The sequence below is a fragment of the Pipra filicauda genome, unplaced genomic scaffold (genome assembly GCF_003945595.2).
Source record: "Pipra filicauda isolate LSUMZ 115617 unplaced genomic scaffold, ASM394559v2 scaffold132_size2486313_pilon, whole genome shotgun sequence".
Classification (NCBI taxonomy): domain Eukaryota; kingdom Metazoa; phylum Chordata; class Aves; order Passeriformes; family Pipridae; genus Pipra; species Pipra filicauda.
The window spans coordinates 362,743-434,317 of NW_024103796.1; the positions used below are offsets into that span (position 1 = coordinate 362,743).

Below are 71,575 nucleotides of genomic sequence, written 5' to 3' on the forward strand. Positions count from 1 at the left end.
AGTGCTGCCCTTCCCCTGCCATTCCAGCCCTGGGGCTCTGCAAAGCCCCCCCTGCCTGTTGTCCTGTTGCTTTGAGTAATGAAACAACCAACTCACAGGCATGGACACCAAAATGAGAGAGAACTTGAGAGAAACTGTCACTGGGCTTCTTTTTGGTCAGGACCCTGACTGTCCTCACCTGTGAGGAACAAGACATGGACACAGCTTAACAGAGGAAATATCCATATGGTGAATCCCTGAATCACAGATGATTTGGGTTGGAAGGGACCTTAGAGATCATCCAGTTCCACCCCCTGCCAAGGGCAGGGACAGTTTCCATTAGACCAGGTTGCTCCAAGCCCTGTCCAATCTGACCTGGAATGTTTTCAGAGATGGAGCATTTACCCAGCCAGCCAGCCAGTAAATTCTCAACTGAATCCCAGAAGAGAAGGAAAAGAAATAAATGATCTTAGATGCAATTAATCCAAACCCTCCCAGAAAATGGTCAGTGAAAATCAAATAATCTGTAGATGTCATCAAATCCAGGAGACAGAGTGTCATGGTTTGAGATAGCCCCAACATCCAATTCCCTAGCTCCATTCCCCCTCCCACATCTCAACCTAATGTGAGAGAGGTTTTTCCAGACAAAACACACCAGACTCCAAAGTGGGGGAAAGGGAAATATATTACAATGACTGTACAAATAAATACCATATCACATTATACACATGATCACAAACTATCTCTACCATGACATATGTGATCAGGAGGGAAAGAAGGACAGATCCCTTCCAGTCTCTGAACAGCAGCATCTTCTAAGGCAGCAGGTTGCTTTGCATGCAGCATGCCTGCCAACCTCCAACAACAGGGGTCTTCCGTTTCCTACCTAGAGGTCTGTGATTGGTAAAAACAGATCCAAGCTCTCTAACAGTGCACCACTGGCTGAGGTCCAAAGGAGTACTGTGTCTTTAAGCTTGTCTCAGCTCAGTGGAACAATCATGGAATAAAAGGCACTAGTGTTGGCTTTTCCACAACATGGCCACCTCTCCTACAACCACAACCCAAACTACAACTCTTCTTTTCCGGTCTGGTTGTGGTATGTTTACATTTCTGCAGGAGCGCTCATTGGGCAGAACTTCAAAACTTCCAGGGGTTTCCACCCCTTGGGGTCTACCACTTCTCTTAGCCTCTGGGGAATACAAGGTTCAAACCACTACACAGAGGTTTGCATCTCCAGCCTGCCTTGTGATCCAGTGGTGAGGATCAAGGGATGTTTGCAATGCCTGCAACCTCCAACACACTGTTCCTACCTAGAGGTGATTTAAAAACAGATCCAACAAAGACCTGGCTGAGGAAAAGCACTGTGTTTTAAGCTTGTTCAGCCATGGAACAACATGGAATAAAAGGACAGTGTTGGCTTTTCCAAACAATGAAAAACTTGAAATCCATTTGATAATCCTTTTCCAGTAATTTTAAGTAACAAATAAATCGAGGAGAAAATATAAATTCTATCTGTTGGGGTCTTTTTCAGAGAATTTTTATATTTTCACAGGCAAATGGACAAGCTGCTTTCCTGTCTAATCCTTTTCTCCTTTTATGAATCAAATGTCTCAAATTGTCCAGGTTTCCATAAAATACTTCAGCTTGATGAGACCATAAATACTCCTTGTTAATTATGATTGCTTTGTTATTTAAAAACTATTTTTATTCACTGAAAACAACACAGAACAAATTAAAATGAGCTTTTTTAGAGAAACATGATTAGATCTTGCAAAATGATGATTCATCTTCCTTGCTAGAAACATTCACCTTTTCTGGGAAAAATTTCAAATGAGATAATTTTGTTTATGATTTCCCTGGAAGACACACCTGGATTTTTCAACCAGCTGCATTTCCAAATGTTGATGGTGATCTGTAAATTTTTCTTCTGTCTGGAAGTAATGACTTTGCAAAAATAGAAGCTACAACTACTTTTATGGGAAAAGAAGTTTCCAGTAAATATCTGCACACTGATTAATCAACAAAAGCCATACAAACATTGACACCAGGACTATTTAGGAGAGAGAAAAGGCAGAGATGTTTAGTACTGAGTGGGATTAATGAACTGCTGGGCAGGGTGGATTCTTGATAATTTAAAGTATTTAAGTCAAGTCTGGAAGCTTCTCATAAAGGCCTTCTCATCTCTCGAACAGTGGTTATGGACCTGGTGCTGAATTAATTGTCACATTCTCTGACAGATCTCCTGCCTTGGCTCAGGCACCTTCTACAGTGATGCCTGGATTCTTCTCATTCTTCTACATCCCCAACACAGAGAGGGCTGCAAAATAACCCTTCCAAGATAACCAGGCAAGTGTGAGGGACAGAAGGTGAAGGCTGATGTGAACAGATGTTAATGCTGCAGGTGAAGAGGACTCCAAGAGAGCTGGAGAGGGACTTTGGACAAGGGCAGGGAGTGATAGGACAAGGAGGAATGACTTCAAACTGACAGAGGGCAGGGTTAGATGGGACATTGGGAAGGAATTCTTAGCTGTGAGGGTGATGAGGCCCTGGCACAGGTTGCCCAGAGAAGCTGTGGCTGCTCCATCCCTGGAAGTGTCCAAGGCCAGGTTGAATGGGGCTTGAAGCAATGTGGTCTATGGAAGGTATCCCTGACAATGGCAGGGGGTAGAACAAGATGAGCTTTAAGGTCCCTTCCAACCCAAACAATTCTATGGGATTTTGGCTAAGTGTTCACACACAGGACCACAGAGCTGTGTAAATTCAAATAGCAGAGGTTTGACGGGGTTTAGAAGCCAGGACTTGCCTGCCTGCTCTAGCTTAGTCTTTTTGAGGTATGAATTTGAAATATAATGGAAGTTGAAAAGCCGGGGCCAGGCTCCCTGGCACAGCCCAGATGGAGTAGAATGACATCTGTGTGGGGTTCAGTCTTTCCCACAGATGGACTCCTGCAAATGTTCCTGTAGAGCTGCTGATCTCTTATACTAAATGCAAACCTACAGAGGGATGACCTTGCTCTTCCAGGTCAAGGATACCACAGGAACAGCCTCTGGACCTGAAAGATGTGATGTCCACAGGTGGAAAAGCAATGCTGTATGAAGAGGACTATAATGGCTCATACATTGACCTTACATTTAGAAGATTCATGTTAAAGACCTGAAATATGAAACTTGCTGAACACATTCTTACAGGATCCTCAAATCCCTTCCCTTCCAATTAAAGCCCTCTATGTCCCTGATCTCTCTGCAAGTAATTAGTTTCTAAAAAAGAAGATACTTAGTGCTGTGAGTGATACTGGTGCACAGGCAAAAGAGCTTTGTAAGTAGTAGAATCATGGAATCACAGAATCATCAGGGTTGGAAAAGACCTTCAGGATCATCAGGTCCAACCTTCAACAATTCCAGTCCATACAGAAATGAGATTTCCCTCTGATTTTGTACCTAAATCCAACTCATAGAATTTTTGTGTGTGTGTGTGTCTTTTCTTTGCAAAGAGGAAGTGTGAGAGAAAGCAGGAAGGCTCTCACAGGTGAATTATGAAAGAACAAGTCATTTCCCATTATTTATCATTCACTAGTTGCTTGTCTGTCCTTATTTCATGCCCAAATCTCTGTGATCCAGCTGTTGAGCATCCATCTGTGACTTTGACATCCGCCACGAGCTTGAAAATATTTGGGTTAGGACTCTCAGATTTTCCTTGGTTAAAATAATATTTCACTGAAAAAAAATTGATATGAATCTCAGTCATCAACGCCCTGAGTAAGGGACTATCAACCAGATACACAGAAATCCTTCAGAGCTACCAACATCTTTACTGTAGTTCCCTTGATTTCCCCGGAGTTACCTGAAAAATAAATATGATTCCAAAGTATTGATGAGTGGGTTGGATCAGGAAAGTTTTCCAGGTCTCTGTAGGCCTGGAAAATATTACCTCTCTGTTCTGGATTGCATTTCCACTTGTACAGGTATGATTTGAGAGGAGCAGCACCGAGTCAGATTTATACCTGAGTTACATGGGCACAAGCAAGGGAAGGATTGGACAAACTGTGCCTAAATCTCTGATGGATTTGAGAACCTCCTCCAGAAGCTTAGGTAGCTTTTCTTTCTATCCTTAGCAACACAGTCCTGATTAACCCTCCGAACCGTGGTCAGTCATTTTGAGGACAGTTTGATTGGCAGCAGGTAATTAATTAACCTGCTCATGCTTTTCCCTGCCTTGTACAGTGAATTTGATCCTGTAGGTGCCTGGTTGGAAGTGTCGCTTTTTTTTTTTTTTTTAATTAATATTATGTTGATTTGGTTTTAATCTCTTGGATATTCTGTAAGAAAAAGCCACCTTGAGCAAGAAGGATGAAGTGTTTCAATGTAAGTACAAAATTATGCATTGAGACTCCTCTTATTTGTCTATTAAAAGATGTATTTGGGCGAGATGGGCATTTTTGTTGCCTTGGCTGATTAACAGTAGAATCCTTTTTCAATTCTGACACTTCAGATACATTATACTAAACTTCTCTGTGTGGGAACTGTTTATATTTCCTGCAAGGTTTTTGTGGAAGGTTCTTTATTGACATGATAAATGCAGATCTGATAGACCATCTAGCCCTGAGTAGGTAACCAACTCTATCACCCAGAACATAAGTAATAATATTCCTTTACATTGCTGATCCCTTCCCAATCCTGTGAAATCATTATGAAAATTATTATTGGGAAAGTATGCTATGATTTGTCCTGTATTTATTTTTTTGGTACTTCTTACAATGTGATTTAACAGCTCGAAAAATGCAGAATAAATCCTTGGGAAGTAGATTTCTATCAACATATTGGGGATCAGTTTGTCCAGTGGCTACAATTTGGATTATGGGTTTGTTTGGAAATTATGCTGTTGGTGTCTGAAAGTTTTTTAATGTGGGACTTGTGCAGAAAAAGTTAACCCCACCTTTCTGAAAGCTGTTGAAAACTAGAGAAATGAGATAGTTTTTCCCTGGAAGTGATGAGTTTGAGTGATGGATTGACCTTTAACTGGGAAATAAATAAGCGAACAATTGCTTGGTGAAATATGTGCGTGGAAAAAATAAATCATGCTGAAATCTTTTTGGTGTCCATGGATATAAAAGAAAAAAAAAAAGCAGGGATCTGTCAAAATAATAGTATTCCAAATGCTGCCTAATGTATTTTCCCATCTAGCCAAGGTTTAACTTCCATTTATTACAGGAGGGAATTTGCTGTAGTACAACGTGCACCAATATTTCACTTCAAAGTTGCACAGTAAGAATATAAAGGTTTTGTTCTAAAATATAGAGAGAATCAACATTTACATTTTTTTGAATGCTGTACCTCTGGAATCAATGACAAAATTCCCATTAATGACAGTGGGCACCAAACTGATCCTCCAAAGAATAATTTGTGAGTAGAATGACTATTGAAACTAGAACTTTATTCAGCTGCTGCAAGATGGGTAACCAGGAGCAAACTGAAGGAAACCTGTCATTATAAATACATTTATTGTGTTCTAACCTGTCATTATAAATACATTTATTGTGTTCTAACTCATTTGCAAACATTAAAAAAATCTCCTTTCTTGTGAGGGGTTTTTTAAAAGTTACCATGAAAAACTGTTATCAGCTAAGAACATAATTTGGGAAGTAAGCTGAATATAGTTGTTTGTAGCCAGAACCATCTTCTGTCAGCTCCAATCCTACTGTATTCCTTACTCACAATTCCAATTGCTTACTGTCTATCTGTGAGCAGAGAGATGATCAGAATGTGACTCCTCTAAGTGTCACTTTTAGAGTCTCCATTTAAGTTTGAGTAATTAACTCAGAGTAAACTGTGGGATCAGCATCTGTTGGGCTCAATACAACCAATATTTTAGCAGTTGTAAATAATATTAATATTTTTTTCCATGTCAAAATCAAAGTGTCTTCTTTTTTTCGCATAGTAGCTCCATCTCATGTGAGACCTGAATTTTTTAGTGATTAACTTCCAGGACTGTGCATAAGAAAGAGTCCAGTCCCTTCTCCACTTGCCTCCATCATGGCAAAGACTTTAAAAACACTTGTGTTCAAAAGTTGGGGTTCAACCAAACAGAAACAGCAAAGGCAGTTTATCTTTAAAAGTGGAGGACACCAACTGTTCCAACACAAGTTGGGCAGAACCTTCTCCTCTCCTCTGTGCTTACCAATTGCAAATTTTCCCACTGTTTAGCAGAATAGAGTTTTTTATGCCTATTTGAGGTCTTGTGATATTTCTTACAGTTATTTTTCTGCGTAACTGCTGTAAATTTTTCATGCAGAACTCGTGGCATGTCCACGTGCAGCTGTTCTAAAACCAGACTAACTCTGCCCCTCAGGAAGCTCAGGACTGGTTTGTGCTGCAAAGTGTAATCACTACATGAACAAATTCAGTTTTGGTTTGTTTTTTGTTATGCTCCAGTTCACGGGGTTAAAGGGTTGCATGAGAATCTCAGCTCTCTGCTTGTAAAAATAAAGCTGAAATAATCACTGGCTCTGATAATTTCGGAGAAAACCTCAAAAGTATAAGCAAGGAAGACACAAAACTCCAAAGGACAACAATACACGTCTTGTGGGTTTCTCCTGGGGTCTGACTCATGCTTTTTGTGCCTCGGGGGTGACTAACACTGGCTGGATTCTCACTGGCATCTGCAGGACAGGGGTGATTTGACTGTGAGGAGCAGGGTTGTGGCCTTTTCCTGCTGTGCTTCCTCATATCTACCTGAGCCATGACCACCATGTTGGTACAATGTGCTCTTGACCAAGCACAGGTAGTAAAATTGTCGTGAGGAACACAAACCTTGCTCCTGTGTTGGTCAGGCACTGATTCTGGTGAAAGGCCTTGAGGGGAAGCCGTGTGAGGACACTGAGGGCACTTGGTGTGTTCAGCTGGAGGAGACTGGGGGGAGATCTCACTGCAGTTACAACTTCCTTGGGAGGGGAAGAGGAGGAGCAGGCACTGAGCTCTGCTCTGTGTGACCAGTGACAGAACCCAGGGAATGGACTGGAGTTGCGTCAGGCAAGGTTTAGGTTGGATATTAGGAAAAGGTTCTTCTCCCAGAGAGTGGTTGGGCACTGACCAGGCTCCCCAGGGCAGTGGTCACAGAACCAAGGCTGCCAGAGCTCAAGGAGTGTTTGGATGACACTTTCAGGCACATGGTGTGACTCTTGGGGGTGGTCCTGTGCAGAGCTAAGGGTTGGACTTGATGATCCTTGTGGGTCCCTTCCAACTCTGCATATTCTGTTATTTTCTGTCTCAAACAAACCCTACTCTGTTCTTTCTTCTCTTTGCAGTTACCTTTAAGCAAGAGGGATGTCTCAGGTGCCTGCTGACCTCCTGTCAACCACCAGCTCCTACAACTATGAGCCACCTCTTCCCTCCGTGGCTCGGGCGAGTGCTCTCACCCAGGTACCTCCAGCCAAAAAAATAACCTTCTTCAAGAGCGGAGACCCTCAGTTTGCAGGAGTCAAGATGGCCATCAACCAGCGGAGCTTCAAGAGCTTCAATGCTCTCATGGATGACCTCTCCCATCGGGTCCCTCTGCCGTTTGGGGTGCGGACCATCACCACCCCACGAGGAATACACTGCATCAGTGAGCTGGACCAGCTGGAGGATGGAGGGTGCTACCTGTGCTCCGACAAGAAATACGTGAAGCCCATTGGCATCACTCCCGGGGGACACAGGCCGGCCCCTCCACGACACGCTCGGCCCTCCAGTACCATGAGAAGAGCAGCTCAGGAGAGCAAGCTGGAAGATTATTCCACACCTTTCACTCACCATGGCCCCAGAATACCCAAGAAAATCACTCTAGTTAAAAACGGGGAAAGTGGGTTTCGGCGCTCGATTATCCTGAACCGCAGGAACGCCCGGAGTTTCAAAACCCTCCTGGATGAGATTACGGAGATCCTGCAGTTCCCAGTGAAGAAACTCTACACCGTTGATGGGAAGAAGGTAAGTGTCTCTGATTCCTGGCACTGGTCAGTCGTTCAAACAGGTGTTACCACATCAGCCTTCGCATTCCCTGGGATACAAATCCTTTAGCTCACGGGAGCAAAAGTTTATCCTTCGGGCTTTGTCTCATTAATTGCTTTCCCCTTAATTACACAGAAGTCTGATGTAGAAGAATCCTGTTCAGCCACTCAAGAATTTCATACAAAGTGTTGTTTTGGGTCAAAGGGTGGTTCAGATGCTCAATGTTTTGCAGTGCGTATAAAACTCAAAATAAACTTCTATTAGTGGAGTTTCCCATGCTTTCCTAGGAGGCACATCCCAAAAAAAAAGGCTTAACTTTTCCACACCTGACCACTGGGAATTCAGCAGAATAAGATGGCCCTTAGGTAGTGCCTTGTGGTTACAGTGTTCCTCACAGAACCCTCAGAGGGTCCTGCTCATGACGTGGGATCTTCAACATTATGATAAGATAACTAACAAATGAATACTTAATTAGGGTATGAGTGGGATCAGGAGACATATTTGTGATGATTTGGTGAATGTGCCAATTGGGGTGGACTCATAATAAAGTTAGGGCATGACAACTCCTTTGTTCTTCTGTTCCCAAAGGAATTTCCTAGCCAACCTGAGGTTCTCTTGACTTCTCCATCTCTTTGTAACATAGGTTAACCTTTACTTCCATATTTCTGAAGAGGTCTCACATGTTATCTGGACTTGTCCCTGGCAATGCAGCTGAGTGGAGCAGTTATCCTACTCCTTGCCACTTTTCCCATCCTTCTAGGGCCGTGTGCCATCTCCTCAGTGGGAACAATACAACCATTTGTGGTGTCACTTTCTGAGCCAGGTGACTGAAATGACTCGGGTTCAAATGCTCCACTATCCAGGAGAGGAAAAAAATGGAGGAATATTTTTAGCCCAAATCACTTTGACCTGGCACAGGGACAGGAATGTGCAGTAGGAAGGAGAGAGGGAGGGGATAATGAGGTTTAATCCATCCTTCCTGGTGGAGGCAACGTGCCACATCACTTCCCCACTCTGGAAAGAGCTTCCTATTGTCAGCTGGAGGACCCAAGGAAAATGTCCTTCCCAAATATCCTACTGCTATAGCTTTCCCAACTCTACTTGTCTAGAGGCTGAAAGAGTATCAGCCTGAGTTTGATGAGATGAAACCTGAAGGAAAGGATGGTGCTGCTCCACGTGTCAGACAAGTGAAGCTGAAATATTGCTGAGAATATGAGACTTATAGAATCATAAAATATGCTGAGCTGGAAGGGACCCATCAGGATCATTGAGTCCAACTCCCAGTCCTGCACAGGACACCCCAAGAATCCCACCACATGCCTGAAAGTGTTGTCCAAATGCTTCTTGAACTCAGACAGGCTTGGGGCGGTGACAACTGCCCTGGGGAGCCCGTTCCAGTGCTCAGGAATTATGAGGAGGGGCACAGGAGCAAAGGAAAAAACTCAGCTGTGGACAACCTAAGCATGACCTGGGATAAACAAAATAGATACTTAATCTTAAATTTTTTGTCTTGCTTATGGACTTGTCTAAGTGTAAGATGAATAAGCTGACCAACCTACTGTAGGATTCATCTTTCCAGAGTGTGTCCATAGCCTGTGTTTCTCCTAATGAGAAGAAAAAATGGTTTGATAATTGGATGGTAGACAAGATGAATCTTATGCCATAGACTCTTTCAGCAGAGTCTAGAGAGTAAGTCTTATAAGGAGTGGTTGAAGTAGTTGGAGTTGTTTAGTCTGGGGGAAAATAGAATCAGGGCAGACCTTCTCACTCCCTACAACTCCCTGACAGAGGGTGGAGCCAAGGGAGGGGTCAGGCTCTGCTCCCAGGGAACAAGGGACAGGACAAGAAGCCTCAAACTGCACCAGGGGAGGTTCAAGTTGGACATCAGGAAGAATTTCATCATGGAGAGGGTGGTCAGACATTGGAAGGGACTGCCCAGGGAGGTGATGGAATCCCTATCCCTGGAAGTGTCCAAGGAATGACTGGACATGGCACTCAGTGCTCTGGGCTGGGCGACAAAGTGGTGATGGGTCACAGGTTGGACTTGATGGGCTTGGAGGTCTTTTCCAACCTAAATTATTCTGTGACATGAAAAGAAAGAAACAGACACTTTAGACAGCAGCTTTCCAAGTAAGTGTCCAAATGATTGTGGGTATCTGGAGCTGGATTCATTTCAGGTTCAAGCACCTGAAACAACACATCAGTGCCTAAATGCTTCTATAAGTGAGGCTGAGCTCCCACAGAGCTGTTCAGACTAAGCTGACAGTCCATCAAGCTCAGAGCTGGCCAAAATAGATGTCTAAAGGCCTTCAGAATCACTGAGGTTCTTTTTTCCCAGCTTCTATCAAATTATTTGCAAGTTGAAGTTTGCTGTGTACCACAATTATACCACTAAATTAAAAGTGTTAGAGCAGGATTTCATTCTTGTCCCTCCATTCTGCTAAATTCTTCACATCTTCTCTGATTTGGTCCAGAGTAACAGTGTTTAAATATTTTAGAATTAGAGCCTGGGACCATTCACTGTAGGTGGTTTGGATGTGCCCAGCCCGTGTTTGAGCAGCCAAGCTCAAAAACCCAACCAAACCCAACCCTGCTACCAAGATGTCTTATAATCTATGGATGAGTATTTTAATTTGCCACTGATTTCTTCAAGACTTGGACTGTTCAGTCCACATAACCATGAATAATCTTGCGTACTGCTTGTAACTTTGCTTCCATTTCTACTATTTTTGAGAATTTTCACCTATTTCTCTAAAGAAAAGTTTTGCTTTCTACTTCTTAGCGCAGACAATGTTGTCTTTGTGATTCTTAAAATAATTCCCCACAATTTTCTTTCTAATCACTATAGACACTGATATTTTAAGTGGGATGTGTATTAAATACACACTCTATAAACAGAATATCTTCAATATTATTCAACCTTCATCTTTCTTTTCATCTAAAGACACTCAGATATCTTACATTTTCAGGGCGGCTGGTGGTCATCCCGTCTAAAGGTCTAATATTATGTTGTAATATATAATCCTGAGATTATATTGTATAATCTTGGGATTCTTTTTTCTAATATGAAAGGTTTCCTGACTGTCTTGTCAATAAGTGGTTAATAATTTTACTTTCACTCCTTTTATTCCTTTTATATCTCAGTGATAGACAACTATGGGTCCAATCTGAGCCATGTTATCCTCTTATATATGTAGCCAGGAAATATGTGATTATTTTTATATTTCCTGAAGAACCTTTCACAGTGATTTTTTTGGCCATTCTTAAATTTCAATGATTTACCTCCAGGTTTTTAATTCTTTATTTCTGTTCATTTAATGACCATTCTTATTAGGGCTTCCTGTTACTTTAGGCTTGGGTGCAAAGCATTTAAGGCACCAAAAAAATATCACTCTATCCTGATTTTCCAATCTTTACCTTTCATACAGATTCTCCAAACCATTTCTACTCTTTTTCCAAATTTTCCTGCCTTATCTCACCTTCGAGACTTCAATATCAAGCTCCTGACACACAGTTGGTTGTGCCTGAGTTTTCCCCAGATGTAACAGTTTCATTGAGGAGTGAAAACAGTGAATTTGATGCACAAATTTGTGACATTTTCTGAAATAACCTCCTTCAACTGGTGCTGAGGTTCAATTTTAACTGTAAATCTTGCCATTATACTTCTATTTGCATCTGTTAGAGACGACGGAAACAAGCCCCCCCCGTTCTTCCATGACTGTTGAAAGGTGTCCGAGCCCTTCATATTTTTGGGGTATTTCCCTGTTTCTCGTATTATTCTCTTTGAATAATAATCCAAATAATTTTGTAAACTTCTTTTAATGCACATCTATGTAATTAGGATTGAGGGGAACAATAACTTTTGACATTTATTCCCATGTTCTGACAGATTAGCAGAATAAGACTCATTCCTAAGCACCTGGACTACTGTTGATTGACTTTGTCTGGCCTAGAATAACACCATTCACAGCATTTAATAGCATTTTCACAGTGTCTCTTTTGCTGCCATTTTTTCCTTGATCTCTTGAAAACCAAACACAAAAAAAAAAAAGGGAAAAATCTCCTGTCCTACAGGTGACTCAATCTGTTCCATCGATGGAAGAGCTGTTCATAGACTTTGGTGTGTCCTCTTCAATTCCCTTTTGTTTTCTCTTACTGCGATAATTCCAGATCTAAACTCAAATCTAAAATGAGTTAAACCTGTCCCAGTGGCTCTGCTTTAATATACTCCATTTTAATATCTTTACCATTTTCTTGAGTAAATCCAGGGCACTTCAAAATTACGAGTCTTTATGAGGGTATAAATTTAGACACCCATGGAATAGACTTGCTGTTTCGTGTTCTTTTCATGCCTTATTGATTTGAAAAAGCAGAGAAAAGCATTTTCTTCCTTTTGTAGTCTATCTAGTCCACAAATTTTTCCAGCAAACCTCTAAGTTTATTTTAATCAAAACTCACAGGCAAATCATCTTATCACTGGTGACCAGAGAGAAGAGACCAAGATCCATTAGAGGCCAGCAGAGCTTCTTGCTTTGTGATCACTCTTATTTTGCTGTTATTTTGTACTTTCTTGCTCCCATTTTTCTGCTTATTTACCTCTCACATATATTCAAAACTGTACTTTTGAAATTCCCAGGAAAAGCCAGTGTTTACTTGTCGTTTCTTCTGTGGCCCCAGTGATGGGACTCTCATTGCTCTTGGGCCAGAGAATCTTTCAGTGCTATGAATTCAGAATTATCCTGTAATAATACTGCAAAACTAAAGTCAGTAGAAAGAGTGATCTAAAAACCTCAATTCCCATGTTAGTATAAATTCAGAGTGACTCTATTAGTATTTACAAATTTGCATTGTCATTTTAACTCCTGAAGCCTTGAGTGAGGTGAAACCAGTATTTTTAACCCTAAGAATCAAGCAGACTTCCTACCAGGAAAGCAGGACTAGTCCCACTGCAGGGAATAGGTGTTTAAGTGTTTGGGCACTCATTTCATCAAGGCAAATAGCTCATTTTCCCAAACTAACCACAATTTTTCTTGTCAGATTCTAAATCAAAGTAGTCATTCGATGAATATGAGAAAAATTTAATTTGATTTTGTAATTATCAATCAAAGTTTCAGCAATAAAATCAGCAAAAATCAGTCAAAGTTTCAGCAAGAAAAAGAAGTGTAAATCATAAATTTTTTTTCAGGTCAAGCCACTCATTGCCGTTTTCCAGGTGATTAACTGGAAATAACTGGATTAACTGCCCAAATAGGGAGATTTGTTATTAAGCTTAATATTGACACATAATGAACACGTCAGTGAAACTTTGTGCAGGTTTTCCTGAACAAAAATATAAATATATATAATATATATAATATATATATTATACATATATTTGTATATAAAATATAAATATATATAAAATATAAAATATACACAGGCCTGGACTTAATTCATTAATTCATCTAAATCCGATCAGCTTATAAGGCATTTAGGATGGGGGGATATTTTACCTGTCAGCTTCTATTTATTGATTGTAGAAGATTAAAAGACAGACTTAGTCTGGTCACATAAATTAGCCCAGGCCCAAGTTTTCATACATTTGTTTTAAAATACTACAGATATTTAAATATTGGCAAACACAAGACTCACAATTCTACATCTGAAGATCAACTGGCTGATGAGACTGTTGGAAATTGCAGCTTTCCTAGTTTTTACTGGGGACATCAGTTCTACACTTGGAAAAGAACCACGTATGCAGACACCTCAATTAAGAAAAAAGTAAAGTAAAATTTGGAGCTTATCTTCTCCAGCAGATGGACTTTCATCTCTATTCTGAGAAGTTCTTACACAACTTAGTGGGTTTTCTTCCTTTATGGTCCAAACCACAGGAACACACCTATGTGCAGATTCCACCTTTGCCTATGGAGAGGACAGAATGCCCCTAAGGGCAAAGAGATCATGGAAGGGCCAGACATCCTCACAGACTGTAAGGAATGACGTGTAGGATTATGAGACATCAACAGGGGATTTCCCTTACAAATGGCAATTATCCAGGGTCCACCAGCTGAACACTGATTAAGACTTCTTTAAGTCACAGGAGCCCAGTCACACGTCCATGTGTCCAGTCACAGATGTCCTGATTTCTGCCCTTGTGAATCACCAGGTCTTCCTTTCACCAACTGTCCTAAATTAAAACAAAAACAAAAACAATTCCTTCCTTAAAACCCAACACTCCTTCTCGTGTGGCGTTTGAAACCCCACTGTGTTTATGGCAAATAATCCACATAGTTTATGGTGGCAATTACCATGAGCAGCTCAAGCAGGGTTTATCAACCTCCAGAAGAGTTTTCCAGGAGATGTGGCTGGTTTTATGTTCGTTGGAGTCAGGCCAAGGCTTGGATGTGTTTTTGTTTAGGCTCACTCGAGGCTGACCATAAGTTGTTATATTTAATGAGTGAATCTGATCCTGTCTGTTGTGAGGAAGGACAGAGGGGATGACCAGAAAGACTCTCTTTTGCCTCAGACTCTACAAGTGAGAACATTGCAGAACGAGCACTGTATGCCACCAAATTTCCTTGAGGGATCAGAGAATTCCCGTGCGGGTTAATCAGGGGAGCAATCGGGAGTTAAGGAATGCTTCCTCAGGCACCACTAACTGGAGACTGTAAAAGATTAGTTATTAGCAACTCCTTGGGGTAAGAACCCTCAGTTTTCTTCTGTGTTTGTGTGGAGTTTGGCACAAGATGATGCTGTGGCAAGACTGACCATTCTGGGTCAAATCAAGCCATTTTTGGCCGTGCCAGCTGGAGCAGTTTTGCAGAAAGACAGAAGGCATATGAAGTGATTCTTTCCCTGGTGCATCTTCCCAGTTTCCAGAAACCCGTAGGATAAGATCTCCTTTAGCCCAAAGTAGCACCATGGGCCAAAGCTATTCCAGTTGCCAGAAGAGATTCAGGGCACGTGCTCTGGCCCCGACACCAAATGGAACTATCTATAGATAATCCCACCACGTAGCATCCAAAATAGGGTCTAATTCCCACAGCCTTTAATGTTGGGTGGCCACGTTCATGCTGCTTCTTAGAAAAGCTCCCTGGCTTGTGGTAACTCCCAGATCTGCCCAGGAATTTCTTGGGAAAGTGCCAGTTGGTCCAGGCTTTAAATGCGCTAAAGACCACTCTAAGAAGAGTAGCACAGGCAACCCTGTTCCAGTGCCCTGGATCCAGAATTGATTTAATTTAGCAGTAGAGGCAGAACTTTTATTTTTAACTGTTATTAGTAAAGGTATAGACCTAACTATTACTGCTAAATAGTTCTTGGTACTAATGACTGCATTTACAGCGACCTCAGGGTGCAAGGCCAGGAAACAGGCTTGTCTGACATATTTCCTGGCTGAGATTTACACATCCACAGCGCCATTTCTGGGACATCTGTAGGCTGCCCGCAGGCATCCTCTGGGCCACTCATGTTTGGGCTCTCTACCAAGCCCATCTGTCTTAATGACAGGTGTCATCAAGCCCCTGATGGAACTCTGAGAGGAAAAGGGGATACACGGAGGCAGATAAGCTGGTTTCAAATGCGGTGTGCGTATATAAACAATGAGGGAAGAGAGGTGATAATTTGCCTCCGTGGGATAGTTAATTTTCTGGTTCCACGCTGACATATTCACTGTGACACTTGGTTTCGTGCCGCGCTCAGGTATGAAGGATGGCAACCAGCTCCAGCCCCTCGTGTGGTGCAAACTGTTGTTACCAAGTGAGCTGTGCCACTTTCCACCTACCGTGTGTGTGACTCACGGGCTAAAAACAAACGGCAGGTTTCAGGTTCAATATCCTCTGATTCCCTGCCAAACCCACAATGACTCCGGCGAGATTTACACGAGCGATCTGTAAACCTCAGCAAAACTTTCCATGAACCTGATCCATGAGAAGATTCATATCCAGGTGTGTTTTATGAACCTTTGAGATGCCCTGAAATCATTTGGCCCGGTGCCTGACAAGGCAGAGTTAAATGGACCCCGTGTGCTGCCCATTTTCTTATCTAACATACACCAAAACTAATACTTTCTTATCTAACATTACCAAATGCAAATGATTCCCTTACCCTGAGGAGATTACTACTGAAAGAACAAAATGTAGCAAAGTGTAATTACTTTCTAATTCTTTTGAATTTAATCCAGGGCAAAGACATTTCCAATCACATTATTGAGTATAAGCAGTAATATTTGTCAACATGATGTGTCTATTTAGTCATTTACCCAGAGCACAAAAAATAGCAGAATTCCACCCTCTCCTGGAAAAACTGTGAATTCTTTGTAAGTCCTTTAAGTAGAAATCACTGTTTCTGCAAAGAATTTTTGCAGGGAAGACTGGACTTTTTTTTTCTTTGTCGGGAAATCTGGTTTTCCAAATGCAGATTTTGGAGTTTTTACCAGTAATGGGAGAGGAAAAGAGATGACGCTTTACATTTGCATCAACTTTCTTCTTCCTTTTGGGACTTGAACAGGGAATTCAAAGAATTCTGCTGCAACTCTTAGCAAGGTCTCAGAGGAGACCTTAGGGCTCTCTACAACCACCTGAGAGGAGGTTGTAGCAAGGTGGGTGCCACAACAATGTGCAACAAGTGACAGGACAAGAGGAAACAACCTCAAGTTGTGCCAGGGAGGGTTTAGGGTGGATATTAGGAAAAAAACCTCTTCACTGAAAGGGTTATCAAGCATTGGAACAGGCTGCTCAGGGCAGTGGTGGAGTCACCATCCCTGGAAATGTTCAAAAAATGTGTGGTTCTGCACTTGAGGACATGGTTTAGTGGCAAACATGGTGGTGGTGGTGCTGGGTTGATGGCTGGACTTGGTGATGTTAGGGGTCTTTTCCAGCTTTAATGATTCTGGGATTCTATTTTATGGTTCTGTTCCTCTATGATTCTCGTTTGACTTGCATCTTTTCTGAAATAAATCCACCTAACATCAAGGGAGCTCTTTCTGCCAAGTAGAAGTAAAAACCTTCCCATCTTTCACACTTGTACCGTGGGCTTTGCACACTGAGAGCCAAACTTGGACTCAGTTACAAGAAAACTATTCAATCAAGCCAAGTTTTCCAGCTAAATGTGTTTTTCTTTATTCCCAGAGCTTCTGGAGGCCACAAATTGTGTCCAGAGTGCTCAACGAAGCACAAGACAGGAATTTTTATGCTGAGAGAAATCCAGGGTGGTAAGACCATGGATCAAGGCCCTATGGATCTGTGAGCTTTATCTAGTAGGGTTTATATACTCAGTCCCAGTTCCTACAGCTGCTTGGAGCACATCTATGTTGTCCTTTCCTCTTTCCCCCCTCAGTTTCCAGCTGAAATACCTTTTAATCCATACTGTAGATATTCCCTGTATAAAAAAAGTAAATTTTGAGACCTCCTGGTCATGGGGAAAAGCTTGAACTCACGACTCATATCCTTCCCGCTGACTCAGTCACCACAAGGTTCATCACAAGAACCAAATGCTTGGCATTTTTCAAGACTTGTCAATTTTTAAGCTAATCCTGCCCTCGGAGAGGATCAAGGCAGGAGCTTGGGGTGGGGTGGATGTTACTCTGACTCATGATTTTCAAGTGCTGATGTCGGATGGACCAGATTTAATGAGCCCGATGCCAGAGGAGCAGGTGGTGGACTCTGATTTCAGGGAGGAATTGCAACATGTAAGAAAGTGGAAAACATCTGCAGCAAAAACTTTCTAAGAAATGCCTTCCTCTCTTCTCTGTTGAACTTTGCACCTTTAACAGTAATTTTCTCCTTCTCAGGTAGAACAGTGTCAGACGTAATTTTGAGCTCACGGGGTGAGTGGGAGGGGAAAAGGCCACCAGAAGCTTATACACGAAGTCAGTGCAATGTGAGGACCTCCCCAAATCCATCCAGAATTCAGTGGAAGTCCTCAGAAAGCCTCCCATAGTCTCCATCAGGAACCAGCTCATCCTCAACAGAGACATCTGGTGGCATCCCCCATACAATCCTAACAGCCCATCTTCCAAAATGAACCAGGCTACAAATCATTTTTCTTCCCATTTTTATCCTCTTCTCCTGTTTCTCAAAATTTTTCTGCTTTCTTTGTGCCTTTTTATTCCCAGTTTTTTCCTCTTGCTTCCCCTTTTTCCCTTGAGGTGTTTCTCTTCTGCTGCTACCCAAATGGTTTCCAGTGACCACTGAATTTCTGATTGCAGTATTTCTCTTGGACTGCTGAAAGACTTGTTGATCCAGGTTACTTCCAAGGTCAAACTCAGAATGGTTACTTTTTATACACATGAAAATTGTTGTACAGAGGGAAAAAGCATCTGTGATAACTCCAGGAAAAGCTGCCAGAAGTGCAATAGATAACCAAGATCTTAACCTGTGGTTAAATAATTCAGTGCAGGGGATTATTGCTCTCTCTTCCACTTATTTGACTTGGCTGATTGAGTGCTTCATGGTCTTCCAAAACTGCCCTTTTTCATGCAGCATTCCACAGTGGTCAAAACTGAAAGGAGACAGGTCATGTCTGAAAAGTTCTAGGAGATGCTGATATTTTTAGGAGTGTTGGTATAACAAATCATTTTATATTGCTGCATTTCAGCATCTGGAGCATTGGACTTGCCCGTATTCCCACGACATAACCATCAAAGGTTATTTGTGTTTAGTAGAACACCTGTTATGGGACACTGGCAACTGTCCTGCTTCCCACATCTTTCTTTGGAGAAGAGAAGGTTTTGGGATGACGTAATTGTGACCTGCCAGTACCTGAAGGGAGCACGGAAGAAAGATGGAGGGAGGCTTTGGACAGGGCATGGAGTGACAGGACAAGGGGGAATGATTTTAAACTGAAAAAGAGTTGGTTTAAATAAGGTGTTAGGAAGAAATTCTTCCTCGTGAGGGTGGTGAGGCCCTGGCACAGGTTGCCCAGAAAAGCTGTGGCTGCCCCTGAATCCCTGGAAGTGTCTAAGGCCAGGAAGGGGCTTGGAGCAACCTGGGCTAATGGAAGGTGTCTCTGCCCATGGCAGGAGGTAGAAAGAGATGAACCTTAAGGTCCCTTCCAACCCAAAGCATTTCACAATGGCATGAATTTACATGGATTTGGAGACCTTGTATTTGATTTGATGAGTAAGAGACCATGTGAGTTTTGATTTGGGAGATGGACAGGGTGCTGTGTACTCACATCTGGACTAATAATTTGGGTGCTAGAGTTTGCAGAGGATTAGATCCATTTCCATGCAGTAATTCCTTGCTGTAAATTCAATCTTCTGACCATGCTGAAGTTAGAGAAAGGGAGGACAAGCCATGTGTCTTCCTCTTTCTTTCCTTCCGCTACTTTGCTAATTTGTATGTGGGCATGGAGTGGCAACACCCCATGATTCACCTCCTGACCAGCAGATTAGCACAGCTTTAACAAGCCGCTCCCCAGAAGAACCACTCTCTAATTCCTCCAGTGCAAAGTTTGGGGAAGGGAAGGGCAAGTGGGTTCTTTGCATGAATGAGATGCGGAATTTATTTTTGTTAGACCAGGATACGTCAGTTCAGAGCCTGGATGGCCCTGGATTGGATGTGGCACAACCACAGAACAGCAGAGTGATTCACACTGTAAGGAGTTGTAAATCTGTATGGAAGACAAAAGGGAACATATGAAAGAGCTCAAGGAAAGGAGGCAGTGAGTCAGCAGGATGGGGAATGGACTCAACCCGTTAGCCTGTTCTTCTGCTCTGTTACAAGCTTCTCCTGTTTCTCCCATGAGTCCCTGCACTCCTTTGGAAGGTGGATCAGCTTATGGACTTGTTCTCTGTGTCTTGCATTATTTCCACATTCTGTCTTCTCTAAGTCCTAAATGTCTCTGGTTGGTTGGCAGCCAGCAGAGGGGAAGAAAAAACTGTCTTCTTCATTTTGCCTTCATCAGAAACTGGTATCCATATTCACCTTCTGAGGTGAGCAAGGTTTACAATGGTTCTTTTTTTCTCTGGGAAGAGCCAGAGAATGGCATGCTCTCCATGTCAAACAGCTTCCTTGTTTTAGAGCTGCTATCTGTGCCTTGTTTCTGTTTAGGTATCGATGACATTGTGTTATTAGTTGTGTTGCGGTAGCACCTGGAGGTCCTTGCTGAGATCACAGCCCCTTTGTGGCAGGTTCTGCACAGTAATGTTCATGGAGACAACCCATCCTGAATGGATAGCAGGCAGACTGAAAAAAAACCCCCAACATTTTGCAGAAGAGAGGATGTTCCTTTATTTTCAGCCCACACATGGTGGCCTTCCCAGTGGAACTCTGAGTAATGTCTGGGGTGTTCAATATTCAGCTCAAATGGGACTTCCTGGTTCCTATTGAGTGGACACATTGGCTGGAGTTCATCTGCCTTACCTTTGATGTCTCAGATTATGTTCTTATATTTTAATCCAATCTAATTTTTCATCTCTTTCTCCAGGGCTCTCATATTTGTGACATATGAACAGCTACTGTGTCTGCTTTTCACTGGGGGGTTATTGCCAAATCTTGCAATCTTATCTCTCGCCAAGTTTATGTCTAATGTCCAGTTTCTTCTCCCAGCATGAAAATCAGTGGCAGAAATTGGATGGAAATCACAGTTTCACAAGTCAAAAGAACTCTTTGTCTTGTGGTTGTTATGTCCAAGGAGAAGAACAGGGTCACTTCTCTTGCACAACAGCAAAAGCAAAGGAGGCTGAGAGAGCTGGGGATGTTCACCTGGAGAAGGCTCCAGAAAGACCTGAGAGCCCCTTCCAGTGCCTAAAGGGGCTCCAGGAGAGCCGGAGAGGGACTTGGAACAAGGGCCTGGAGGGACAGGAAAAGGGGGGATGGCTTCCCACTGCCAGAGGGCAGGGTTAGGTGGGAGACTGGAAAGGAATTGTTGGCTGTAAGGGTGGTGAGGCCCTTGCACAAGTTGCATAGAGAGGTGGTAAATGCCCCATCCCTGCAAGTGTTTTAGGCCAGGTTGGATGGGTCTTGGAGCAAACTGGGATAGTGGAAGGTGTCCCTGCCCATGGATGATCATTCAGGTTCCTTCCAACTCATACCATGATGATGATGATGAAGAAGAAGAAGAAAAGAAAGTTCCCAGTTGTTTAGCAGTTGTAGGCAGTGCAATGCAGACCCCAGAAAAGCCAGAGAAGACTCTACCACTGGTTCAAATGGGGTCAGTATTTCACTCATAACCTTCAGAAGCAACAGTGAACACTGGTATGGCTGCAGGTCCAGGATCTGCTCCCTTCAGATTATAAATAACTTTTATATGTTCTTTAGAAAGAAGGAAATCTGAGAAGCAACACATTGACCTCACCCTGGGACACACCGAGTGAGCTGCAAGTTGCTAAACACCTAAGAGGGTTTAGCAACCCTCTATCACTGTTTGGAGATAATTTAGCACCAGTCAAAGATGTCATATTGAGTGCCCTGAAGATGTCAACTCTATAGCCCAGGCAGTGACATGTTGAGAGGACGAGATTCCTGCAGCACTGTGGGAAAACTCCATGCTGAGCAAACTGATGAACTATTACCCCAACCCTCCAGCACTGCCCTGACAGAGGATGTTGCATTAAACCAAATCAATGAGAGAAATATGATTTATTTAACCCTTAGAAAACGTTCATCTGTATTTACACTGCCAAAATGCTTTTAGCAATGAAGAACTGCAAAGATGAACTTCTGCAATTATTAATTCAAAGAGATTATGACTTGCAAGATATTAGGAAGAAAAGTTATGTTATAGGTATAAAAACTGCTAAAGAGCTGGTGATGTCAGAAATGCTCCATGACAGACTATTTGAAGTGACTGAACACAAGTTCTGTCCATATAAAAGGATTTGGCTTGTGGAAAAAAAATACAATCTATATATATAAATATATATAAATCCAATAACTCAACTGGCTCAGTTCCATTGATTCCTGAGGCTCTGTCATTGCCACCATCTATTTTCTGCACACACAACGCAGTGGTGATGAGTGTGATTGAAGTATCTACAGAGATCCATGTGAGGAAATATCCTGAGCAAAAAATAACTTTCATTGAAAAAAATGTCCTTTACAAAATCTAAATTTAGTGGGGGTTTAAAGACAGATTGTTTTACATCAGAAACGGAAAAGATTTCATGTCTATTTTTCTTTTTTCCTCTCCTTTTCCCCTTTTCTCTTTCTTCTTTTTTACCCTCAGTTTTTTTTTTTTTCCAATTCTATGGGGTCAGGGTGAAAGACCTCACCAAAGGAATACAAATGAAAAGAAAAGAGAACAGGAAAGTGAAGAAGGAAAAGAAATACACAGGTGGCAAGAACCTACTCAAAATATTTGATTTATTAAATTATAGGCTTTACATAAACTTTTAAAGTGAGCTAGAAAGATGTTTTCTTTAGGAATAGATGGACCAGAAGTGGATTTATTGACCAATGACAAGCAGTAGATGGAGAGAGACTGAGATTTGGGGGTTATTTTGAAGTTTTATGTTACTGATCACAAGGACTCGGCAGTTTTGTTGCTTTGCACAGTGTGTATAATGCAAGTTTTAGTGAGCAGAGCTTCTCTTACCGTGGGTTTTATAGAAACAAACTCAGTGGATCTGAGTCACAAGTGTTGTTATAGTGCAAACAGTAAATAAAAATAAAGGGAAGACAACGGGATTTTAGTGTATTTCCACCAGAAGATGATGCCATATGGCTTATTGTAAGAAAATGACCAGAAGTGATTAACTGCATCCAGAATGTGATTTTATTTACCTCTGTCTTGTTGTTTCACCCCACACACGTTTACCCTCCTCTTATTTGCACCAGATCCAGCACTAATCTCCCAGTACCTCCCACAGCCCTGGTGGTACCAAGTCATCTTGGAAAACCCCAGAGGAACTTCACAAACCAAGGGCTTGGGCTCTCAAGTGGGTCTGGCTCCTCATTCCTTGGCTCTAGCAATATTTGGAGGCCAAGTTCTGTCCTTCATGTGCTGTTATTCCAGGCACGTGTGACAACAGCAGACCTGTCATCGCTGCTCCTCGGAGATTCCTTATCTTCCATACTCAGCTGCACGTTAAAGGGATGATGATTAAGTGACACAGTGAGGTCAGGGGACATCTTGGGGGCAGGATAGTGCTGAGCCCATCACCAATAATGGCTTAGTGTGGTCACCTCTTGTTGGGGAGTTCCCATATGCTCTAGAGATGTTCTCCTGATGAAACAGAGTGAGGAGGAGGGGATGTCCCAGCTGGATTATGGAGCACGAAGCTGCCAGATGCTGCTGACCCCTCTAAAGTCCTCTCAGACAGAAAGAGATCCTTCTCCTCCTTTTAAAAGCATTAAGTGTTTTAGCTGAAAACTTAACCTCAGTCTTTCAAATATGAAGTTGCAGGAGCCAGATGGAATCATAGAATCACAGAATATACTGAGCTGGAAGGGACCCACAAGGATCATCCAGTCCAACCCTCAGCCTTGCACAGGACCATCCCCACAAGTCACACCATGTGCCTGAGAGAATTGTCCAAACACTCCTTGAGCTCTGGCAGCCTTGGGGCTATGACCACTGCCCTGGGGAGCCTACTGAGTGCCCAACCACCCTCTGGGGCAAGAACCTTCTCCTGATACCCAACCTAAACCTGCCCTGACACAACTTCAGGTCATTCCCTCAAGTCCTGTCACTGAAGATGGGTCCAGACTCTACCTGGCCAGTGCTCATCACAGATTGATTCCTGTTCCTTTAGAGAAGTAAGTGTTGTAATTGGACAGGTTGAATGGGATTCTGGGCAACCTGCTCTGGTTGAAGATGTCCCTGCTCATTGCAGGGGGTTGGACTAGGCGACATTTAAAAGGTCCCTTCCAACCCAAACTTTTCTATGATGATATGATTCCATGAGAAGTGACTCATGCAGGACTTGGTGTGTTATTCAGAAACAGGTCATACAGTGAGGATGAAGAGTGTAAATCTGGGTTCTCATGGAGGAACAAAGATTTCTTCACAGGCACTTCCCACACTGAGGGACAATGTCCCTCATTGTCCAGCATTGAGGCAATAAATGGGGTTATAATTCAGACAGTATTTGAGGTAATATTAGGGGAAGTCACAATTCTCGTTCCTCTTCCTGAGCAAAGAAAGGAAGAGAACTAAGGGATAAAATGAAATGTAACATTTACCAGGTAATAATTGCTGTCCCATACAGGAATTACAGGAATTTAAAGAACATAATTCTCTGTAAGCAAAACTGAAATGCCTCCAGTTTCACTCTTTCCCTCACTACCACATTGATTATGACTAAATCTTTCCCAGAATATGTGAAACCTTCTAATAAATGAGATTTCTTCTCCCTTAGGCAATCTCTCCCACCCCTTCCCTGTCTTAGGAAATCTGATTAAAATGTAGCAGAGCTTCTCTTTCAGTGGAAGAATATTCCAACAGAGCTGGTCAGCAGGTCCTGGCAGACGCTGAAGTTCTCCAGAACCACACTTATTTTCACATAATCACAGAATATCATGAGTTGGAAGGGACACCCAAGGATCATTGAGCCCAACTCCTGGGCAGGACAACCCCAAGAATCACCCCTGAGAGCGTTGCCCAAATGCTCTTTCATTTAGGTGCCAACTAACTGTCAGTTGATTCTGGGCCTAAAAGAATCCAACTCTTCTCTATCAGCTCCTGGTGATCCCCTTGCTCTTCCCTTCCCAGATTGACAGCATGCAGGCCCTGCTCCACTGCCCCAACGTGCTGGTGTGTGTCGGCCGGGAGCCCTTTAAACCTGTGTCCATGGAGAATCTGAGGAAACACTCGGTGGAGAAGCTGCCCAACCTGCCTCCCCGTTCCAACGGCAACAACGTCAGCGAGAACAATGAAAGTAAGCAAAGCTTTGGGTGTCTCCAGGGCCTGTGTCCCACAACGTGGGCGTTACAGGCACCCATTGTGCTGCCTCAACGTGCAGGTTTCGTGTGGAAAATGCACTTCCCTCTCCCTCCCTCCCAGGCCTTTCCATCCTCCCCTTCTTTTTCTCTGGTTTCCTTCTAGGATTTCCTCCCTACGCCCCCCAGTCTTTCTCTTACATGCTCCCCGTGTCTGGCTGACTTCCCTTCCTCTTTCATATCTCTGTGTCTCCTTTTCCTTCCAGAACTCCCTCCTTTCCTGTGTCTGTCTCCCCAAACCCTTGAGATTTCCCACGGATCCTCTATCCCCTTGTCTGTCTGTCATGTCATGCCTGCACTCATGGACTTCCCTGCACTAGGACCAGAGGATGCCCTGGTTCTGTCGGCAGGAGACTCAGTTTCTCCTGCAGGTTACAGCTGCCTTTTTGGGAACAAAGCATATTTTTATGGAAAGGTTATTTTCAGGAAGGAGTATGTTAAGGATTATTCAGGATTATATTTCTTATTATATTCTTCACCATGAGTTATCTAAGGTCACAGGTAATTAAACCAGCCACCCTCTTAGCCTATGAAAGGTAACTTCCCACTTCCAAAGGGCAATAATCTCACGTATATTAGGGATTTGTTGGGGAATGAAATTAAATGTGCTCTGGAGGTGGACCTGTTTTTGTCCATTGTCAATACCAGGAGTTGGGAAAGATTCACTCGTGTGTTGGCAACTACTTGTAGAATTTTATGGACAGAGACATTCCACACTCACTGCCTGAGACATAAAAAATTGAGGGGAAACACAGGAATAAACTGGACCTTTGTCCATCAAGAGACCGAGTAAATATATCAGTTCAAATGCGTAAAGATGATTAGAGAAAGCTATTTTGTGTGTCATTGGCCTTGGCTGATGTGCTCCCATTCAACACTCCCTTCCCAAAACACCTCCATTCAGCTGTGTGTCCGTATGCCTGTGAGACACGTGATTGTTCAGATATATATACAAGTAAATTTTGGACAAACATAGATTAGAAACAAGATAGATGAATGTCTTTTAAGGCAGCCTGATAGCAACACATTCTTCTTGAAATGAAGGGTCTAGGACCTCAGTAAATCTATGCATGTCACTGCACTGGGTCATAGAGATGCTTCAGATTACAATTCCTAAATTCCCTTCCTATCACTGATTCCTTCTGCAAATACCACTATTTCTCACCAGATTACAATTCCTTTTCCATTTGTTCTTTATGTTTTAATAAATATTATAATTATTGATAGTGGCACATCCCTGAAGGGACTAAGTGTTGCTCTGGTCTACATGGCCACACGTTTCCTGGCATGTGAATGGAGAAGTGGATCATAGAATCATAGAATCATAGAATCATAGAATCATAGAGTTGGAAGGGACCCATAAGGACCATCGAGTCCAACTCCTGGCCCTGCACAGGACACCCCAAGAATCCCACCATGAGCCTGAGAGCATTGTCCAAACACACCTTGAAGTCAGACAGGTTTGGTGCTGTGACCACTTCCCTGGGGAGCCTGGGAATGTGCAACAATTGACCTATAATTAAGGACGAGAGTCACTTCTCTGTGTATTTTTCCCTGGCTGAATAAGAAAGATGAAAACTTGAACGGTTAAAGAAAGAAGTATTTGCAACGTGATAAAATATCAAAACTCTGAGACTAAATTGCTCTGTGTGTGTGAGTTTATTTATTTATTTGACTTCCTGACATGCATTTAATAACACAAAGTGTTTCTCTTTTAATTTAGATTATAAAAAATGACGAAGTAAAGGTATTGAAGATTTTAATACACGTGATTAATTCAAAACTAAACATTTAACAAGGAGGTTGGATTAGATGATCTTCAGGGGTCCCTTCGAACCCTAATTATTCTGTGACTCTGTGATTTATGGCAATCACTTAGTCAAAGACAAATTTTCAAATTACGTAAATTGACACAGGCTTGGCTTTAATGCAATAACATCAATATTCTCTAGTTTGAGGGTGTGACTTAGGCATTTTGTGTCATCTTTATATGAGTTAACATTTCTCTCCATCTTTCTTTCCTTCACTCCAGTGAACTTCGGACTGAAAGCCAAAAAAAGCGTTATCCATCCACGGTCGTCATCAAGCAACAGGTCCATGAGATTTTCATTGTCATCGGAAAAGTCGTATCCCAACGGTCTCGCTGCCTCACCGGATAACGGAGCACCTTTCTCCAATGGCTGCTCCCACCCCAAGGCCGGGGAGCTGGTGCAGTCCCTGGTCAATGATGACATAGAGAAGCGGGTGCACGTGAACAAGGACGGGAGCTTGTCCGTTGAGATGAAGGTCCGCTTCCGCCTGCTGAATGATGAGACCTTGCAGTGGTCCACCCAGATCAAGAAGTCCAACCTGCTGAACCGGCTGCCTTGTGAGGAGTCAGGAGCAGAGGAGGACAGTGGAGTGGACCCCCTACAGAAAATGAACCCAGAAGTCAGCTCAGAGGCGGATGACTCGTTGTATCCCTGTGAGATTGATTCCTATATGTCAAAACTTGAGGAATCCGAGTGTGACGAGGCTCACTGTCACAGCTGTGGGAAGAAGCACCAGGACTACGACATTTGGAAGAACCCCATGCACACATCCCAGAGGGAAGAGCCCAGCGTACGGAGCACCTGGCGCACACGGTCGTCGTGCTCCAGCACATCCTCCCGGAGGAGAGTCGTCCACAAAAAAATTACTTCCGTGGACAGCCTCCACACCACGTCCAGTGAGGAATTCTCTGAGCACATTGTGAGAGAGTCCTCATCCTACTCAGAGACTATAGAGAACAGAGTGGCGTATCGATCCGTCAAAAAGTGCAGGTGCAGAAGTGATTTGTCTACAGGTGCTTCCATTGGAGAAGATCAGCAAGGAGACACTCGGGCAAGCACAGGGAATGGCCAGAGACCTTCATCCGTGGGTTTAATGTCACATTCCAGCTGTGAAAACAACCTGGATACTCAAGACACCCCCGAAGACCATGAGATCAGCAAAACCATTTCACAAAACGAAGAGGAAAACTGTTTTGAAGCTTCCTCTGTGAAGGGCTTAAAGGATGACGTGGAAGAGGTTGAGAGCAGCAGAGTTGGGAGTGTCATGTCAAAGTCATCCCTGCAGTCCAAACGGAGCAAGAATAATGTCTGTGAGGAAACCAGCAGCGTGGGTAGGAGCATGTCCTCCTCCTCAAGCCTTCAGAAGGCAAATCAAGGAGAGAACTCTCGCAGCTCCACCCCTGCCAACAGTGTGCACAGCAAGTCCAGCAACTGTACCACCCAAAAAGCAAAGAGCGAGCAGGATGACCAGTCTGATGAAAATCCAGTGGTCTCCTCCTTGTCCAGTGAGTCCTGCCCTAAGAAAGAGGCTGAAGAGGCAGAAGAGGAAAGTGAAGTCAGAGAAGTCAGCTCAGTGTCAGCAAAAACAAAGCCCAGTCAATCAATTAGGGATGAGAGCAGTGAAGGGGAACGATGCTCTACACAAGGAAGCCACTCCAGAGCTACTGACAGGAACAGCAAGAAAAGTGACAGTGATGAGAACGTTGCATGCAACATCTCTTGCTCTTCCACAGGATCCAAAAAGAGCAAACGCAGCCACATTCATTTGGATGCACGGTCTGAAATGTCTGTGTCTTCACTTGGATCCTCTCCGAATAAAAAGAAGAATTCCCTACATGCAGATGATGTGAGATCGTGCAGCAGAGCATCCAATTACTCCAAAAGCTCATGTGAAACCAAGAAAAAATCTGTTGGAGACGCCATGTCTCAAAAGTCAGGATCTCTTCAGTCAAACATTTCATCTACTAGTGCAGCAGAAGCAACTGCAGGTCCTGCTGAGGAGAAAAGCTCTAAAAGTACCGCCAGTCGCTACAGTAAATCCTCAAAAGGCTCAAAGAAGAGAAGCCATAGAGAAGACAATAGTAAACCATCATCCCTCTGCTCAAAATCTTCAAGTCCTAATGGAAAAGCTGGAGAGGGTCATGCCAAGGTTAGTTCAGAGCTCTCTTCTTCCAGACAGGGAAGTATGAGTGGGAGTGTGTGTTCCAAAGCTGACCACGCAACTGAGAATGAGATTAGGAATGGAAAGCCTACAAGTAGCTCCTCAAGAGTCTCTTCAAAATCAGAAGTAAAAGATAAATTCTTGCTGGCACAGGTATCCCAGGAGACGGATGAGAGGCGTTCACAGTCAAACATGTCTCAATCTTCAAAGTCAAGGCAGACAAAAAACAACAATCTTCGGGTGAAGATGTCAAACTCCAGCCGGGCATCACTATCTGAGAGCACATCGGTGCACAGCCTGCACTGCCCTGCCCCACCCAAAGGGAAGCCAAAGAGGAGAAACATGCGTCCAGCCATATTGAAGAATTCCTCCGTTAGCAGTGTAGGCACCAAGTCGGTGCTGAGCACAGGAAAAGAGCAGAAAGAAATTGTAGATTCCTCCAAAGAGACTTCCTATGGGTCTAGGTCAGCAGCACCCGAAGTAAACGATCAGAATAATAAAGAGACAGATGATTCTTGCAAAAAAAAAGCAGAGGAAGCATCAGAAGACACGGGTGTGCAGGAGGAAGGGAGTGATTTAATGCCATCTGCTCTGCCAAATACATCTCCAGAAGAAGTTGTGCAAGAGTGGCTCAGAAAAATCCCTTCAGAATCATTGCTTGAGAAATATGAAATGGAGGATGATGTGGAAGAGGAAGGTACAGAGACAGCTACTGAGGTGTCACAGTGTACACACGCCGAGGAAGCCCCAGAGGATGAAAAAGCTGAGGAAAAGAATGAGGAGGAGGCTGAAAATGAAGCAAAGGCTGAAGTGGAAGGAGAGACAGCAGAAGACACAGCAATTAATGAAGAGGTTGAAGAATGTGTGAACCAGGAAGAAGTCTGTGAGGTTGCAACTGAGGCTGCCAAAGCTGAGCAGGCAGAAAGCAACCAGTCAGTTACCTCCAGCCAAAATAACAACAGGAGAGACTTGCCCACCTCTGTCCAGACTTCCGTCCAGATCATGAAGGCCTTGCTCAGTTCGAAACATGAGACCAAATTTGACCGATCGAACAGTTTGCCCGAAGTGTCCCCCACCATGGGGAGAAAACTCAGCAACTCCGCCAACATTTTGATTACTTGTCTTGCCAGTCTCCAGCTCCTCGATGAAGAGTCGGAAGACCCATCAGACAACTCAAAAGCTTTGAATAAGTCAAGGTATACGGAGCTGCTGAATATTTTTCAAGCCCTGTGGTTGGGATGCACAGCTGAAAGGAGCGGTCCAAGCTCAGGTCAAGAGGCCAGCGAGCAGGCAAAGCCAGACCTTGGGTTTAAAGGCCCAAAATCTATGGATCATGCCTTCACTCACATGTCCTCCTCTGGGGTTGATGTCTGCAGTGGTTCTGGTGGCTCAGGAGAAGAATGTCCAGCTGGTGCCACTTTGGTGGCACAGAAAACTGCTGAATTCAAATCAGCCGAAGTGGAAAATACAGAGACTGGCACTGAAGTGACTGAGGTTGAGGAGCAAAGTAAAGAGGGAGCGCAGTCATCCCGCCCTTCAACAGCCTGCTCAGACTCACACAGAGAGGAAAAAGCACAGTCTGCTAAAGAGGAATCTCTAATTCAGGAGGAAGAAGAGAAGGAGGAGGATCAGTGCCATACCTGTGAACACGGTCAGGAGGAAGGGGGAGAAAATGAAAATGAAGAAACCAGTAAATTAGCTGAAACTGGAGAACAAGAAGAAGCTGGAGCTGTGAATGATGAACTCCCACAAGAAAATCCGGAAGCCACCACTGATGATACAAATGTCAACAATGCTGATGCTGGGATGGAGATAAAAGCTGATTTGGAAGGGCATCTTGAAAAAGAGTCACCAAGTGACCCAGAGCCCAAAGTCTGTACATCCACCAGTGTGGGCACATCCGTTGTCCGGCAAAAGTCAGTGGATCCAGACCCAGTCTGGGTCCTGAGGCTGCTCAAAAAAATCGAGAAGGAGTTCATGGCTCACTACGTCAATGCCATGAATGAGTTAAAAGTCAGGTGGAACCTGCAGGACAACCAGCAGATGGATGAAATGATACAGGAGCTGAAGGAGGAAGTGAGTAAAAGGATACAGAAAAGCATAGAGAAGGAGTTGAGGAAGATCAGAAGCAGAGCTGGGACGAGGGTGCCAAGACCTCCGGATGAGCCACTCACACTTGAGTCAAAACTCCAGACAGAGCAGAGGAGGTGGAGATTGCAAACTATGCACAAAAAGTCACTCTTTGGTGGCAAGAACGGCAACCAGAGCAGGCTGGAGGAGACAACAGACTTATCCCTCGATGTAGAGAAAGACCTAGCACTCAGCGCAGCTTTTGATGACAGTATTAGTAAACAATCAAGCGAGGAGGAATATTGTCCATGTGACTCCTGCGTGAGGAAAAAAATGGCCTCCAAGCCCCAAAGACTCCCCGTGGTGGCCACCAATGCCCCAGTCATGAAAGCATTTGATTTGCAGCAAATCCTGAGGCTGAAGAAAGATGACAAAGAGGAAGCCATTGTTGCAGAAACAGCCCAGGACATCAAAGGTGAACCCCAGGCAGGTGAAGAAGAAGTGGAGGACAACGAAGAAAAGGAGCCAGAAGTAAATGAATTAAATGGAGATGGAGAAGAACCTGAAATAGCAGAGAGTCAAAAAGGTGAGGGGGAGGATGAGGTACAAAATGAAGAAACCAAAGAAGATGAAGCAGAAGAAGCAGGGGAAGAAACAAAAGGAGAGGAGGAAGAGAAAGAGGAAGAAGAAATTGTTAAGGTTGAGGAGGAGGAGGAAATAAAAGAGGAGGAGGAGGAGGAAGAAACAAAAGAAGAGGAGGAAGTAAAAGAGGAAGAAGCAGAGGAAAAGAAAGAGGAAGAGGAACTAAATGAGGAGGAAGGGAAGGAGGAAGAGGAAGAAGTAAAAGAGGAAGAAGAAGAAAAGAAGGAGGAGGAGGAGGAGGAAGAAGTGAAGGAGGAAGAGGAAGAAGCAAAAGAGGAGGAGGAAGAAGGAAAAGAGGAGAAAGAAGAAGTGAGGGAGGAGGAGGAAGAAACCAAAGAGGAGGAAGAAGAAGAAGTGAAGGAGGAAGAGGAAGAAGCAAAAGAGGAGGAGGAAGAAGAAGTGAAGGAGGAGGAAGAAGCAAAAGAGGAGGAGGAAGAAGAAGTGAAGGAGGAGGAGGAAGAAGCAAAAGAGGAGGAGGAGGAGGAGGAGGAGAAGGAGGAAGAGGAAGGTGCAGAAGAGGAGGAGGAAGAAGAAAAAGATGAGGAGGAAAAGGAGGAAGAGGAAGAAACAAAAGAGGAGGAGGAAGAAGTGAAGGAGGAGGAAGAAGCAAAAGAAGAGGAGGAGGAAGGGAAGGAGGAAGAGGAAGGTACAAAAGAGGAGGAGGAAGAAGCAAAAGAGGAGGAGGAAGTCAAAGAGGAGGAAGAAGAAGTGAAAGAGGAAGAGGAAGGAGCAAAAGAGGGGGAGGAGGAAGGGAAGGAGGAGGAGGAAGAAGCAAAAGAGGAGGAGGAAGAGGAGGAGGAAGAGGAAGGTGCAGAAGAGGAGGAGGAAGAAGCAAAAGAAGAGGAGGAAGAGGAGGAGGAGGAAGAGGAGGAGGAGGAAGAGGAAGGTGCAGAAGAGGAGGAAGAAGATGAGGAGAAAGAGAAGGAGAAAGAGGAAGAAGCAAAAGAGGAGGAGGAAGAAGTGAAGGAGGAGGAGGAAGAAGCAAAAGAGGAGGAAGAAGAAGTAAAGGAGGAGGAGGAAGAAGCAAAAGAGGAGGAGAAGGAGGAAGAGAAGGAGGAAGAGGTGGAGGAAGAGAAGGAGGAAGGCGCAGAAGAGGAGAAGGAAGAAGAAGTGAAGGAGGAAGAAGAAGCCAAAGAGGAGGAGGAAGGGAAGGAGGAAGAGGAAGAAACAAAAGAGGAGGAGGAGGAAGAAGGGAAGGAAGAAGAGGAAGAAGTAAAAGATGAAGAGGAGGAGGAAGAAGGGAAGGAGGAGGAGGAAGGGAAGGAGGAAGAGGAAGGGGAAACGACAACGGAGGCGGACGCGGACGGCCCATAGTGTCCTCGGCCGGGCAGCATCCAACGAGCGAAAAGGCAGGGCCTGAGGCCTCGAGCCGCAGACCAAGTCTTTCTTCCATCCGCAGTTCATGCTCACCGAATCAGAAGCCAAAGACAGGGCGGCGGAAGGGCCGGCGGCAGCGGCAAGAAGCCAAGATATGCAGCAACTGCAGGAGAAAACGAAGAAGCCACCGCGGAGGCGGCAGGGAGCGGAAGAGGACTCACCCACCGCGGACGGGGGGCCTACGCACTAAGGAGAAGAGGGAGAAGCAAAAAGAGGAAGAGAGGAGCCAGAAGGAAAGAGGAGAGGAAACAAAAAAGAAGGAGTGCGGAGGAAGGAAAGGAGGAGAGGAAGAACTAAGAAGGAGGAATAAGAAGTGAAGGCTGAACGCAGAAAGCCAAGCAGAGTGGGGACGGACGGAAGAAGAGAACGACAAGAACCGACGCAATATGGAAACCAACAAACGAAGAGGAGGAAGAAGAAAAAAAAGAAGAGGACGAGGAGGAAGAGAAGGAGGAAGAGGAAGAAGGAACAAAGGAGGATGAGGAAGCAAAGGAAGATGAGGATGAAGCTAAACAAGAGGAGCAAGAAGTCGAAGAGGAAGAAAACCCAAAAGAGGAGGAGGAAGAAGAAGCAAAAGAGGAAGAAGAGGGAGAAAAAGAGGAGGAAGAAACAAAGGAAGAGGAGGAGGAAGCGAATGAGGAAGAGGAAGAACAGGAAGAAGAAACTCAAAACGAAGAGCAGGAAGCTGAAGAGAAGTCCAAAGGTGAAGATGAAGCTGAAAATGAAGCTGAAGAAACAGAGGAGCCAGAGGATGATGAAGCAGAGACATCTGAATGCAGAGGGGATGCCAAGGGCTCTGGAACTGACAATAATCCTGGAGAAGATGATGCAGAAGGAAATGAAGAAGCTGAGCAGGATGAAGCTGAGGCAGTAGAAGATGCAAAACCAGAGTCAGAAGGTGAGGCTGAGGAGGAAAACGATGAAGGAGGTGAGAAACATGAAGAGAATGAGGAGGAACCTGCCAATGATGACCCTGACAAGGCACATGAAAAACACGAAGGCAAAATCAACAACAAGGTTTCTCAGAAAGTCTCAAGGGCCAAAGGCAAGAAAACCAGCAAAAAGCTGGAGAGTCTGAAAACATCCACCGCCTTTTCTTATTATTCTTCTGTAGGAAACTTCTCACAGCAGTCCCAGAAGGGGTCTGAAGATAAAGATGAGGGAGAAGATGAAGAGGAAGACAAAGATGACCACAACCCTGGGAGCGACCCCCCCAATGGAGAGATTCGAAGTGATGAGAGCTCCAAACCCTCACAGATGTATCCTGAGAGCGAGGAAGAGGAAGAAGATGAGGACAAAGATTCTTCGGGCACTGATGCTGCGGGAGATGAGGACCCAGCAGATGCTGAAGGTGCAGATCCAAAGGAGGCTGAAAATACTGATGGAGTTCAGGCTTCTAAAAAGAAAGAAAACTCTGATAATATTGACCAGGAAGACTTGGACTTCTAGAACTGCTTATTAAAAACTGGTTTTTTCTTTCTTTCTTATTTTCTTTCTTTTTTTTTTTTTTTAAAGTATATTTTCATTACATATTCCAGTATCTCCAGTGAGTTGAGTCATCATAACTGGCTTTTCTTCTGAGTTAAATGTGGTAAACTTGATCTTGAATTCTATAAAGTTGCAATTGCCTGCCCTCATTTCTGGAGGGCTGGTAAACTCGTTAATATTTTGTGGTTTCACTAGATAAAGTGGTTTGGGGAAAGGGAAGGCGGTTTTGTTTGTGACACCTTCTTGTTCCCACTCTTTAAGCCGTGCTGTTTGCTGCTTGAATGACCTGTGGCTCTGCTGGGCATCATTTCTGAGTGACTTCGGGATGCCTTTTGTCAATTGCACAGCATTTTTCCTGGGAAGATTTGCCAAGCCACGGAAACACGACAAAATTGGGATTCGTTGCCAAAGTCTGGTCAGAGCCCACAGAGATGTACATTCATTTTCCTCCCTCCACTACCTTAGCCTGCCCTGCCTTCTCTATACCCAGAAAAAGGGTCTGAGATTAAAAAAAAAAGTTCTCCATTTTCCCTATTTTACTTTCAGCAGAGGTTGAGCTCATTCCCCACTTCATTGGAAAACCTCAACACCAAGAAAGGTCATTCCAGTAGATCTTCCAGCCCCCACTTTTGTTTGTACTGTGCTCCTCACTGTAGTGGTAGATAAAAAAATTGAGTTAATTCACCCATCAGGTGTCTGAGAAGTGGTTGAATGTGATATTGAACAACTTAGAAATAGATTCAATCCCTTGGGATATCCTTTACTATGCCAGTGATGGCATCTAAGCACTTTACAACCATCTGAGATCCCTCAGACAACTTTGCACGAGGCCCTGTTTCAAAGCTGATGGGATTTGCAGTTGTTCAGTGCCTCGCCCTTGCAGACAATCAGCAAAATTGAAACCAATTTTCCCTTTAACACAAAAAAAGTTTGGCCATTTGTGCTGCAGCAAACAGCTGGAAGAGGCTTAAGCATTTATTGCAGAGGTTGGACTTTACAAACCACAATAGAGCTGCAAACTTCAGTTAGAAATGGTTTTTTACCAGATTGTATCTTTTTTTTTTTCTTCCCCTGGAGCAACATATGCATCTCTGAATAAATGCCCAACTAATGCCAGGAGAAGTCTGACCATACCTCATCTGCATTCATGTGGAAACCTCTAGGGAAACAGTCCATTTTATCAATAATTTGCAGGGAGAAGAAAACAGAGAGGGTGAAAACAAAATGCCTTAAACTGTATGGTGAAAAAGTATGTGTGTAGTGTCGTGTCGGGTTTGTGAAGATGTTTGCAGACGTTGAAATAATCAATGTTCAAAATCAAATCATTAATAGTGTTTTCATTCTTCAGACTCAATTTCTTAAACTCGCATCCAAGCAGTCCCACAGATCAGATTTCATTTCACTCACATTAAGAACTGGGTTCAGCTGTAGAGGTTCACACTCAGTTTTAGGTGTCTGAGAAATAGGGCTCTTTGTGGAGTGGAGAGCTGGAGCTCAGCTGAGCTGTTCTCACAAAGGCTGAGATGCTGGAAAGAGGTCCAAGACCATCCACAAGACAGAGAGGTTGGATCTGGTCCTTCCTTAGAAGAAGGGCAGCCCTACCTGTGAGCCTCATGGAATCTTTGAACTTTTTGGGTTGGAAGGAACCTTTGGGATCATCCTGTTCCAGCCTCCTGCCATGGACAGGGACACTTTCCACTATCCCAGGTTGTTCCAAGCCCTGTCCAACCTGGCCTTGAACACTTCCAGGGATGCAGGGGCAGCCACAGCTTCCCTGGACAACCTGTGCCAAGGCCTCACCACTTTCACAGACAGGAATTCCTTCCCAATATCCCATCTAACCCTGCCCTCTTCCAGCTTAAAGTCATTCCCCTTGTTCTGTCCCTCCAAGCTCTTGTCCAAAGTCCGTCTCCAGCTCTCCTGGAGCCCCTTTAGGCACTGGAAGGGGCTCTAAGTCTCCCTGGAGCCTTCTCATGGGGAGGTCTTGGGTCTACAAGGACATCTCAGACAGAACTGCACCTCTACCTCTTTCTAGATGCAACTCAGTGGAACCATGACTGTCTCCAAGTTTGACACCTTGTCTCATCTAAGTGTCAGTTCCATGTTTTTTCTGTGGACATTTCCATATCGAAAATGTGCTTTCAGACAGCTCAGAGTCTGTGTAGTTTAAACATCAGCATTTAGTGTTAGTTGAGTTGGCCTAGAGAATCCAGTGTCACACCCCAGTGTTGGGCTAAAGGGGTGCAGATCTCCTGTAGGTTCAGAGCCATCAGAAACTCCTTGTAAATGCCAGGGATGCTTCAGGGCACCTTCAACTGGGGTAGTCATGGATGTAAAATAAATTTAATCTATCCCTAAAATTGTGTAAATGAATCCTACCTCAAAAATCTGAAGAACCAGCTTAAAACTGAATGTTGAAACTTCTTTGGCTTCAAAGTACATTTGTTGTGGTTTAACCCCAGTTGACAACCCAGCCCCAAACAGCCACTCCCTCACTCCCTCCATGGTGGGATCCAGGACACAATGGGAAGAGGGAGAGAACTCACTTTTTGGGCTGAGATAAGGAGAGTTTCACAGGTAAAGCAAAAGCCACACACGCAAGGAATTAATTCACACAAGACAAGGAATTAATTCACTGCTTCCCATGGAAAGGCAGGTGCTCCGTGAGAGTAGGTCCCCAATACACAGAAGTGTGACTTGGGCAGACAAATGTCTTCATTCCAAATGTCATCATTCCAAATGTCTCTCCCTTTCCCCTTCTTACCCCAGTTTTATATGCTGAGCATGACACTGTATGCGCTGGAAAGTCCTTGTGGTCACTTGGGATCAGCTGTCCTGGCTATGTGACATCCCAACTCTTTGTGCACCCCCAGCCTCCAGAAAGGGTCTTGAGTCTGTGTAAGCCTTGCTCAGCAATAACAAAAGCATCCCTGTGTTATCAACAGTGCTTCCAGCACGAATCCAAGACACGGCCCCATTCCAGTCACTGTGAAGAAAATTCTCTCTACCTCAGCCAAAACCAGTACAAAAGGAAAATGAAAACTTGCTCCCCTCACAGAAATACTTAAAGCTTTTCTGGTATCTCAGCGTTGCACTAACAGGTGAATTCCCACATCTGGAGTATCTGATGAACCTCACGTCTTCCCCACAAGCCAATCCTATCCCTTCTGTGTCATCAAATATCACCTTGAAGTGCTACTTGAAGGTTAAAGCAGGAATTGTTTTGTATGAGCTCAGTGCTGGGCTTTGCACATAAATTAATATCTCTTGTATGAGCCAAATTTCATTGCAAATGATTTCAAGCACCCACTGTTCACACAAGACTTGATATCCTCCTGAATCCTCCTTTCCCAGACTTATGCTGATGGTTAAAGACAGCAGAGTATCAGCGTTCTCTCTGGGATTTACTGTCCAGGTCAGGAAGAAACAGCAATCCTGCAGGGCAATTTTCCCCTTCTGCAGTGATGCCCTATGATATCAGTATTCACAGTCTATACCAAACCTTTCCAAGGGTTTCACACACCAATTCTAAAATACTTTTTAAGGTGTCCAGCATGAGAAATGTCAAAAATACAGTTACATCCACAGATCTATCATTAAGGCACCAAGGAGAAAGTTATGCTGGACTGGATTCGTACCACTGAGTTGAGGCTTGTGTGTCAGGTGGTGTGTCCTGGGTTCTCCGGGCAATGTGGAAAGACAGGATCTCCCAGCAGTTATTCAGAGTGTGATACAGGACTGTCATCTGGAGGGGTGAAGCCCGTGGGCTGTAACATCCCAACCCAGGTACTTGGACCAAATGTTTGAATTCAAGCTGGGGCAACCCCTGGAGCTTGTAAAGTGGGCAGGTACCACCAGGTGACCTAGTTAAAAACCCAGCCTGGGGACACTGGGTGAAGGCTGTGGCATTCCTGATGCCAGGGAAAAGGTGTTTGCTGCTGGAAGAAGCTTGTTATTCGGTGCTTGTCAGTCATAGAATCATGGAATTATATGGGTAAGAAAAGACCTCGAAGGTCATAGAATCATAGAATGGTTTGGGTTGGAAGGAACCTCAAAGATCACCTAGTCCCAACTCCCTGCCATGGGCAGGGACACCTTCCACTACCCCAGGTTGCTCCAAGCCCCATCCAACCTGGCCTTGAATACTTCCAGGAATGGGGCAGCCTCAGCTTCTCTGGGCAACCTGTGCCAGGGCCTCACCTCCCTCACAGGGAAGAATTTCTCCCCAATATCCAGCCTAAAACTCCCCTCTTTCCTTTTGTACCCATAAAGACCATCAAGTCCAATTTTTACTCCAGCACTGCCAACCCCCCCAGTAAACCATGTCCCTGAGTTCTACATCATGTGTAGAACCATTTTGGTTTCCTAAGGAGCAAAGTGAAATATCTGCTTTCTGACACATCAAGTCTTGCAGGATTCAGCCAAGAACAGCTCCTGGTAGCCACGGTTCTGATCTTGGCATGAGACACTCACTGGAAGTGCTACACATTGACTTAACTTTAAACATTCCTGGTGAAATGTCTCCCTCTGATCCCACCATCTGGACTCCCATCATAACCACTGGAGCGAGGCAAAGAGTGGGATTCATCTGCTACAGGCAGCTACATTGGGAGGAGAGGAACTACACTGCAGGAGGAATATTTCACCCTGCTGAGTGCACTAAATAAATTGCTCAGATGGAGATCACAGAATCACAGAGTCATTTAGGTTGGAGAAGACCTCCAAGCCCATCAAGCCCAACTTGTGACCCAGCCCCACCTTGTCACCCAGCCCAGGGCACTGAGTACCACTTTCAGTCCTTAAACACCTCCAGGGATGGGGGCTCCACCACCTCCCTGGGCAGCCCATTCCAAAATGTCTCATGTGGGAAAAGCTGTTCCCAGTGTAGCTGCTCAAAAGCATCTCATGTTGGTGACTTGGAGGCTGTCAGGTAACAGTTCAAGCCAGTCATCCCATGGAAGTTTTAAAAGCGTTTGTTGGCTCCAAAGTTACAAGAGGAATGGCTTTAAACTGAACGAGAGTAGATTTAGATTGGATATTAGGAAGACATTTTTCCCTGTGAGGGTGGTGAGGCCCTGGCACAGGTTGCCCAGAGAAACTGTGGCTGCCCCATCCCTGGAAGTGTTCAAGGTCAGGTTGGACAAGGCTTGGATCAACCTGGGATAGTGGAAGGTGTCCCTGCCCATGGCAGGGGGTGGAATGAGATGAGCTTTGAGGTTCTGTGATCCTGTGATCACCCTTCTCTTGTAAAAGCTACCACTGGAACTTAATCGGGTAGTGAAAGGGAAAACATTTCCCAGGATTTCTCCTCCAGCTGTTGACTTTGATAATTTTAAAGTTGCCAGTACATAGTCAGTGTCACACCCTATTTGTGTCGACACAGTCAGCTCCTTACTCAGAGCATCAGCAAAGAGAAAATCAAAAAGAACACAGAAATACAACTGTGAAACCATGAAAACTGAAATCACAGGAGTCCCTGCCCTGGAGACTTATCTCACTCATATCTATGTTTGTCACCATTCGTGTTTGGGCAGTGACTCCCAGAATCACAGAATGTGCTGAGTTGGAAGGGACCCACAAGGATCATCCAGTCCAACCCTCAGCCCTGCACAGGACCATCCCCAAGAGTCACACGCTGTGCCCCAGAGGATCATCCAAATGTTCCTTGAGCTCTGGCAGCCTTGGTGCTGTGCCCACTGCCCTGGGGAGCCTTTTCCAGTGCCACATGTGCGTCCATCCCAGCTGGGGCAGTGTGGGCTCTGCACCAGCACAGCCTGCTCACCAAATCCCCTCTCAGAGGGGCTGGGGAGCAGTCACGGCATGAATCCAGAGACAGATGTTGCTCAAGTAGGTGTTTCCTTCCTCCATCAGCCTCTCCCAGAGCATCCCTGAAGGAAGCACTCAGCTGAAAAGGATCCCTCGCAGTCACATCTCTCTCTTCCCAAGTTTGCATTTCCCCTTGGCTGGGATGACTCACGTGCCTGTTGGGTCTTGCAGCTTCCCTCTCCCTCTCCCAGCACGGGAACACGTGTTCCCAGCAGCTCCAGGGCTGTCACGTTTGTACTGGCTGGGAAGATAACGCCTGTCACCACCTGGGGGGGATTACAGCTGCTGTCTGTCAGTGGAGCTGAGGAGGAGGACGAGAGGCAACGTGAGACTTGCACAGCCATACAGTGTGTTTTCCTGTGCACCTCTGCTTGTCTTTTGGGTGGTTGATTTTGGTTAGTCTTTTTTTAGCAGCCACACAAATCGCCCCCTTGGTTTTGTTTGCTTGTTTGTTTTTTAATAGAAAATATTTGGTGAAAGAGATGAGGAGGAGCACAGGGAAAATTCAAGTGCAAACCACAGCAATAAAGGAAATGTGCTCTCTAAAGCTGAGGTCTTTACAGATGTGTGTGAGCAGACACTCCTCTCGCTAATGGAGAGCAATAATACCCCTTTGCTTGCTGACATAGTGCCATATTTAGCTCCGACCACTTGAAATCCCAGCTGCCTGGCAGGAAAGGGTGGTTTGTGGTTATTTCTGAACCTCAGGCTCCTCCAGTAGGTTTTGTTCCAGAGGGCAGGGAAGGTTTCCAAGCTGGCTGTGTATGTGCCCTGCAAGCTCCCTCTTTTCTCTAATTGGAAGGTGGAGAACTTGCACTGCAGGGCTTGGTGTCTCCTTGGCAAGTGGCAGGAATCAGTGCTCCTCCTAATCCTATGGGATGGAAACACTCAAATCCACACACACATCAAGCTCCAGGCATTTGGGAGTTGCAGTGTTTCACTCCAGAAGTGCAATACTTTTTTCCTGCAGCAAGACAGACCTTGGGGATAAAGTCCATCAGTCACGTGGCTCCTCCAGAGAGGCACAACCTGATGGATGCAGGAGTGGGCTGTGGCTGGGACATGGGATAAGGAATACACAACAATGGTTTAAACTGATGCAGTGGGTGTTGCACATGACCAGGCACTACATCCTTGGCAGGAGTGAGTCCCTGCAATTTGCCCTCCTCCAGATTGGATACCTGGAGCACCTGGAAGAAGAACTGGGGAAGGGTGTCTTAAGAGGTCTGAAACAAACACAAGCTGTTTGAGACTGTGGGATCTCTCTCCATCTCTTCTGTTGGAGCTGCCCTGCTTTTGGTGAAAAATTTTCCCAGGCACAGAGCTGCAGAGAAGGGGGCTCAGATTCTGGGCTTTTGAATAGTGAATTATTCAGAGTTTATATCCCAGAAAAATGCCAGGCACCAAGACATCATCGGAGCTGTGTCCATCCAACGTAGCCTTTCTTGGAAGGGACTCAGCTGGGGATTCCCTGATTATTTCAGTCATTATTTCAGTGTGGACACCAATGTTTATACAGACCCTCTGTACGCCAGGGAAAAAGAGGGATTATTTAGGGAGGAATTCCTGATATCCCAAACCTTGTGTTTGAGACAGAAGAAGTTGTGTTTTCTGTGATCCTTCAGAGCATATTAAGGTGGAGATGTTTATTTTCTCATGCCCCTAAGCCACAGACCCCACCACCGTGTCAGGCTCAAGGGGCAATCTCCGTGACCCTGCAGCCGCTTCTAATTTTAACTCCCTGCCCTCTGATCCCAGCAGCAGGGTTTGTGCAGCTCCAACAGGAAACATCCCTGCTGACCTTTCTAATTTCAGGAGCTTGATGCTTGCAATCCACAGGAAAACCCCTACCCAAGAGCAACCTGCACTGTTGGCAATGAATTGCATTTTGCCTTTGCTGCAGCTCAGAGGACCCAGCCCTGCTCAGGGAAAGGATATGTTTATTCTAAGCCCTGTGGTGTGAAAGTGGGGTTGGACTGTGAGGGTTGAAAGGGCAGGTTGTGGCAGGCTTGTGGGGTTTTTTTTCCTCAGTAAGAAGGGCTTTGCCTATTGCAGAGCCCTGGCCAACAGACACGACATGTATTAACCTTTCAGCTCTTGCATAAAGGAGGGTGCTCGGGCTCATTTTCCAGTTCTAAAAGAGCTGAGCGAGGCTCTTTCAGCCCTGTGACAGAGAGGGAGTGGGCGTAGGAGCAAGGTCACGACAGTGCTTCCTAAGCGGATGGAAATGCTTCCCTGTGGTGCCTCATTAGTCTGTTACAGCACAGAAATCCTCCCCCTCCCTGGGAGTTCTCCACGGCCCCGGGGGAGGGGGCAGGGCTGCCTTAGGGCAATGGCTACTTTGGCTCCCATCCCGGCACTCCTGATCCCTTGTGCCGAGGTACAGAGAAGGCTGTAGGACTCAGACCCAATAAACACCACCCTGTCCTGAAGCAGTGCCTCTCCTGTCCATCCCAGCAACCTCAACCCCTCCAGGCTAATTCCGTTTTAAGTTTTGTGAATGACACAGATAAATCTCTGGAATAAGCAAAAATCAGTTTGTTGGACACTAAGACATTTAAAGAATAATTTGCTGGTTGCTAAACATTCAAATTTCTGCGTTTCTTTTTCAAGCATCAATTTCTTCCCAAGTCAGCCACAGTAGGAGCTTTGTTGAGGTATGAGGAACCAACCCCTGCTCTTGAGAATCTCAGTGAGCAGCAGGACTCACCCTTTTTAAAGAGTCAGGACCAGGCAAGGAATCCAGCCAGGTCTGGCTCTGACTCGACTGTCTGTCTGTCTGTCCTGCAGTCTCTCCCTCTCTGTGCCCTCTTGCATCAGACATGATTCACCAAATATCAGGGAGGGCAGACACAGCCCAGTGCAGCAATCCCTGCAGGAATTCACAGAATCCCAGGATGGCTTGGGTTGGAGGGGACTTTAGAGCTCATCTCGTTCCAATTCTGTTAAGTAGCAGACTGGGTCTTTCTGAAAATGTGTGGTAGGAGGAACAATCCCAAAAGCTGTTTCTTAACAAGGAAATATTGAGAGGTACGAGGTAGAAAAAAACAGTTCCCAGGAGGAGCTGCAAGGAGTGCCCATCCCTGAGCCAGCTGCCATTCCTAGAGGGATTCTAAGCTTTCCCAAACATGAGGTGTATCTTGTCTCTGTTGTTCACCAAGGACCATGTCATAGAACCATAGAACCACAAAATGGTTTGGGTTGGAAGGGCACTTAAAGCTCATCTCATTCCACCCCCTGCCATGGGCAGGGACACCTTCCACTAGCCCAGGTTGCTCCAAGCCTTGTCCAACCTGGCCTTGGACACTTCCAGGGATGGGGCAGCCACAGCTTCTCTGGGCAAGAAGATAATGCACCAAGTTGTCTTGAGGAAGGACACCCACCCTGTTGCTGGTTCCCCATGGGCTGCACGATCCTCGCTGACCCCATGGACCACCCAAGGTGGGGTGGGGACTGTTAAGGCTCCCCCTGTTCTTTGGGGTGACATGTGTGGTTGCTTTGGGCTGCTAAACCTAGTGAGGTGATGGAGCAGACAAGAGAACAGAGATTCCACATTAAAATCTACAGTGATGTTGAGGAGTGTATCCCTGTGTTTCTGGTAACACGGATTATATTTTTTGGCAGAAGCCCCGATCTCTTCCCCAGTCTTCCACCTTGTCCCAAACCTAACCTTGAAAGTAAATACCCAACAGCCCTAACATGGTGTATTTCACTTGGCTTCCCTAGAAACCTGGAGAGTAAAGATAGAATCATAGGATCATAGAATGTTTTGGGTTAGGAAGGACCTTATAGATCTAGTTCTGCCCCCCTGCCATGGGCAGGGAGGAAGGACATTAATGAGTACCCTGAAGACAGGGCCATAATGCTTGTTCCAGAGGTAAGGAATGCTTCATTCAGACTTGGTACTACATTGCACACCTGAAAATCCCATCCCGAGAAGACAAGTCCACAGCAAGGGAGTAAAATTTTGGAAGTTATTCATGTAGTAACCTAATTTCCTAGCCAAAGCCCTTAAAAATATGAGAAGTTCAGGGATGGGACCAAGACAGTGAGGACAGTGATCCCTGGCAAAATCAATCTACACCAGCAATGTGTGCTGGGAGGGACGGAGAACATGAGGAGGAAAATGCAGCCACTCTGTGAGTTTTTTATTATCTCCCATGGCTGCTGCCTACACTGAACCACAAGGATTTGGTTACATCAGATGTCTTTTGGAGCTGTCAGCCAGTGGCAGCAAGGTACCACATCTAATCTCATCAGGTTTCACCTTCCTGTGACATCCCTTGAGCAAGAAAAGAGGATTGTGCATCTCTGGCTGCACCCCAGATCTGCATCATGTGTGGGAGTGCTGCTGCTGCTGGAGAGGAAGGACAGGAGATGGGAAAAGGCTGAGCCCCCCTTCCTCTCCCTCACTTTCCTGTTGCTCATCCCTATCTCTTCCTGTCTGGTGATCCCTGCAGACACTGACCTTTTCCCAGCAAGATGTCAGGAACCCAATGTCAGGAACCTTGGGCTCTGGGCTATTCCCTACCAGGGTGGCAAGGAGGGCACCAAGGGGAGCTGGGAAATCCCATGTCCCACTGAGGAGAAGGGAAGGAACAGGGCATCCATCCCCAAACAGTGTTCTGGATACATGAGCACAGGTGTCTTAGAGCCTCCTTTCCAAACCAGGAGTGGTTCAAACAATTACACTCTTGGTTTTTGCCGTGTTGGAGCAGCATGTGGAGAATGAAAGGGATGGGTTTGGATTAGTGTCATTAATAATCAAGAATTAGAATTCAGGTCTATACTAATTATACCTGCAGTAGATGGTAAGAGGGGAAGGCATTTTACAGTTCCCTGACCCTCAGGACTTTGAGAGACAACTCCATGACCTGGGTCTCCTAATAGAGTCTTATTGTTTCATGTAGATCATCCAGAGAGAGAGGAAGACCCACTTGGCTCTAGCAGAGGTTGTACAAACTCATAAAAGGAACTTTGAAATAACCACACTGCCTTTCCAGCCAGAGACATTTAGAGCCTGTGCTTAAACCACAGCTCTTCCCTCAGCACTTCCAGCTGTCTAGATGACTTTCCAGGTGCCTGTCCTTCTGCTGTTGATCACGTACAGCCACCCAAGCTCTGGGTACTTCTACACTGAGAAGTACAGGCTGGTATTTCTCCAGTTGTCGTTCTCATTGGCCTTGATCATCACAGAATCATAGGATGGTTTGGGTTGGAAGGGAACTTAAAGATCATCTTGTTCCAATCCCCTGCCATGAGCAGGAACACCCTCCACTAGCCCAGCTTGCTCCAAGCCCTGTCCAACCTGGCCTTGAACACTTCCAGGGATCCAGGGGCAGCCACAGCTTCTCTGGGCAATCTGTGCCAGGGCCTCACCACCCTCACAACCAAGAATTTCTTTCTAATATCCAATCCAATGATCTGGTCAGTGTTCTCAGAGCAGGCTCTGCCCCACACGGTCAGCAAAAACAGTCACAGAAATTCTTTCTCCAATCCCACCAGTGTCTTCCAGTCAGGGGCATTAGTAGGGAACTCAACTCTTGAGTGGTCTGAAGAGGTCCCAGCTGGAAGCTGTTTTGTTTGACATATCAGTGGGAAGAACATGGTCTTCCAGGGCAATGTGCTTACTGCTGAACTATCCAACCACTGCCATGCACCACTGGATACTTTAATGAAACAGAAACAATATAGAGTATCTATGGATTAGTACCCTTTCCTAAAATATGGGAAAGCTCCATATGGAGTTATTTTAACAAAGGCATCCTGGAATTGAGGAGAAGGGATCTAAGTGCTAAAGAGGCAAAAGGTTGCTTCCAACTGCTGCTAAAATTTGTGCAAGGAACAGGTTGGCATCTTCTGGATACACCCACTGGATCAATCCCCAAAGCCAAGCAGGTAAGGACATGTTTGGTTGGTGAATCCCAGCAGGGTTTAGAGGTGAGTAAGCTCCTCACTGATCATCGCTGTGGAGACTCGGGCAGCTCCAAACATGTCCAGAAATGTATATGCTGGGAGGGCTGGACTGATGGCAAGAAAAGAGCGTCTGGTGCATCAGGAGTTGGTGACTGCAAACTTTTCCTTTGGGAAATCAACTACTCTAAAGGTTTGCAGCATGATGAAATCCAAGAGAGGTGGTACACAGAGACCTTGCTAAGCTCAGGGAATCCAGAACACCATTTTTTTGAAGTCAGACTCAGTAATTGTCCTTCCCTGATGCAGAAGCTACTTGTTTAGCAGAACTAGGCACTGCTCTCTGCTCTCTGGTGACCAGTGATGGAACCCGAGGGAACAGCAGGAAGCTGTGCCAGGAGAGGTTTAGGTTGGATATTGGGAAAAGGTTCTTCCACCGGGGAGGAGGGTTCCCCAGGGCAATGGTCACGGTCCCAAGGCTGCCAGAGCTCAAGGACTGTTTGGACAACACTCCCAGGGATGTGGTGGGATTGTTGAGGTGTCTCTGCAGGGCCAGGAGTGGGAGTTTGATGGTCCTTGTAGGTCCCTGACAGCTCAGGACATTCTTTTTCATTTCCTGTGGCAATGAAACAGTGAAAAGGTGGAGATAATTCCACTACAAGGGCAATTGAAGCCTCATCTGAAAACTGAGAAATTGCCTCCCAGTTTGGGGAATGTTACATGTAAGGTTGATTAGTGCTGAACTGAAGCTTAACCATGTCTTCTTGGAGACCCACAGTGTCACCCTGCTGGAATCACCCATCCTCATGTGGACAAGGCAAGGAGAGAGCAAAGCAATCCTCCTCCTCACCAGCCATAAGGACGTGTGTGTCACCTCAGCACTGTACAAATCCCTGAAGTCCAGCTCCTTTGACCCTTGTGGCAACACTCCATCACTGCCTTCCACCCAGGAATGTGTGCAGCCCTCCCACCTCCCTTCCATTCTGGATTCTCCTCGGCCCCAAAAGCTGCAATGGCAGGTAACAGAGATGAGTAGGGCTTAACTTGGTGCCATGTGTAGAAATTGCAGCTGCCTCATTATGGATGTGATGCAAAGCAGACTGTCCTGAATATTTGTCTAAACTCCATTGACTGGATCTGTTTTCCAGCTGCAGGTACCAGAGAGCACAAGAGGCACCAGATACCTGTGTAAGGGCAATCGAGTCACCACTCCTTGCTGTCTGTAACAAATGTTTAGACAACCAGTTCATGTGGAGACACCTGCAGGTGTCCTGACTTCAGGTCCCCACAAACTGAAGCTAAAAGTAAAGCAAGGTGAGGTGAATCCTACCCTAAGAATTAGGGAGAGAAGTCATAGGATCACAGAATGGTTTGGGTGGGAAGGGACCTTAAAGATCATCTCATTCCACCCCCTGACATGGGCAAGGACACTTTCCACTATCTCAGGTTGCTCTAAGTCTCATCTAACCTGGCCTTGGACACTTTCAGGGATGGGGCAGCCACAGCTTCTCTAGGCAGGTGCTCACATAGTGACTCTGGTACTCTCACAGTAAGCAATTTTACCTTTCCTGTGTTTCCCACAGCACTGGCACAGAATTGTTCTAGGAATGGTTTAACAGCTGCAGTAACTCCCAGATCTGTGGGGAAAAAAAAAATGTAACCATAATTTATGAAGTTTGGCCACTGGGATGGGTTCCCTGAGGCTTTTGCCTTCTCCAGGAAAGAGGAGATTCATTTGGATCAGTGCATCTTCCAGGTGGGGGAATCCAGCTGAAGACCACCCTGTGTTTGCAGTCCCTTCCTCCTCTGGGAGACCTGTGTGGTCAGTTTTCCCTTGATGCCCAAAAAGAGGTGAGATAAAACTCTACATCATCAGGAGAGAAAACAGGCAGCTGGACTGATGAGGCATCATTGGAAGAATCTCTGTTATTAAATAACAGTGCTATGGAGATATATTAATTATGATAACTCCAAGAGGCCCAGCAGCTTAAGAAGGCTGGAGAGGGACTTTTTACAAAGGCATGGAGTGACAGGAAAAGGGGAGTGGCTTTAAGCTGAAAGGAGCTGGGTACATGGGATATTGGGAAGAAATTCTTCCCTGTGAGGGTGGGGAGGCCCTGGCACAAGTTGCCCAGAGAAGCTGTGGCTACCCCATCCCTGGAAGTGTCCAAGGCCAGGTTGGATGGGACTTGAAGCAACCTGGGCTAGTGGAAGGTGTCCCTGCCCATGGCAGGGGTTGGAACAAGTTGAGCTTTAAGATCCCTTCCAACGCAAACCATTCCATGTTTCTATGAGCTTGTAAGAACTCACCTACACTACACATGAACAAGTAATGACAGACTGGATCCCAAACCTTCAGAAATTGTCTCACTGAGAGACAGACTGAGATAGGGAAATGGGTTAAGTGGATTAAAGAAAAAAAACCAAAAAGAGAGGGTGAGAGGACAGCAAAACGTCCATGGAAGGGCTCCCCCATCACAGACAGCAGTGTAAATACATCATGTGTGCCAGAAAGAAATGAGAATACCACAGGATCATCCAGTTCCGCTCCCTGCCCTGAAAAACACTTTCTGCCAGTCTTGTCTTGTCCAGGCAAGTTCTAAACCTCCTAAGGTTGGGTTTGAACGGCACGATGTGTGTTTTCTTGCATTATTCATACCTCAACTGAACAGCAGAAATAAATGCAGATGGACAAAGCACAGGAATATGGCAGCAGGGAAGATGGGAAGGAAGAGTAATGCAAATGGAGGAAGAAATGTAATACAGCAAAGCAAAAAGGCAGCTGGGAATAGCTGGGGATCAGCTGGAAGAGGAAGGCTTCAGTTTGATATATGGTGCCAGAGACATTATTAATGATTTGCTGGTTTTTACCTTTAAAAACTTGGGGTGGATTATTTATTATGTCACCACAGTGCTCATATGATCTATGAAAGGGGCAATAATATGTATCTGTTCCTGGCCTCTCAGATTCACTGGGTTTTTACAGCCTTTAATTAGGATTTAATTCTGCACTCCTGACACAGGGAAAGAGTATGTGGTACCTTAAAGCAAAAGGAAAACACTCCCCCTTTCTTAAAATAACCTATATGTCTTTCAACCATGAATGAACCGCTCTGCTGATAGTCACTGCAGCATTTTCACAGGCTGAAGGATTTCTTTTCCTTTGAAAATAATGATCCAGGGAAAGGTAGTTGGATTAGAAATAATGCTAAAGCCCTGATTTTAGTGTCCTTCCATGAAGTCACTGCTGGTAAAACAGTGATCATGAGCTGGTTGCTGAGTGGGGAACTCAGTGGCTAGTTGGTTCTCTGCATTTGGGGGAGATTGCCTGTGATTTGGACACAAACTCATCATTTGAGGCTGAGAAAAGGCAGGAGGAGATGCATATCAGACTCAGCCAACATCCTCACTGGTCATGAAAGGTCAGAAAATCCAGATACCCCACTGTTATTGGTGCCCTCAGCACATCTGAGTGTTTTCCCTTGGAAATCCTTCTCCTCTCCTCTCCTCTCCGAACCTCTCCTCTCCCTGAAATCTGTGCTTTTCTGCAGCCAAGAGTCAGTCCCCAGATGGGTGACAGTGGCCTTTGAGATCCCAAATCCCTCTTAGCCCCTGTCTCCTACCCTCCAGCAGAAAGACTGTGCTCACATGTGCCTCGTCTCTTGGGAAAGCCAAAGGGATTGTGCTGGTCCTGACATAACCTGGAGTGAGTCAGCCCAAAATGACAAGGAAAGAGAGGAAAGCTGATGGGTGGCAAGAATCTGGGTGAGTGAACTGTCAGAGAAGAGCAACTCAGCACTGGCACACCCAAGGGAGACCTGCTCTGGGTGAAGGTCAGTGCAGAGAAGGTGTGTGTGAAGTGTTCCTCACAAAGCTTTGGGATGGAGTGTGGCCGGATCACTCCAGCTCTGACTGGCACTGAGATCTGGGGTGATTTTTGAAGCTGTCTCATTGAGGAAAAACAGATTTTCTGCCTTCCTTGGTTCTCTACACACACTGAGAAATCCCATAACCACTGCACCAAGCTGAACTTGCCCTTTGGGCAGGAGAAGGCTCAAAATTTTCAGATTGAATGTAGCTGTGGTGCTAAGGAAACAGAGACCTCAGAAGCTGTTTTATTATGTTACTGTTCTCCTCCACGAGCAGAACATCTATTCCTGGTGGTTGGGTGAAGGACAATCATAACACAATCACAATAAATATTCTGAATAGTGAGAAAATGCACTTTTAACCTGCTCTGTAGGCACACCTCCTGGGTTTATTCTTCCCCTTCTCAATGCCTTGCTGTGAGCTCTTGTTGGTCAATGGCTTTAATATGTGAGTGAGAATGTGGGGGTTCATTCCATACCAAAGGCAGTTGCAAGGGGCCCCTTTCTGCTGGGCAGCACCCAGGGTCCTTAATTCTGTTGCTTTGGGTTGGAGTGGGCTGGGAGGTGGGTGCTGGGGAGGTGAGGAGCTGAGTTACCTGTGGGTTGTTTCATGGTGATGATGGCAAGTTTCTGACAGAAGTAGAATCATAGAATCCCAGAATGGTTTGGCTTGGAAGGGACCTTAAAGCTCCTCTTGTTCCATCCCTTGCCATGGGCAGGGACACTCTCCACTATCCCAAGTTGCTCAAAGCCCCATCCAACCCGGCCTTGAACATTTCCAGGGATAAAAGACCATTGTTCTCTTGTCTGATTTTCTAGATTTACTTTTCAGGAAGTGAGTTGTTCTAATCATTCCTGCACCAGTGGGATGAGATCTGCAAATCCTCACCCTAGACTATCCCAGTTTGAGGTTATGAAGAAAGAGGAAAAGGAATTGCCCATAGCCGGTGTCCTGCACTCATCCACGGTGATCCTTCAGCACAAAAGGGGAGCTGAAGACACCAAAACGTGAGGAATAAGGCTCAGGGCAGAACTCACATGAGCTGTGGGATGAGCAAAGCCATGGGGAGACAGTGACACACGAAGGGAAAGATGAATTTATCTACTTCAGAGTATCCACATGAGATTATTAACAATGCCCACAGGAAACTTCAATCTTTGGGAAAAGTCAAAAGCAACAACCACTGTGAAACAGGAATGGACACCTTTTACCAAATAGTCATGATATCTCTGTGAGGGACCTTTTATTACAGAGCCAGAGCTTTTTCTGGCCTTTGCCATGTCTCTGCAATTTCAGCAGTGTTTGGGAAGAGTGTCTAAGAAGTGAGCAGCAGTACAGGACACTCCTCAGTAAATCCATGTACAGCCAAGAGCTCATGGTCTTGCTGGGCCATCACTGTGAATTTATCTAAAATTCCCAGCTGCCATAAAGATCTTCCAATGGTAACTCAAGATGTTTACTATTCTTTTCATTAAACTGCAAGGAGGCACTGAGGAATCATGGATGCAATGTGACTTTTTCAAAACAACCCCAGGAAAAAACCTAATTCCTGTCTTCCAAGTTGGGTGCCCACCATTTCCCATCCCATCTGCAAGCAGAGACTGAAATCACCACAAAAACCCAGCAACAAGAAAAGTAAGAAAGGATTATTTGGAAAATCAAATGGTCCCTGAGCAAAGCCATATACCCTGATGGAAAATCTTTACATCAACCTAAGCTGATGTTAAAGCAGAAATAAGACCTAGTCTTAGCCTAATTTAAAGCAAACATTTGTCATTTAATCATGCCTTAGTTATTAAAACTCATCACAGAAACAAGTAGCAGCCTGAATTCACTTCAGTTGGACCATTTGCTCAAGTTGAGAGACCCAGAGGCTCATTTTTCAGTTTCAGTCTGTGATGCCTTGCTGGGGATGATATAATGCTCCCCATAACCTCTCTGTCCTGGAAGAAGCCACACTCAGTCAATACCCCACCAGGGTGACAGGTCCCAAATCCCATTGCAAGCTGTGATGGATTGTCTCGGGGTGAGATTCCATACATCTCCTGCTTTCAGGGGACACAAATAATTGGTGTCACTTTTGCTGGGACGGTGCCAAATGCTGACAAAACAGTTCCTAATCACGAGTGCCGGTGATTTAAGCTGGGATTTGTGTGCTGGACAACAGGAAAGTGTCTTCATGACAGTGAGTTTGAGGGGGCTCAGCTTGCTGGGGACACAGTGGCCTCTTGGATGGTGCAAGAGCTCGGTGTTGTGAGAAGCATTGGTGGCACAGCAAGAGCTCTGCGTGGGCATGGAAACTCAGCCTAAGTCTCACCTTGAGTCCTAGAGAGCTCAGGAGTTCAGGAGAAAGGGCATTCAGGCCCTTATTCTGCAAATCAACTCTTACTACTCTCTTGAAAGACCCACAGGATGCTGCCATGTAGGATGGTGACAAGTTCTTTGGTGCCACATTGTGCTATATCACCACATTCACCTTCAACCCTAAAAGTCTGATTATTTCTACAATCATTGAGAAGGATTGAAGAAGGATTAGTAACTTTCTCAACATCATAAAGGGAGTCTCGAGCCAGGGCCTGACCCCTTTTCCCCACAAAACTCCTCCTTCCCCTAACTCCTCACCTCTTTGTTGCAGTCATCTACCTTGCTTTTCACCAAGAGCCCTTTAAACCAATAGGCTGGGACCCCAACCCTACCTCAGCCCTCAGTGCAACCAAAACAGCAGGGATATGTAGCTATTCCCTGGGAAGATGATCCATCTGAACAACCTCCTGGGATAAATCAAAACTCCACTAAGCACTAAGCCAGTGGGGTGAACGTCACCACAAGTCTCACTGGAAGGTTTCAGGCTGTAAGAGAGATTCACCCAGTAACAACCCACATTTCCACCCTTAAGAACTTGCACTTGGTGACATATGAATAGGGGGAGGGTATTTTTTTCACGTCCCCGGGGCTTCCAAAGGCTGCTTAATTGTCCTGCTCCTCTCCCAGTTTCCCTTTGCCGCATTGTTAACTGTTATCAACAATTCCCATGCACGGTACCACCACGCAGGAAAATAATCCCACACCTGGCACTGGGCTTGTATCCTGTCTGCAGGGGCCGAGGGGGGGAACAATTGGATCTGCATCCCCCGTATGGCACCGCACACGGAGAGCGGGGAAGGAAACCCGGGGCACCGCACAATTGACGGGGAAGCGTCGGCCGCGCTCCGGGGAAGAGTTGGCCGTGATGGGATTTGCTGTTCCAGCTCCGGGCTGGATTTGGAGACACGCGGGCGTTGGACGCCCTCTGCTGATGGCAAAGATGAGTAAATCGTGTTTATCTTTAATGCTGTGATTCCAAGCCAGACCCGATGTCATAGAATCGTACAATTGCAGAATTACGGAATCACTGAATCATTGAATTATAGAATCATAGAATTATAGAATCATAGAATCATTGAATTATAGAATCATAGAATCATTGAATTATAGAATCATAGAATCACATAACCATTGAATTATAGATTCATAGAATCATAGAGTCATTGAATTATTGAATTATGGAGTCATTGAATTATAGAATTATAGAACCATAGAATCATTGAATTATAGAATCACAGAACCATAGAATGATAGAATTATGGAATCATAGAATGACAGAATGTTTTCAGTTGGAAGGGACCTTAAAGATCATCTAGTTCATACTCCCCAGCTATGGACAACTCTGGTTTTACAAGAGCATAAAATAATAAAAACACAGGATGGAAGGGCCTTCTAGGCCATACCCTACCCCAAAACCAACACAAATTTTGCTTGAATTCTGATTGTTGTAATTTAGTTCATCTTTTTCTTGAAACTTCTTTTGAATGATATTTTTTTCCCTGCTCCATTCTGGCAAGTGCCAGTTTAACAGCATGGCCAGCTGACTTCCAGTGTTTGTATCCCAGCAGTAAGAATGCAGTTGTCAGCTCTAAGCTCCTTGGGAGCTCATCCACAAATTCTCATTGCCCAAAGAAGGTGTGGCTGCCTCATCCCTGAAAGTGTCCAAGGCCAGGTTGGACAGGGCTTGGAGCAACCTGGGCTAGTGGAAGGTGTTCCTGCCCATGGCAGGGGGTTGGAACTAGGTGGTCTTTAAGGTCTCTTCTAACTCAAACCATCCTGTGATTCTATAATTGAGGTCCCTACAACCATGACCCCAATGTCTCACAGACCTTCTGCAGCTCTGAAGAGTCTGGCTCAGCTTTGTCTCCCAGGATCATGAGTTTTCCCATCCCTGGATGGTACAGCTAAAGCTGAGGACACAGACCTGACCTCTCAGGTTTCTTCTAAAAATCCTGAAAATTTGAAGAAATTCAGTCTTTCCAAGTACAGATTTGGCAACTTCCTCCTTCAAGAATTGCAACCTTTTGTTCTGAGGCAGAATATATTGTTTTTCCAATAGAAGAGCAGTGAGAGGGAATCACAAGGTGGTAACTCAGAGACCTTTGAATTAGAAACAAGTGTTAGAATCATAGAACCATTTAAGTTGGAAAAGACTCTAAGATCCTCGAGTCTAACCATTCTCGAGCACTGCCAAGGCCACCACTAACCCATGTCCCCAAGTGCCACATCCACACAGCTTTTAAATCCCTCCAGGGGGAGGGAGCTCTGCCAGTACCTGACCATCCTTTCAGTGACTTGCCCACCTTTTCCCACAATATTTCCATACTGGGCTGGCAGCCTCCTGAGGTTACCTGGTCACTGGAGAGGGGGAAGATGCTCTTTAAAAGTTGTATTTTGTTTTGTGCAAAGGCTTAGAATTACCTGAGTTAATAATTGCCGTGCTACAGAGATAAGAGGGATTTTATCCAGGTTCAAATATGAGTATGCTGACCACAAAGGACCTGTGCAGACACAGAAATCTAATCTGCATTTTCTATTAGTACCAAAATTCTTTAATAGGAATCTTTAAGGAATCCCTTTGCTAATTCAGTGTCTCTTGCTGTCCCCCCGTGCCATGATCTTACAGCCCAGGCAATGACATGTCTGTGAGAAACAGCCTTGTGGGGTTTCATGGGAAGATGCACATCTTGTGGACTGAATTCTGGAGCTCTGGAGTCAGAAACAGCAGCTAGGCTGCACTCTGGCCAATTTTTGAGGGCACACAGATCCCGTTTCAACACCTTGGTGTCTGGAAAAAAACCCTTGGGGAATGAAGACCCCATGTCCAACGTTTAGGTGCCTTCTCTGAACTATTTTAGTCTTGGAGAAAAACTTTATTCTCCTCTCTGTTTATTGATAAAAGCAGTCACATGGATCAGGGAAGGTTGAAATTCCTCATCCTGGGGCTGCTTCAGACCAACATCTCTTCATTGCACTAAGGTGCAACGTACCTTAGGATGAGTCTGGCTGTGGACAGAGGTCTTTTACCTCTCTTTGGACCACTCAGAATGACTGTCACCTGGAGAGCACCTGTGTAGGAGCTTCATTAGAGCACTGCTCCAATGAATAATCAAGGTATCTACAACTAGTAGGACTCTGTTCAGGACTCTAAGCTGCTCAGGACCTCCTTTCACCCAAATTACAATACCTTCTGCCCAGACTGACCAACAGAGAGGGTTGCAAAGGTTGTCCTCTGTTCTACATTTTCAGCCTGCTCACATGAGTGACTTACAGCTCCCAGACTCCCAGAATCACAGAATATACTCAGTTGGAAGGGACCCACAAGGATCACTGAGTCCAACCCTTAGCCCTGCACAGGACTATCCCCAAGAGTCACACCACGTGCCCCAGAGTATCATCCAAAATCTCCTTGAGCTCTGGCAGCCTTGGTGCTGTTACCACTGCCCTGGGGAGCCTGTTCAGTGCCCAACCACCCCCTGGGGGAAGAACCTTTTCCTGATATCCTGATATCCAACACAACTGATATCCATCCCCTGACACAACTCCAGTCCATTCCCTCAGGTTCTTTCACTGGTCACACAGAGCAGAGCTCAGGGCCTGCTCCTCCTCTTCCCCTCCCAAGGAAGTTGTAACTGCAGTGAGGTCTCCCCTCAGTCTCCTCTTCTCCAGCTGAACACATCAAGTGCCCTGAGCTGCTCCTCACACGGACTCAGCCCTTGTGATTTCGATGTCCAGGGAAACCAGGAGGTTTTTGGGTCACTTCTTTGTCCCACATGAGGAGAGGCAGAACAGTTTTTTAGTAAGAAATCGGACTGAGCCACCCCCTCCCTGCAGTGCTCAGGGGAAGCAGGATGCCAAACTCCATCTCCCAGGGCTGAAGGCACTTAATGACTGTTGCTGTGACTGCCCCACTCTTGTGCTGCTCTCTCCCACGTCCCACCTGCACCCAAACGTGGCAGCGCTCCAGGCTCCCAAGCCCTGATGAAAGTGTGGAGATTTAGTTGGGAAATACTTCATCTTGACAAAACAACAGCCTTATTTCCTGTATCTTTACACAAAAGAATTAGCAGGCCTATGTGTATCGAGTGTATTTATCTCTACAGGATTTTGCCTTACAAGGAACAATAGAAACTCGAGTCCACGTGGTTGCCCAACCACAGCAGAGTGTTTAGGGTTTTTTCTTTTCTTTTTGGGGGGTTGTTTTGGAAAACTTTGTGCATAGGGGAGTTCCTTAACACAGCAAGACAGGAGGCAGCTTCCTGTTATGAAAACAGTCAACAACCTGACATTCAGCAATCTGACATTCCCTGCACCCAACGTGATAAACAGGCCCGATAAAGATCTGCCACAATAGGTACAATAGCACCCCCCCCATAAAGGAATAGGACGTGGAAAGAGCCTCAATACACAAATATCCCAAGCCATCTCTTCCAGCTTCTTTTATACAGTAGATAATCTCATCCTGCTTTCCATATTTTCCCAACATTGATTCATTTCCCCTCAGGCAGGGTCAAAGTGGGAGCTGGGTGTTTGATACCACTTTCTCGCAGGTCTTTGTAGTTCAGAGGCAGCACTCACTTGAGATCTGAAAACTGTTTACTGGGTTTCCCTTCCTCCTGCCATTTGTGATCCCTGCATTTCAATGCCACAGCTGCTGAACTCATCCAGCTTGTCCCCAAAGTCACCTCCTTGATCTGAATTAAATTCCAGAAGCAAAACAAAAAAATAGTGGGAACCTCTTCCCCCTTCCTTGACCTTGGTAATGGATGCTGGAGCTGCCTTTTTTCCTCCCTGATTCCATGGCATCCACCACAGTGATGCTCTGAGTATCTCTGAGTATCAGGTAGCATTAATTTCCCACCAAATTAATGTTAGATGCACTTTTTCTCCATCTGAAAGTGACTGAAAAACAAAAGAGGAGGATCTTCTCCACTGCTCCTCTGCTCCTCGGTTGCCCAGAGAAGCTGTGGCTGCCCCTGCACCCCTGGAAGTGTCCAAGGCCAGGTTGGATGGGGCTTGGAGCAACCTGGGATAGTGGAAAGTGTCCCTGCCCATGCATGGCAGGGGGTTGGAATGAGATGAGCTTTAAGGTCCCTTTCAACCCAAACCATTCTGGGGTTCTATGATTCCTATATTTAGGAATCTTCAGCCATTTTCCAGCCCCTACACAAATCCCAGTGAGGTTTAGCGGATCATCTCCCAGCTTTCCTCCATGGACTGTACTTCCTTTTTTACATCCTAATAGAAAAGTAGTAAACTTTTCTATTAAAGTAGTAAAGGACACTCTGCTGCTGTGTCCTAACAGCCCTTTGGGTACCTCCCAGGCCATGGGACAGGAGGGGCACAGCCTGATCCTCATCTTTGACTCTCAAAGAAGTGAAGAGCTCTCCCTGGCTGGCAGAAGTGTTTATGGAGCAAGGCCATCGAGCCAAGAGCTTGTCCTGGTGCCCCCAGACATCTGAGGAACACCTGTGAGATGGGGAGGAACATCCTACACCTCCCACGGGCTCTGGTGCCTGTGCCCTGGCTCCTGAGGGAAGCATGGAATGTTTACTTTGAAAGCACAGTTGGAGGAGGCACTTGTTAAACAAGTAACTTGTGCACCATGAAGATGTTGAAGCACCTTTGGCACTTCCCCACGAGGCCACAGCTGGGGTCTGATGTCAGGGAACCTTTCCCTGCTGCTCAGACCCCACTGCTTTGCCTGGACTGTCAGCAAAACCCAGTTGCAGGAGGGCTCTGGGTATGTGGTCAAGCTGAGACAGGGATGGGGAAATATGTGAGTCTCAATCTCCCTTTGGCAGAAACGTGCACAAAGCTCTGCCTGTCAGTGTCAACTGGTTTATTCTCTGCATGTCCTGTTTTAGAAATAATATCACACTGCACTAGACCTATCTGGCTATAAAATGGAGGTCTCCTGTCTTTTATTTTCCCCAAACCTCAAGTCCCTCTGTCATTCATTTATAAGGGATATAAAAATGGACGAGAAACAAAGGAATCCTGTAGACAGTTGAACAGCTGCTTTGTATCATCACATTTTGAGTTTTTGGTTGGTTAGGACAGTGGGATGGAGGGAATATCTGTCAGTGGGTGGGATTCAGATCAGGTACCTTAATATATTTTGTTGATGTTATTTGGGTCTGAGGTCTAAACTGGATCCAGGTGGAGAGAGGTGGGGATTGTCTCACTGTCAGGACTAACCAGGATGGTGGTGGCTCTGGACACACCCAGATACAGGAACCAAGCACCAGAGGGATGGTCTTGGAGTAATTCTGGGTGCCTCAAGGACATCTGCATGTGGATATGGCACTTGGGGACACGGTGGTGGGCCTGGAAGTGCTGGGGGAATGGTTGGACTCCATGATGTAAGAGGGCTTTTCCAACCTGAATGATTCTTTGATTCTATGACCAAGAGAAGTGGAAGGAAGAGACTGATGACTCTTTCTTTTGACTGATCCATCCAGGGCTGACAAAGGAGTCAGCCCGGACTGAAAAACTATTTTCAATGTCTTTCAGAGTGTCTTTCCTCTTGGAGCATAATTCTTTGTAGCCACAACTCCCCTGGGTTATCCTTCTCCCACTCTGACATATCTGACTGCTGACTCAGTTCCCACTCAGTGAGCAGATACCAGTTTTTCCCCTGATCACATGGCCCTAATTCCTGTCTGCACTATCCCATCCATGAAACAAGGATAGGTGGTGGTCAAACCAACTATCCTGGGTGGGTTAGGTTAGATATAAGGAAAAGGTTCTTCCCCCAGGGGGTGTTTGGACACTGAACAGGCTCCCCAATGTTGCCAGAGCTCAAGGAGTGTTTGGACAATGTTCTCAGGGACAAGGTGAGATTGTTGGGGTATCTGTGCAGGGTCAGGAGTTGAACTTGATGATCCTTGTGGGTCCCTTCTGACTCAGGATGTTCTAGTCTAGTCTAAACACGTGCAGGAACCTAATGCTGATTCCAGCACCGTCCTGCATCACCACTGATGTTCCTGGGCAACCAGTTCAGAGATGGGGGAAACCTAAAGGCCTAAAGTATGGAGGTCCTTGTTGGTAGTGCTGTGGCACAGAGACAAGACAAGTTAAGGTGTCAGCCAGGAAGGATCCTGTGCTGGGAGGAAAAGTGGGATTCATTGGCTGCTCAAGTCCAGGCTGTCCACAAATGGAAATATTAATACATCAAGTGAGAAGCAACCCAGATTTTGACCTCTTCCTCAGCCTGGCCAAACAAGATGCAAATTAGGCATTACTTTAGTCCTTCCATTTCATATTATGGTGTAAAACAATGTAGCTGCCTTATGGTTGGAGTAGGACAGCTTGTCAAGGTAGAAAATGAGCTGTATCTCAACCATACTCAGTGCCTCTACTGCAAAGTATTAGGAGACAATCTGGAAGTATTTGTATCATCTAATAATATCAAACAAGAACACTCAAAAAAACATCCTAAAAGCCAAAGAGAGAAAGAAAAAAATCAGTCTCATCTGGTCAGAGAAAGCCCTGCTGTGCAGCAAAGACTTTCAGGGCTCTGTGTGTGGCAGCTTCCAAGCAGCTGAGACACCTGACTGCGAGGGCAGGAGCTGTGCTGTCCCTCAGGTCGGAGTGACACAGGGTCTGGCACCACCTGGAAATCACAAGGACCAACAGCTTGACCCCAGGGCAACTCTTAAAAACACCCTGAGCTAACACCTTGAAAGGAGGGAAATGTGAAGAGCACGAAGGGCAGTGAAAGCTGAGGTGGCAAACTGGGAACCAGAGCACGTTCTCCTCGTGCAGAAACGTCGCTGCCGTGCAACCACACTGGTTAAAAATGGGCCTGGGCTCATTAAAAATGGGCTGTACCTCTACTAACCAGTGCCAGGCCGTGCCCCTGTGGAGGGTGCCCTCTAAAAGGGTCCCACAGATGATGCCCAGCTAAAGCCTTTCCTAAAGCCTGTGCCATTTATGGGCTCAGTGACGCTGGCCTGGGCCAAAATCGTGTCAAGAAAGGCTCAAACAATTCAGTGATGAAGGAATTCCTGTCTGGGGTAATTTACTGGTTTGATGCAGCCCTTGAGCCCTCGGTGACCTCGGCTGGTCACGGGCTCTGATTTATGCCCCTGTTAATTGCTATAATTCACTACTTCCGCTGCAGGAGCAGCAAGGAGCCTCTGGCTAAAGGAGAAATCCTCGTGCTGGTTGCTTCTCCAAAGCAGAGTGGGCCATCTCTGCTCTTAAAAGGGGCTCCAAATCAAAATATAACCTGTGAGAAGGAGAACCAGCACCCAGAGGGGCAGGGGAAGGGGGCAGCAATGACAAGTCATGCTCAGGGCTGTGGCCTCCTGATAGTGTGTGGGCAGGAGGATGGAAAATGGATTTGAAATCCGAAAAGGAGACTTTTAAGGACAGATTAGAAGGAAAATGAAAGAAAGCTTTGTGTGCATGCATGGGAAGGTCCTTGCACTCACAGGGCAGAATGTACTTGCTACAGAGAAGGCCCAGTGTTGCCTCCCAGACATCCACCTTGGAGCAGAAGGGTGCAAAACCTTCCCAGGCCACTCAGGGGTTGGGTCATATCCTTCTTGCACAGGTGCAAAGTGACCCACGAAAGCAAACACTTGGGTTCACGAGTGGCTCATGTGTTGCACTTGGGTTGTTTGCAAACCCTTCAGCTTTTATGTGCTTTGTACCTGTAAGGTGTCGAGCTGAACAGCTGTGTTTGACAAGCAAACCCCTCAGTGCCTCTGGCACCTCATCACTGCCTCAAATGGTCTCAGGATCAAACCCCAAAGTTGCTCTTTCCACAGCCCTCAGCATCCAAAGGGGGCTTCCCTGTGCGGCTACAGCACATCAGAAATGGAAAAACTTCCATCTGTTTCTGGATGCACCAGAGTGGGCAGTGCATCATCAATAGGAGGCCTCTAACTGGTTTAGGAGGAATTATATTAATATTTTCCATTTGTTCCCCACAGCTGAGCTCCATCCAGGGCCTCACTCACCTCCTTTGCTCCTCGTTCCTTGAGAGGCATTTTTTGTTAACACGGAGCAGGCAGGATTTGCCCTTGTGCCCCGTCCAAGGAAAAGAGAGAAAAATAACCCCAAACAATTGCAAAGCTTTCATTTGAGAAATTAATTCACAGGGGAGTAAGGTTAAAAATAAAGTTCTTTGGCCAGAGCCTTTATAAGCTCCAGCCATATTCTCTGGAATATAATTCATAAGCACAATATGTTTTTGTTGTGAATGAGTGTGAAGTACCAGAAAAGGAAAGAGGAAACCCCTAATGTAGTCCTGAATAGACCTGTGAAAAAGGATAATAAAACTTGTCCTGGATTTCCTTTAGCAGCAGGTGCTTCCTTTGGAGTTTCTATTCATTCAGACTTTGGACAGTCACAGCCTGCCAAATTTTTTTCTTTTTTTTTTTTTTTGCTTTTTGTAAACACAGCATTCAGTTGATCTGAATGAAGGTGAATTCATCTTCTTGGCCACTGTCAAGCTCATGGTCTCACAAGGTCAATGGCAAAGCTTCTCCAAGCTTTTGTGGTGCGTCCCCTTCCAGACCTGACAGAAAGGTGGTACCACACAGCTCAGATCAGAGGGTTTCCTCAACCATCCAAGGCTTGAAGGCCCTAAAATTCCATTTGAAGTAGGCCACTCGTCCTTCCTGATGAGATGTCCATGCCTGCCCACTCACAGCAACACACCAGCTGTGACTGGGGGAACACAGCTCCTCAGCCTCACTAGGCTGGGCTCGTCTCTGCGGAGAGAGCAGGTGATATTAAGCTCTGATTGATGTCTAGGAAAGCATTAGCCAGAGGATTAAATTGTCCCTTAATCACACTATGTTAAGGCCAGCTTTGTCCACAGGGTCAAAAAGACCTTCCAGCTCTCTGCATAACACCAGGAAAAGCCAATTTCTCCCTGTCAAACACAGCCTCACTTCCCTCCCAAGCCCCTTTCCCATCCAAAGACAGCACTGCCAAACTCCACAATTCATAGAACCACAGAATCCTAGAAAGGTTTGGGTTGGAAAGGACCTTAAAACTCATCTATTTTTACAGACAGAAAAAGGAGCTTAAAATCTGAGTGCACCTTTCCTGAAATTACAAAACAGTTGACACAAACACGAGGAAACTACCAAATATATTACAAATCTTCCTGTTCTACCTTAACAGGCAGAAGGAAGGGGCGATTGGAAAGAGATGATCTTTAAGGTCCCTTCCAACCCAAACCATTCCACGATGACAAACTGCACAAACTATCCAAACTACTGTTTATTAGGTAACTTTAACAGATACCTATTATTTTTCATAGTTGTTTTGTCTTGCCAAACATCCTTACTGCCCGTCTCAACCCCCTCCAACTAAGGCAAACATTAACAGCTCATCCAATTCCCTATATTTAACACTCCCAATCTGGCACAGATTTATACCAGCCCTGGTAACAATGGCATGGAACACCTGTCAGTGACTGCATTTGCCCAGGGATTCGTTCCCTTCCATGTTGCGTGTTTAATAATTCCTGAACAATGGGACAAATAAACATATTTTTTTGCTCAGCTCTTACTCAAGCCAACACCACTGTCCAAATTGCACATGAGAGGCCTGCAGAGGCTGGTGGTTGTTTCCTAGACTTGTCTCCTCTTTCCCTCAGAAATGACATTGTCAGCAGCTCTGGGCTCAGGGAGGGCATTTACCACTTGTATGTGAGGAAGGAAGAGGAAGAATGAGCAGGAAAGGGGCAGCGTCGTGCAGGGCCCCGAAGGCAAGGATGATAAATCTGAACTTCAAGGGGTGGATGACAGAGAGATCTTCTAAGGAAGGTTGAGGCTATCTGAGAAAAAGGATGAGAGACATGTAGTGCATGGCTAAGGCTGGAATAATGTGGGGTTACAAGACCCAGTGAAGGAGTTGGGAGCTGTTGATGGTTGACACGTTGAAGATCTGTCTGGATGGGGATGAGGAGGATGTGGACCTGATGGAGAAAGTTCACAGGGAAGAGCCACAAAGATGCTCTGAGGGCTGGAGCACCTCTGCTGTGGATACAGCCTGGGAGAACTGGGGATGTTCGGCCTGGAGGAAGGCTCCAGGGAGACCTGAGCATCTTGATGGGGGAAACAGGTAGAAGAAATAGTACAGAGCAAGATGGGTCATGGAAAGTATGTCTGGAATTAACCCCTGTTCTGCTGTAAGCAAAACATGTAGTCCAGATCCTAACCGAGTTCATGGATACCATTCCTTCTAGAGATGTTGTGTCACCTTGTGAGACCCACCTGGAGTGCTGCATCCAGCTCTGGAGTCCTCAGCACAAGGAAGATGTGAACCTGTTAGAGGAGGTCCAGGAGAGGCCACGGAGATGCTTGGAGGGCTGGAGCCCCTCTGCTCTGGAGATAGGCTGGGAGAGCTGGGGGTGTTCATCTGGAAAAAAGAAGGCTCCAGGGAGATCTCAGAGCCCCTTCCAGTGCCTAAAGGGGCTCCAAGAGAGTTGGAGAGGGACTTTGCACAAGGGTCTGGAGTGGAAGGACAAGGGGGAAAGGTTTTAAACTAAATGAGAAAATATTTAGATTAGATGTTAGAAACAAATTCTTTACTCAGAGGGTGGTGAGGCCCTGGCACAGGTTGCCCAGAGAAGTTGTGGCTGCCCCAGCCCTGGAAGTGTCCAAGGCCAGGTTGGACGGGGCTTGGAGCAACCTGGGATAGTGGAAGGTGTCCCTGCCCATGGCAGGGGGTTGGACTAGATGACCTTCAATGTGCATTTCAACCCAAACCATTCCACAGTTCTATGATTCCATGATTCTTTGTTTCTATGGCTCCATCCGGCCTCCTCACCCCTGCACAAAACCCCCCTCCCCAGACTGTTTATCGCCTTCCAAACATCCTTTCCACCCCTGCACCAGCCACCATCCCCAGAGCAGGGCCCCAAACTTACCTGCCATCCTCACCCTCCCATCTCCCCTGTCCCCGTGGCCCCATCACTGCCCCAAGGGTGCCCATCCCTGACCACGGCTGCTCTGAGCCTCAGCAAAGCCCACACACGAGCCACACCACGAGAACACACCCCATGCAGATTTTATCACCACAAGGGTCATCACTTGAGGTACCTCAGATTCCCTAAATAGCAGGCAATCCATCCCACAGCTGTACTGGAGCACCTTGTGCAGCACAGTTGATGACAGGTAATGTTGGGGACACCCCAGCCTTGGTAGACCTCCAAAACCATCAGCCTTCGCTTCACATGGGCTGCTAAAGGCCATTCCTGCAAGGAAAACAAAGTCTTTTTAGGTCATTTAGCTTATTCCCAGGGTTCAGCAAAGCTTCTTGCGGCCCAACCTTGTTACAGATATGATTCACACAATCATATTTCAATCACTTCCTCTGGGAGACTCTTTCCAACAATGCAGATTTCTTGGCTGGAGAAGAATTCCCAGGGATTGAGCCGAAGTTTTCCTTTGCCCTTCAAATGCATCCCCTCAAGCAGCTTCAAAAAGGAAACTTCCTTCTTATTACCATGTTGAGAGGCCACATCGTTCCCCAAGAGCAGGTGCTAAGCCCATGGAAAACCTGGGCTGCAAATCAGAAAATCAGACCTGGAATTGTCCTAGTACAGTTCAAAGAAGTCCACTGGAGAAAAAATACAGCATGTTCTCCACAGCTCCCTGAAAAAGGCTGTAACCAGGTTGGGGTTGGTCTCTTCTCCCAAGGAACAAGCAATGGGACAAGAGGAAACAGCTTCAAGTTGCACCAGGGGAGGTTTAGGTTGAATATTAGGAATAATTTCTCAATGGAACAGTCTGCCCTGGGCAGTGGTGGAGTCTCCATCCCTGGAGGGATTTAACAGCCATGTGGATGTGGTTTAGTGGTAACCTTGGCAGTGCTGGGGGAATAGTTGGACTCAAAAATCTTAAAGGTCTTTTCCAACCTAAAGTATTCTATGTTTTGTCCTTTTCATAATTTCCCAGCTCTGGGGTATTATTTTGGTACTGCTATATCTACAGGGAGACTGGGAAAATCCCAGTGCTGTATCCCAGGATTGTCCCATTGCCTTGGCTTTCCTGCATACACACCCCAGACAAGTTGCAAAGTCTGTACAGAGAGACTTTTTCTAATCAAGGAGTCTTTTGGTGTTTGACAGCATGAAACTTTGTCACGTTGAACTCCCAAAAAGTCGTGACTTCTGAAACTTAAATGTTGTGTAGCATGAACTCAGAATCCCAGAATTATTAAGTTGGAAAAGCCCTCTAAGATCATCAAGTCCAACCATTCCCCCAGCACTGCCAAGGCCATCACTAATCCATGTCCCCAAATGACACATCCACAAGTTCTCTCAGCATTTCCAGGGGTGATTCCACCACTTTCCTGCCAGACAAGCAATCCCCCCTTCACCAGAACAACAGTGAACACACAATCATGGACCTGCTCCCAGAAGGAGGAGACAAAATCTGCTACAGGCTGCCTGGTGACCTCAACTGGATGTTCTTCTGGAGGACGCCTGTCAGGGAACACCTCAGTGCACCTGCCAAAGCTTTAGCAGATGAAATGAGACATTTTTACAGTATCTGTGAGCAGGTGTGTGGGAGAGGGAGGAAGAGAGGCATTTTCCTTGCCTAGAAGACTTATTTATGTTCTGCAGGTCATAATTGAAGCAGAAGTTGATTGCCATTGTCTGGGATTTCTTGCAGTACCAAGTGATGATTTGGCCACAATTTTCTTCCCTCTTGCAGCTCAGTCTCTCTCAGTTTGTATTTCGAAAATTCTCTTCCAGAAAATACAAGAAAATTAACTTCTAATCCCAAAAAGAAATTGTGGGAGGGATTCATCAGAAAAGAAAAAAATTAAAACACAGCCAGATTTGTGGTGTTGCAAATAGTGCATTGCAAAAAATGGGCTTTGTGTTAGAATTATTTATTATCCATCGCTTGAGCATCTCTGAAAATAACCTTCCTCCCCTAGGAAGGAATAACTGATCCCTTTTTATTATTTTTATTATTATGGCACTCAAGACACCATCGTGGCATTAGATCAATTGTAAAAGTGGAGCTGTTTTCTCTTGTACTGAGTGATGTGGAAATATCATGAGGCAACCCCTGATGCTGAAAATCTGCAATTTAAGTAAAGTGAGTAGTTGAACACCGAGAAGAAAAGCAAGTAGGAAACTGAGGCACAGGAGTGAAGGTGCTTTGCCCCACTGTTATTTCAGTGCTTCCAAGTAGGAATTTGAGGATTTGGGCTGTTTGAAGTCATGTAGTGAAAGTTTAGCGTGGAGTCAAGAGGCAAAAGCTGAGTCAGATTTCCCAGTGTTTAAACTCAGCAGTGAATCTTTGTCCTTGGGAGACAGGAAGCAAAACTGTGTGTGTTAGGAGAGTTGTTCCTCCTATCCATCTGTCTTGACCAAAGCGTGAAGTCACAGAGACATGGAATGGGTTGGGTTGGAAGGGACCTTAAAGGTCATCTTGTTCCAACTCCCTGCCATGGGCAGGGAGGGACACCTTCCACCAGCCCAAGTTTCTCCAGGCACAGCCTGGATGGGGTCCCCTCCATGTGCACGCTGAGATCTCCCTTCCTGCATCCCACCAGACCCTGGAGCCATTGCAAGGCACTGGAAGGAATCCCAAAGGTAAGGGGAGCTTCTGGTGAACATCTGTGATGCAAGATATCCCAATATTTGGGCAGCAACCCACAGGCAGGACCAATAAGTGTCATCTGAGCTTGTGTAGGGGGCAGGGGAGACCGGCAGGGTGGAGATGTCAAATGGGGATACATCCCCAGATGTGTGGGTCATTGGCTTGACATCCACTGAATCCTCTCTAGGAATTACTTTAAGTAAGATATGAGGTGGAGATGGTCTCAGAACTTTCCTAGGTGGAAAGGTGGTGGATGCCCCATCTCTGGAAACATTCAAGGCCAGGTTAGACAGGACTTTGAGAAACCTGGTCTAGTGAAAGGTGTCCCTGCCCATGGCAGGGGGTTGGACTAGACCTTCGAAGGTTCTTTCCAATCCAAACCATTCCATGATTGTATTATCACCTTCCCTACCGCAGGTAGAGGTTCATACATCCCTCTGGATGCCATCCTAGACTTGATCTCAGTACACATCTCCTTGCACCCACTGTTAGTGCACACACACACACACACACACACACACACACACACACACACTTATTTTTCCACACAGATTCCAGCAAAGCCTGTGAAAAAATGAAGCTGACCATAAACCTTCGGGATCTGCTCCCTGCGGGCCAGGGAGGGGGGGTGCAAATCCCTTTATTGTTGGGTCGGATTTGTTTCATTATTATTTCCCCCCCCCCCCCTCCTTTCTCTCTCCTCCTGGATCAGGAGCCCGGGATGAGGCCGGGCTTCTCCCGGCATGAGAAAGTGGGGCCATCCGTGCAGATGTTGCCCGGGGGAAGGCGAGGTTCCCACACCGAGTAGGAAGCGGGGCCTCACGGAGCCGGGAATGGGGACTGAGGAAGTGGCAGCAGGGCTGGAACTCCCGCGGCCGTCGATCCAGGGATGATGGGAGAGGAGAAGCAAAGCCGGGGGCGGAGGAGGGGGGGACCCGGCGAAAGGGAGGGACATCTATTCTTGGAGAAAAAGGGGGGGGATTTTATTGTGAGGCTTTGTTTACACCCCGAGCTGAATGAATCAAATGACCTTGTTTATTGTCGGTCTCCTGAATGGACGGCAGAGGGAGAGGGAGGAGGGATGGGGGGTTATATTATTGTTAATTCTACCATTTACAACTTCTTCTTCTTCTTCTTTTTTATTTTTTTTTTTCCCACAGCACATTGTTGCCATGATAAAAGAATAAGAGGTGAAACTCTATTCCTTCCTTTCCCCATCTCCGCAGTATTCTCCAAATCCCCGGACAGGAGGCTGTTGGGATGAAAGTGCCAAACCAAGATGCAGGGCCCAGTCCTGCTGTTCCTGATCCCACTCCTTGCCAAACTTCTTTTCCATGATGGGGTAAGGGGGCTGAGACTTGTCCCCCTGGGACTCAGAGTGTTCCTTCCCAGGGAGAACACAAGGACACAACAAGCCTTTTCCCATCCCCGCTGGATGGATCCCTCTTTGTCCCTGGATGGAGGCAGCAGAGTGGCCACAGCTCTCACACACAGGGTCATTATCCTCAGGAAATAACAACATCCAGGCAAAGATCACTCACATGCCATGTTTTTGGGAGCTGAAGTGAAGCCCTCTTTGAAGGACCCAGCTTTTCACCTAAGCACCTGCTCTTGGGGCTGCACAGGGGTATTTTGGTGCAAGTCCTGATGGTTCTATTATTATTTTGCCTTTTATTTGGACCCTGCTGATCCCCATTCTGCTTGATAACTCTCCAGCCAAGAACTCAGCAGTTTCCAGGGTATTTTACTTTAAAGAGCTATAAAGATCCAGGTCTGAGGCACCACAGGGTTGCTGAGAGCATGAAATGATCCTTTTGGTTTGAGGATCACAACAACCCCCAGAGAGATTATATTAGTTTCAAATTACAGTTTTCCCTCCTTGTCAATTTTAAAAGTCCTTTACATGCTCTAGGGTGAAAGAAAAGGATGCAAGGTTTACCAAATTTTGTGGCCACTTCAGGGGCATCCCTTGGGGTGTCCTCAGCTCCACATGGAAGTCAGTTCTTGCTCTGGGACTGGCTATATTCATGGGTGACTACCTCTATCCTGTCACCTCAATTCTCTTTCCCTTCAGCTCAAGGCACTTTGGTTCCTTCAGGATCATAATTTAATTTCTTAATGACTTTAGAATTTTATCAGCACAATGCCAGAGACTCTTACCTGGGACAAGCTGAAACCTGGTCCCGGCTTCTTCTCCTCCTCTCTGCTGTGCAATTTGCATGTGTTGGTGGAATTTTCCTTGCTGAGAGACATCAGTGCAACAAGGAAAGCATCTGAGATGGTTTGTTCAACCAGTCTCCTGAGAACTTACTATTGGAAAGGTGATTTTTCTGCTCAGGTCTCTAACTATGGATACCTCCTTCTGTCTGAGATGTTCAAGCCTGTCCCATCAGACCTCCAGGTGCTGGCCCAGAAGACAGAGATCTCCCATGTCACACCTGCCGGGGGATGGGGATGTCTCAAGTGCTGCAGGACAGTTCGAATGTCACCAAGTGCCCATGTGTGGGCAGCTGAATGACACACCTCTTGTCTGTGGCACAGACCTCTCCACCTGAAGTGGGTGTTCATTCCCTTGTTAGTACCAACAGAAACCCAACTAACACAGCCCATGAAGTGACTCTTCAGACCACAGGTAGGTTTGGGATTTATGGTGAGGTCAATCACTGGCTGGGATTATCTGCCAGAGGTTTATGGGCAATATAAGAACCTACAGAGCTGATGAGATATAAATCACTTCTGGCACGGGCCAGAAGCACTGACAGGCAGGTGAGATGAGCTGTGTTCAGCAACACCTTGACTTTTGCTTTGTAGCCCTTTCCTCTCTCCCCCCATGGGCAGAAAACACCTTCCTGCAGCACAGAGTGACCCACAACACGGGCAAGGGACATGAGAATCCATGAGGGCCTAAGTAACTAAACTAGATAATACCAAGGATTATCCTGCGTTCCTTGGTCAATGCTGGGCTACAGTCAAGGTTTTGCTCCTTGGTTTCCTACTTCCATGGGCTCCATTTTACTGGCAGAATAATTATTTTTGCCTCATATCCTTCAGATTTACCCATGACTGGTGGTTTTAATACATAGCTGTGAGTGTAGGACACGCTCCTGGAGGGTATGAGATGGCCATAAATCTTGAAGATTTACATCAGTGTAGTTTTGGCCAAGGTCAAGGAACCCTTGGAGAAGAACAGAGGTGGGAAAAGAGAATTAAAAAGGTAACAAGGTAGAAATGAGCAAAGAAAAGTCCTGCCTGTTGCACAGAGCCAGAAGAGAGGAAGGACAAGGTAAGGCAGATAAATAAAAACCTGTTTCATTCCCAGTGGCCCATCCTGTCACCCTGTGCTTGCCTTCTTTGTGAACAGGTGAACACCTTCTTTGCCAGCTATCCCATCGTTTCCAAGCCTGTGCTGCCCTCAGCTTCCAGATGGGGATGGGAAGCCATAAATTCCAGAAAAAGAAGCACAGAATCACAGAATGGTTTGGGTTGGAAGGGACCTTAAAGACCATCTTGTTCCAACCCCTCTGGCCATGGGCAGGGACACCTTCCACCATCCTAGGTTGCTCCAAACCTCATCCAACCTGGCCTTCAACACTTCCAGGGATCCAGGGGCAGGCACAGTTTTTCTGAGCAACCTGTGCCAGGGCCTCACCACCCTCACAGGGAAGAATTCCTTCCTAAAATCTCATCTAAATCAATGCTCTTTCAGCTTGAAACCATTTCCCCTCATCCTGTCCCCCCTCACTCCAAGCTCTTGTAAAAAGTCTCTCTCCACCTATCTCATTGGCTCCCTTCAGGTACTGGAAGGCCACAATTAGGTTATTCCAAAGCCTTCTCTTCTAAAGCTGGACAATCCCAATTCCCTCGGCCAAAGAAGGTATGAGGGTACAAGGGTGAGGCACCAAGCACTGCTCCTTGGATGAAGTGGATGCCCCAAGGAGGAGGAATGGACCTGTCTCACTCCATGGAGGGCAAAAAACAGCTGAGTGACCCCCTTATCCAGATATTAAACTTTTAGGAAGCAATTTTTACCCCCCCTCCTGAGAGTTGTACTGGCAGGACTGTGCAAAGAGTTTTGTAATGCCCCCATCTCTCTGTCACGCTGCACCAATGCATCCAAATAATCCAGATCCTCTAATATTTGGGCACTGAGTTCATCCTGAGCTCCTTTAGACTTAGACTAAATGACTGGCCTCCAAAAAGCATCAGATCTGTCTGACTAAGAAGACAGAGAGGTGCAGTTTAACATCAAGTTTGCAGCAGGAGAAGCCTAAAGCAAATTTGGTGAGGTTTAGAGCTGGATGGTACCACACCATGGAATGAGATCTCCAGCCTTGGATAGGGCTGAGCATTTACAAATCCATCTATTACACTAAAACTTGGGATTGTGGTATCCTGTGCAGCGATTAAAACCAAACAAAACACCCCAAGAGAAGGAATTTCTGCCATCTAGGGGTCATATTTTTCCATTACAACCAAGGCTGCAAAATATAAATCAAAATTTCACCTCTTAAATATATGCAAGTGTATGTATATAACTTTTTCCGAAAATAAGCTTTAAAAGGCAAAAAGATGTGCAATTCCTTTCTATCTGTGAATTTGCAGCAAGAAAATCCATTTTATTTCTACTTTATTCTTCCTGCAACAG

The 71,575-nt window shown here is 45.6% G+C and overlaps 1 protein-coding gene and 1 long non-coding RNA gene across 2 annotated transcripts; both read left to right on the forward strand.

The window, feature by feature from the left end:
• The first annotated feature begins 7,298 nt into the window (after window positions 1–7,298).
• On the forward strand, window positions 7,299–34,327 carry RP1L1 (RP1 like 1). Its single transcript, XM_039378241.1, has 5 exons — window positions 7,299–7,937; window positions 24,591–24,774; window positions 26,850–31,528; window positions 32,642–32,698; window positions 33,533–34,327. Exons 1-5 carry the CDS (start codon window positions 7,299–7,301, stop codon window positions 34,325–34,327), a joined length of 6,354 nt encoding a protein of 2,117 aa, XP_039234175.1.
• A 32,497-nt stretch (window positions 34,328–66,824) lies between these two features.
• Window positions 66,825–68,131, forward strand: LOC113998997. Its single transcript, XR_005562378.1, has 2 exons — window positions 66,825–66,923; window positions 68,091–68,131. It is a non-coding gene; the product is annotated as an uncharacterized LOC113998997 (long non-coding RNA).
• Window positions 68,132–71,575: the final 3,444 nt, after the last annotated feature.

What these genes read in the sequence shown, in the direction of transcription:
- RP1L1 (XM_039378241.1), top strand. Translation starts at nt 7,299, where the DNA reads ATGTCTCAGGTGCCTGCTGACCTCCTGTCAACCACCAGCTCCTACAAC. An exon ending in AAGTAAGCAAAGCTTTGGGT is followed by an intron (nt 24,775 to 26,849) that starts GTCTCCAGGGCC and finishes CCTTCACTCCAG; the next exon opens with TGAACTTCGGACTGAAAGCC. An exon ending in AGGAGGAGGAAGAAGGGAAG is followed by an intron (nt 32,699 to 33,532) that starts GAAGAAGAGGAA and finishes GAGGAAGAACAG; the next exon opens with GAAGAAGAAACTCAAAACGA.